The sequence below is a fragment of the Microtus pennsylvanicus genome, chromosome 9, assembly GCF_037038515.1.
Source record: "Microtus pennsylvanicus isolate mMicPen1 chromosome 9, mMicPen1.hap1, whole genome shotgun sequence".
Lineage (NCBI taxonomy): Eukaryota > Metazoa > Chordata > Mammalia > Rodentia > Cricetidae > Microtus > Microtus pennsylvanicus.
Window position 1 is genome coordinate 73,207,407 of NC_134587.1, and position 60,948 is coordinate 73,268,354.

At 44.6% G+C, this 60,948-nt stretch overlaps 4 protein-coding genes and 1 non-coding gene across 8 annotated transcripts; 3 read left to right on the top strand and 2 right to left on the bottom strand.

Annotated features, from left to right (window-relative positions):
- Positions 1-3,286: 3,286 nt before the first annotated feature.
- Positions 3,287-23,118, top strand: Rnf122 (ring finger protein 122). Of its 2 annotated transcripts, none has more exons than XM_075986474.1 (6): positions 3,287-3,661; positions 10,265-10,421; positions 17,150-17,195; positions 17,447-17,488; positions 20,221-20,303; positions 20,560-23,118. In XM_075986474.1, the coding sequence occupies exons 1-6, from the start codon at positions 3,637-3,639 to the stop codon at positions 20,672-20,674; spliced, it is 468 nt and encodes a 155-aa protein (XP_075842589.1). In that variant the 5' UTR covers positions 3,287-3,636; the 3' UTR covers positions 20,675-23,118. The 2 variants fall into 2 exon arrangements, with proteins under 2 accessions (XP_075842589.1, XP_075842590.1); XM_075986475.1 differs by having other exon boundaries at positions 3,314-3,661; positions 20,224-20,303; positions 20,560-20,813.
- Positions 23,119-27,784: 4,666 nt separating this feature from the next.
- Positions 27,785-28,251, top strand: LOC142856892 (small ribosomal subunit protein uS12-like). Its single transcript, XM_075984531.1, has one exon. The coding sequence runs from the start codon at positions 27,811-27,813 to the stop codon at positions 28,240-28,242; it is 432 nt and encodes a 143-aa protein (XP_075840646.1). The 5' UTR covers positions 27,785-27,810; the 3' UTR covers positions 28,243-28,251.
- Positions 28,252-41,212: 12,961 nt separating this feature from the next.
- LOC142858047 (small nucleolar RNA U13) lies at positions 41,213-41,317 on the bottom strand. The gene has a single exon (XR_012911940.1). It is a non-coding gene; the product is annotated as a small nucleolar RNA U13 (small nucleolar RNA).
- Positions 41,318-41,641: 324 nt separating this feature from the next.
- Tti2 (TELO2 interacting protein 2) lies at positions 41,642-53,000 on the top strand. Of its 3 annotated transcripts, XR_012911850.1 has the most exons (8): positions 41,666-42,607; positions 44,241-44,427; positions 45,350-45,442; positions 46,778-46,965; positions 47,041-47,184; positions 49,865-50,027; positions 51,253-51,417; positions 52,895-53,000. XR_012911850.1 is itself a non-coding variant. In XM_075986476.1 (7 exons), the coding sequence occupies exons 1-7, from the start codon at positions 41,994-41,996 to the stop codon at positions 51,346-51,348; spliced, it is 1,485 nt and encodes a 494-aa protein (XP_075842591.1). In that variant the 5' UTR covers positions 41,642-41,993; the 3' UTR covers positions 51,349-53,000. The 3 variants fall into 3 exon arrangements, 2 of the variants coding, with proteins under 2 accessions (XP_075842591.1, XP_075842592.1); XM_075986476.1 differs by having other exon boundaries at positions 41,642-42,607; positions 51,253-53,000; XM_075986477.1 differs by lacking the exon at positions 52,895-53,000 and having other exon boundaries at positions 41,848-42,607; positions 46,778-46,932; positions 51,253-51,385.
- Positions 51,921-60,388, bottom strand: Mak16 (MAK16 homolog). The gene is made up of 10 exons (XM_075986478.1): positions 60,298-60,388; positions 57,947-57,996; positions 57,760-57,869; positions 57,612-57,676; positions 57,309-57,460; positions 56,200-56,254; positions 54,441-54,515; positions 52,854-52,967; positions 52,285-52,350; positions 51,921-52,115 (listed from the first exon to the last, which is right to left on the bottom strand). The coding sequence occupies exons 1-10, from the start codon at positions 60,310-60,312 to the stop codon at positions 51,921-51,923; spliced, it is 897 nt and encodes a 298-aa protein (XP_075842593.1). The 5' UTR covers positions 60,313-60,388.
- Between the last annotated feature and the right edge of the window lie 560 nt (positions 60,389-60,948).

The window sequence follows — 60,948 nt, forward strand, 5'->3', positions numbered from 1 at the left end:
CCCAGACACTATTTATTGACCGTCTTTTCCCCACTGGTCTTGGCACTTCTGTCAGAAACTAGTTGGTGATGTGAGGACAGATTGATTTCTGATGAACTGAATCATTAAAATGTTCAAGGCCAAAGCTTTCCCCATCTGCTGTGCCCATTGCCAAACAAACCATCATCTGAGGCGCTGAACTGTAGCCAGCGTCAAGAGGGATGAGGATGGCTGGCCTCGGGAGAAATTACCGGGACCATGAAATGGTGGGCGTAAACATATAAATGATTAGCCAGGCGATGGTGGTGCATGCCTTTAATCCCAGCACGTGGGAAGCAGAGACAGGCGGATCTCTGTGAGTTCAAAGCCAGTCTGGCCTACAGGGCGAGTTCCAGGACAGGTTCCAAAGTTACAGAAAAACCCTTTCTTGAAAAGCAAAACAAAGTCACAAAAAGGTATAAAGTATGGACCATGTGGTACCCACTATAGCAGGGCTTCTGTGAGTCAGTCCTGGGATCTTCACCGCTCAGTTTTCCCAGCTGTCAGCAGAGACACCTCCCTGGCCCTGCCTTCTAGGTGTTTTCCCTAGGAGGCTCAATTTAGCCTGAAGGTGAATGGGTAGGGAAAGGGACTTCTCTCTTCCTGTCACTATCCCCTTCAAAGGCTCTTCCTCTTTTACAACTTTGGGCCCGGGCATCTGACAGCCTTAATCAAAGCAAGATCACCCATCACACCTGACTTGGAATCAACGTGGAGAAATTGCCGTCTATCTAGTAAAGGTTGTGCACACTTGGAGTTTGATTTTCAATCAGGATTAAAGATTTTTTTGTTTGCTTATTTTAGGTCACAGCAAAATGTATGGGAAGCATCAGAAAATCCCCATAGACTTCCTGTCTCAAGGCATGCACAACTTCCCTCCTCTCCTTGCCTACATCCCCCACCAAAATGATGGGTGTGTATAACTGTTTAACCTACACAGACATGGTGGCCCCCACTTTATTTAACAACAACTCAGGAGGCAGAGGTAGGGGCATCTCTGTGAGTTCAGGGCCAACCTTGCTTACACAGCAACGCAAGTTCCACACCAGCTGGAGGGTGTGGGATAGAGTTGGAGATCAACGTAGCCAGCCTTACACACACACACACACACACACACACACACACACGGAAAGGAAAAAAAATCAGTTCAAAAAGAAGGTACTGAGATGCCTCAGTGAGAATGGGTGCGTGTTGCCAAGCATCTCAAACTGAATTTGAGCCCCAGGACTCAAATAGTAGAAGGAGAAAAGTGACTTCCACAAGCTGTCCTCTGACTTCAATGTTCCAGCAATGGCATGTAAAGCCCTCCACAACTACAAAAAGGGAAAAAGAAAGAAAAGAAGAGAGGAAGGAAGGAAGGAAGGAAGGAAGGAAGGAAGGAAGGAAGGAAGGAAGGATGGAAGCTGAGGGCTGAAGGGATGCAAATGCCACACAAACCTGTAAGCACCAGAAACCAGCAAAAGTTATTAAGCAAAAGAAATAATCAGATTATATGCATTAGAAAAATAACTCTGGGTCACTATAGAATCAGAGCTCTGTTTCTCTCAACAACTAGCAGGATTGTTGCAGGAAACAAGGCCTATCTATCAGAAGGATTTCTGGAGCAGGCTTTTAAAACAGAAGCTCTGGGCCCGGGCTTGGGTGTCAGTAGAGGTCACATGGCTCCCATTAGCGTGATTCCTGTGACTCTGAAGTCAGAGAAAAGGATCAGAGGCCATTAGGCACTCTTTGCAGTGACCTCATTGAGAATCCAGTGTGTCATTCCTGACATCGTTCATCCCAGCACGCAGGAGGCAGACACAGGCAGATCTCTGATTTCCAGTAAGTTTCAAATCAGTCGGAGCTACGTCGTTACTAAAACCCTGTCTCAAAACAAAGCAAAAAAAAACCCAAAACAACAAAAACCCAAACATCAAAAAACCAGAGAAATCAGATCTGCAAGTGACATCACTGTCCCCCGACTAGCCTTGGAACAAACAGAATTGTTAACGAACCAATTGATAAACTCCAGTGAGCCCTCCACATTGTCAAATTATCCAATTAGGAAGGAAAGATGATTTGACGTTTAAGGGATGTATAGCTTACTTGCAAACACCACAAGTTGCTGCCCACAAGGACCTTTTGAATTTGGAGACCATCTGACCATCCCCAGAGATACGAAAGGCTGCCTTTCTGCTAAGCAGAACATCTGATACTTTAAGGACTACACTTCGGAGTGGCAAAGCCACTCACACGCATTAGCTTACTTAGGTGCCAGGAACTCCCCAGAGTTAGGGAAAGTACTCACTTCCAATAGACAGATCAATAGTGAGATAAAAAGTGTCACACAAATGGCAGGACTCTTATTCATGGCTTATTCGTGGCTCTCCTCGGACACTGCCTCTCAACCTGGATGAGGCTCCTGTGTTCTAAGGTACTTCGAATAATAGTGCACACTTGTTGATAATTCTTCACGTGGAAAGATAAACAAAAACAGAGATAAACCTGTTGGGTGTGGTAGTTAGTGTAGGCCTGTAAACCCAGCAATCAGGAAGCAGAGAATGGCCGAACTGAGTTGAAGGTCAGTCAGGACTAAATAAATTTCGTTTGAAAAAGTGAAATAAACGGTGGAACGTCATGCAAAAAAAGTAATACTGCACAGAGAACTGGGATTATCTTTCCTTCATCCTCTGTTCATTCAACACCCACTTAAGACCCCCTGCACTGACAAAGCCAGCTTCTCGGGGTTTTCAGTCACAATCTGGGAGATTGGAACCCCGGCAAGTGACGGTCGCTCAGCTTTGGGACTTAAATCCTTGGGCGCTGTCCTGGAGCAAGGTGAGAACAATAGCCCTTTGAAGATCCGAGTTTTGTTTCATCCGCTTTGCCTTGTTGTCTCCGTCCCCTCCTGTCGCAGTGAGTCTGGGAATGCGCTAGCTGCCACGCACAACCCTCCAGGACTGGCTGCCACAGAGCTATAGAAATTCGAGACAGGCACGGATCTGTAGGCGGAAAACAAAAGCGGCACTAATCGTCTGGTCGCTTCCCCCTGCCCTGCTTCCCCACCCCTACCCCCCGCCCCGGTCCTAGAAGGCGGCGCGCCGCAGACCGGGGACTCCCCAGGTCTAGCTAGGAGGCGGGGTCGGAGCCTACCAAGCTAAAAAGGCTCCCTTTTGCAGAGAGGGGGACCCGCCTGTAAATAATACCCGGGGGCAGGAGAAAGGCTCCCATTGGCCGGAGGGCAGGTGACGAGCAGGGGGCGGACTCCCGGGAGGGGGCAGTCATAGGGAGGGGGTGTGCGCGGCGCGGTGTCAGTTTTCGGAATCCCAGCGCGCACAGCTCGGTGCCGTGGGACCCCAGCCCGGCTCAGTGCCCCGGCTGCTGCCTCCTCGGCTGGGCGTCGCGGCCCACTCCGCTGCCCTCCCGCCCCGTGTCTTTTGCGAATTCTCTCGGCAGAGCTTCGCTCCGAAAGACTTTGTTTCCTCCTCTGCCCTCTTTGTTGCTCTGCAAACCGGCCTCTCCACAGCATCTGACTCCTCCGGGAGTTGCATCTCCAGCCCGGCGATCGCCGTGCACAACCCCGCCAGGTCTCAACACTCTGTCTCCGTTCGCCCCGGGAAGCCGTCCTTGACTTCATTGATGCACCCATTTCAGTGGTGTAACGGTGAGTCCCGGGTCTGGCGGGTGAGCGGACACCGCTCAGGTCCAGGTCCCGAGCCAAGTTTCCCCGTCCCAGAGACGTCCTGGCGTCCTGCGGTGCTCTGCACAGCGCGCAGTTTGAAACGACCCATTCTCAGTGTCTGGGGATAAAAAGGGTCTGGAAGCAAGTGGAGGGCCAGGGGCGTGTGAGCCGAGGGCTTCCCGGTCTTTGTGTGGCGGTCTGGCTCTTCTACCCCCTTCGCCTGCCTTTGTGCGCTCTCAAACTCTGTTCTTTGTTGTGGTGGTTGGAAAATTAAATCCGCGCTCGGGCTAGGATCTCCTAGAGGGAGCTCAAGTTCCGGCTCTGAAACTTTGCAGGCTCTTTTAAATATGTATACAGTGCAACGTGCGGGACCGGGCGCGGGGTGACTTTCCCCATCTTTGTTGGTTCCCACCGGCTTCCAGGGGCAGGATTAAAGAGCGTCAATACTGAATAGATAAAGCCTTGCAGATTATTGCTGGGCCCCCAGCTCAGGGCTGGCCTGGCAAGAGCTTCGCTTTCTGACAAGAAGACCAGACCGCGGGGTCTGCTTTTAGTCTAGATGGTGACAGCCCCTCTATGCTCAGCCAGCCACCCGCCACCAACCCCTACCCCACACTCCACCGAGTAATCATGCTAAATTAATTCACCTGAGGCTTTTTTGGTGGCTCAGTTGTTACGGGTTAAGAGCGGGTCTGGATTCCCCGTCTAAGGAGCTGATAAATCTTTCTGAGGCGGTCACTTAGATGTTAAAACCACCCACCCTTCCCCACCACGGATCCCCAGAATCTTGGCCCCTCTCTCTAGACATGAAGAGTTGGGCGAGGTGAAAAGTAGCTGGAGCTTTTTTTTTCTTTTTGTATGGTTGACTGGTTACTCGGGGTGGGGGGGGGGAGGATCTATTCTTGAGTAGATTTCTGCCAGATCTTGGATTAATTATTTCAAGAGTCTTTTGTTTTAAGGCAGAGTTTCGGCTGCCCCTGTCCTCCCCTCCCCTCCCCCGCCCCCTGTCCTTCCTCCTTTTGCAAGTCAGATCTAATTTCCTGAAAATGAACCAAGCTGTGTGTGATAGGCGGGTAGTAGAGAGGGGCGGGGGATGAGGGTTGAGGCTGACGGTGTGTCCCAGCATCTGGGAAAGATTCCCTTTGGCTGGAAAGAAGCAGTTCCCAGATCTGCTGGTCTTGGCCAGACCTGCTCTGACGTCATTCCTACATGCCGCCTGCCAGCTGAGATGCGCTGGTGTCAAGACAATGGACCAGAGACTTAGGGAGGACTAAGCTGTTAATAACCCCGAACTTTCTTCTGAGCAGTTCCCTTTGGAAACTTGCACCTTCCCTGCCCCATCCGCGTGGTGTGGGACCCAGGCCTTGCTCATTCTGAACATACTCCATCACTGACGTGCAATGCACCCTGTCTTTGTGTGTGTGTGTGTGTGTGTGTTTCGAGACAGGGTTTCTCTGTGTAGCTTTGGAGCCTGTCCTGGAATTTGTTCTGTAGACCAGGCTAGCCTCGAACTCTCAGAGATCCACCTGTCTCTGCCTCCCAGTGCTGGGATTAAAGGCATGCACCACCACTGGCTTATCTTGCACTTCTTTTTTTTTTTTTTTTTGGTTTTTGTTTTGTTTTGTTTTGTTTTGTTTTTCGAGACAGGGTTTCTCTGTGGTTTTGGAACCTGTCCTGGAACTAGCTCTGTAGATCAGGCTGGTCTCGAACTCACAGAGATCCGCCTGCCTCTGCCTCCCGAGTGCTGGGATTAAAGGCGTCCGCCACCATCGCCCGGCTATCTTGCACTTCTTGAAGTGATTTCTGCCCCCTTGAAAAACCTCTTAGAGACCCTATATCTGGGATGCATATTCTTTGACCTTAAAGTTTCAAAGAAAAACTCAACTGTACAATTTGGACAATAACTATTTTTTTCCATTTCTCTTCAAGAGTATAAGTTGAACATTCCCAATCTGAAAATTAAAATTCCTGGAAAGTTCAAATTATATAAAATTCAAATGTGAAATCACAAGAGACAGTTTCACATCATTAAACTTTGCTCTGTATACAGAATTGCTTAAAATGTGTAATGTATTCTTCAGGCTACGTGAACAAGGTGTATATAAAACATAGGATGAATTTCACATTTAGGCTTGAGCCCTGTCCTGGAGATACCAAACTATGTACAAATATTCTAAAGGAAAAACATTTAAAATCCTCATGAGGTGGGGTTTTCAAGCCAGGCGGTGGTGGCACATGCCTTTTAATCTTACGACTTGGGAGACAGAGGCGGGCAGATCTCTGTGAGTTCAAGGCCAGCCCTATCTACAAGAGTTAGTTCCAGGACAGACTCCAAAGCTCCAGAGAAACCCTGTCTTGAACCCCCCCCAAAAAAAAGAAAAATTAAAAAAAAAATGAGGTGGGTTTTCACCGTCACCCATGCTGGCCTCAGAAAAACTCTGCCTGAGCCCTTCAGACTGCTGGGGTCACATAAGCTACTTTGACAGCAGGCCGTTGTGTGTCAACAGTTTTTCCTGGGGAGATGCACCTTGCATGTCTATTCCCCCCCCCCTGCATTCCACAACCGGCCAAAATACAGGCACCACTGAAGTCCAACTTGGGTGAGCCAATCAGTTTCATTGGGGTTACTTACAGGAATATGGGCGAGCAGAAATGGTTCAGATAGCTATATCACTAAAGCCCACCCCAGCATGGGTGACTGCTCACAAAAGCTGGGAAACCTGAAGCACACTGCACAGCCGGCAGCTCAATAGGTGATCTAGTTGGGCTAACCCTCTTTCAGGTAGCTGGTAGGTTTTCAGAGTCTTTTTTTTTCTTTTTCTTTTTTTTTTTTTTTTTGCAGCTCAGCTTCCTTCAGAGTTCAGATTCTCAGCTTTCGTTGTTAACTCTGGTGGGGAGGGGCCTGGTGAATCTGTTCGGTTTTAGGGACTTCCTGAAGCTATTTGAGTTGTTCGCCTTCCTGCAGAATGAAATATTTTATTCTCAAAGAAACTATTACACAACGCAAGCTTGAACATTTATTCTTGAAGCTGCCTCCTTATACATTTCATAAAGTCCCAAGTTCGCTGATCCAGTCCTAGAGCCCCAGAGAGAGGCTTTTAGGAATTGGGAACAGATGGAGATAACTGATCTAGGATTGCTGGAACCAAGGTACCAAAACTGTGTGCAAGTGTAAACCCTGCACACACAGTTCTGGTTTTCCAGAATAGAAATAGAGGATCTTTAGGACCCAGTAAATACCAGAGTCCTGCTTAAATAAGTTCCATAGAAAAGCCATGGCAAAAGTGGAGAGGATGCTGGCCCTCTTACAGTATCAGATATTTCTGGTAGGATGAAGGAGGCTACTGGCAGTACAAGGTCCTGTTGGTCCTAAACGTACAACTTTCTGGAAGAGAGTTCCTGAGGCCCTTTTCTAGGGCAGAGCGAAGGATGCTGGGGCAGATCTAGCATGATATCTTAGAGAGTTTCTCTGAGAAAGGCCCACAGAAAGCAAATCCTCAAGTGGGAATCAGGGATGAAAATGGTATTCTTTCTAACCCTCCAGTGGAACCTAGAAGTAAGAAGCATCCTCTTGAGCAAAGCAAATGCTAGTAGCTAATTGCTTCTTTAATCTCCCCTAATTGAAAATTCTTACAGAACAAGAGCTTCTTTCGCTTTCTGTTTCCCCCACAAGGTCTAGGTCAGTATATAAAACACACCCGGAACAAAACCTGTTGGTTGACTAGTGATTTATTAGCTGAGGGCAGTTTCTGGGCAGTTTTCCCAAACATCAGTCTTCCTTCTTTGAAGTAGGAGCTTTTGCCAAGAAGACTAGGTTGCTTTGAGAAAACAGGGATCTGTCTGTTAACTAGCTATATAGGCAGATCAAACATTAGCTTAGGGCACTGCCAAATGCTTAGGAGTCCAGGTTAGTATCCCCAGATCTAGAAAGGTTCAAGCTTGTTAGAAGGACACTTAATTCCCGGGCTTTATTTGCTCCTAGAATTATAGACTCACCTCTACCATAACATCTGTCAAGGAAAGTGCTTGAGCTGTCTTTTTCCTATATGGAAAGTCATCCAATCCTCTATGCACTGGATTATTCTTAATCTCAACTATCATGCTTGTCATCTTAACAATGCAGAGTAAAACAAAGGTCAATTTAAGTTGGTACTAGCAACAACAGTGTAACAAGGTATTCTGAGCAAAACCCATGGCAAGTGATGCAAGTCCTTAGCATTGTAGAATTCCATGACAGAGATATTATTGGAGTATCCTAAAGATCATGGCAGGGGCTTAGGATTCATCTCAGTAGACCACTGCCTAGCCTATGCAAGGTACTAGTTCAACCCACAGCCTTGGCATCGGAAAGGAAAATTCTCAGGAAGACCAACACTAGACTTCAGAAAGGAGAGAATTCTAGGCAGAGAAGGCTTCATAGACAAAGGGGTGGAGACAAAGACATGGTTGGGCAAGATTTAAAAAGACTGGCCCAGGCAGAGAATGCTCACAGGATATTGCAAGGGGGCAGATGCATGTTCATATAGACTTGAAACCAGACAGGGGTTTGGAAATTACATGGTAAGTGAAGTTGGCAGATGTGCCAGACGTGTAGGATAATTAGAGAAACTAGAAAGGGTGGTGACATCAATAAGGCAGGAATAGGGGTGTGGCAATAGGATGGGTCATGGTCTTTGACTTTTGAATGAAGGCTTAGGTCATCCACTAATAGAAGAGTTAGAGGAATGGCGTGCCTCGTGTGTGATGGCTTTGTCATTACTGACAGAATCATACTCATACATGACTTAGAAAATCTTTAGCTCATAGCTTTTTAAGGTTTAAGTCTATCAAGTGGGGAGGTTGTAGCTTTATGTCATGGGGTCCAAGAAGCAGGGGGGAAAAGGGGTCACCATCTAAGTCTACTGCAGGGTGGCCTCAAGTCCAGACCATAACACTGTCACAACTGATTGCTGTTTCTGTAGCTGGTCTCCTGCAGTTGTGGTAGCACTCACTTGTAGTAATTACCAGGTAGAATCCTAGCTCCTAACCAGAGAGCCAGGAGAGAAGCTAGTCCCTAAGGTCTGGAAGGAACTGGGAACGTAAAGCCTGGGAGTGGAGAATGTGATTAGTGATTGGGATGTAGGACACAGATTCTGGTTCATTGGAGATACCACTCTTTAATGCTTTTGGTGATTCTCTTCCCAGCTCTGTCTTATCTATACCTTCCTACATGTCTGAGGTGATATAAGAAGGAAATATTTCCTTAAAGGAATTTGATTTTTTTTGTTTGTGGTGAGTTTTTTTGGGGGGGGGGGTCAGGGATATCACTGCATAGCCTGGGCTAGCCTAGAACCCCTGATTCCCTTGTTCCAGCCTGAGTAGACACTTCCCAGATAATTGGGGTTATAATGTTATGACATCATGCCCAGTTAAGAATATCTTGCCTTTTTCTGAAGACTTTCTTTGGTTTATTGCCCAGTCTTGCTCACACCCACTTCAACACCAGACATGGGCAAGGGAAGACATTGCCTCATGGGAGGGCCAGTGAGAAGGAAGCAGCAAGTGGCAGTCAGTGCTTCCGAACTGACCGTACAGGAGGGTCTCCATGGATCTTTTTGTTTGTTTTTCGAAACAGGGTTTCTCTGTAACAGTCCTGGCTGTCCTGGAGCTCTTGACAGCCTGGCTATCCAGGCTGGCCTTGAACTCACTGAGAGCCACCCGCCTCGGCCTCCCAAATGCTGGGATTAAAGGCGTGCGCCACCACCACCCAATCTTCCAAGGATCTTCTTAATGAATCCAGTTCATTTAGTGTGATATAGGTCCAAGACCGCACCATTTTAACAAGTTCTTAGGGGATACACTCGAGGATGGAACTTTGAGGCTGTGAGTAGAAGGAAGCTGACATTCCCTGGTAACAGTCCCCATCACACCTTGTGGAATGCCGGCCTAGACTTCTAGTGAACGATTTCTGTTCCGGTTCTGATACAGCTTGTCTATGGAACAGGCGGTTAATAGTGACAAATGACCTCTGCAATTGCTCTTTGCGTTTGTTATTTCTTATACCATCATTTCTATTACTCGATTTTGCAAGTTTTCCTATGAGGTTAATTCTATAGCAATAACTCATTGAACATCACAGAGCTTGCTTAGGAGACTTAAGTCAAGACTCAATGTATTTTCTCCCCTAAGGCTTCTTTTATTATATACTCAGTGTCTCCTACTTGGAGGCAATTTTGATATTTTCTTTTTCTACTTTCTACCCTTACCTAAATTCTTTGCTTTTTTGAGACATAGTTTCTTTGTATAGTCCTGGCACCCACTCTGTACACCATGCGGGCCTTGAACTCAGATCCACCTGCCTCTGCCACACAGAGGACTAAAGGTGTGCACCACCATGCTAGATTTCTAAATTATTAATCCATTTAAGTACTTTGCCTACCATTTCATTTCATAGATTGATGGAGTAATTTACTCAGGACCATGTATTCAGTAGTTAGTGTTAATATATAAGTTTAAGTTAGTGCCTGACATTCCTACTAACACAGTGTGCCACGGGCCCCAGTGGTAAGTGTCTAACTTTAGTATTCTTTGCCTCTTGCTTTGCAGGGTGTTTCTGTGGCCTGGGACTGGTTAGCACCAACAAGTCCTGCTCAATGCCACCTATCAGTTTCCAAGACCTTCCCCTCAACATCTACATGGTCATCTTCGGTACAGGCATCTTTGTCTTCATGCTCAGCCTCATCTTCTGCTGCTACTTCATCAGGTTGGTTGCTGGCTGGCTGATCTGGGGAGGGAAACAAAGAAAGAAGGAGACTAGGGCATGGAGGATATTAAGCAAATCAAGCGCATGTGTGCGTGTGCATGCACGTGCACAAACACACCAGAGCTTTGTGCTAGAGCCTCTGGTGGGAGGATGTACATTAGCTTGCTCCGCTGGACTCTTGAGGTCTGGTATTTCTATTTATATCAACCTATCAAGTTATCCCAGAGCACATAAGGTCACCGAGGGTTGGACTGCATTCCACCAGTTGGCCAGTTAGTCTAAGGCTGTCTAGAATGACTGTTAGCTTAGCGATAAAGCCAGCACTCTTAACCTGCTTCCCACTCACAGCCAGGGAGAGGTCGGTCGGTAGGTATTGGTTCTTTCGCCCTCCTGTGAAATTGCCAGTTCTCCCAATGCTGGTGTTAGCAGACTCATAAGGAAAACTCCTTGTTTACTCTGTCTTTCTTGTCAGCTTTTACTTTTGAGAGGGGAAAGAAAGAATGGCAAGTACTCTTAGTTGCTTAAGGATCGAGGAAAGGACTTTTGCTTGGCAGGGGTAGCTGAGCTCCAGGAACTATTTCTCCTTATGGTGAAGGCCGCACGAGCTTGTAGCTGCTATCTACTAAAAAGCTGGGGAGATGATGGTTCAGTAGGTAAAGTGCCTGTATCGGGAGTGAAATTTGAATACCAGAACCTCTGTTAATGCTGGGTGAACACTGGCCCTAGGTAATTCCAGCCCTGGAATGTGGAGATAGGGTGTCTAGAGCAAGCTAGCAATCTAGACCAACCGCCTAGTGAAGCTCTGAGTTCAATGACAAGAAGCTGCCTCAGTGAATGTGATGGAGAGCTGTGAGGAAGACTTCCTGTGTCAGTCTCCTACATGTACACATATGTGCTAACACACATATTAATATGGATGTGCATGCACATGGGGAAAGTGTTAGACATGCTTGGGACTTAGAGTAGAAACCAAAGCAGCATGCTAGCGGGGTGTTCTGTTGGTACTTAGGGTTCTTTGGTCCCATGGGTCTGCCCTGTACATTGGAGACAATGGAGCATCTTCGGTCAATAGAACATGTTAATAGTCCTTAGAGTCTTTGTAACAACTGGCCCCTTCCCTGGCATACACATTGCCTAATGCCTGGAGAGACACGGGCTAGGAAAGGTCTAATCGAATCATTTAGGAAATTAAGAGCCGGGGTCTTTGTACCTTGTTGGGATTCTCTGCTGGAGGATGACTTCTGCCTGAAAGGCAGATGCTTGGAAGTACATGAGCCAAGCACTACTTCCCCAGCCCATGGCTGCTGTAGGGCTCTTCAGAACCTTCGCAAACAGGTCTTTTGTTGGTTTTTTGAGACAAGAGTTTCTCTGTGTAGCCCTGGCTGTCCTGGAACTCATTTTGCAGACCAGGCTGGACTTGAACTCACAGAGATCCACCTGCCTCTGCCTCCTGAGTGCTGGGATTAAAGTTGTGCACCACCACTGCCTGGCCTCCAAACAGATCTTAAAGCTTGAAACTTGAATTTCCCCACCTAAGTGGGCAGAGAAAATAGTGCTCGATTTTTCCTCTGATTTAATTAGTGCAAAGCCCACATTTGGCTGCTAAGTGGGAGCACTTTTTCTCTTCTACATCCTCTTTTCTGTTCTATATTCTCTTTAATGTTCCCCATCTCTATGTTTCCCTCCCCAAACCATTCTTATTCACTGGTCTTTTCCCTCAAACCCTGTATCAAGCAATTAACTTAATTCTCAGCAAGGGTCAAGTTATGAATGTTGCAAGTATCAAAGATTTCTTTAGGATGTGACTGGTAAAAATATAAACTTTTTGTTTTGTTTGTTTTTGTTTTTGTTTTTCAAGACAGGGTTTCTCTGTGGCTTTGGAGCCTGTCCTGGAACTAACTCTTATAGACTAGGCTGTCCTCGAACTCATAGATCTGCATGCCTCTACCTCCCAAGTGCTGGAATTAAAGGCATGCACCGCCACTGCCCAGGAGAATTATAAATTTATACCAAAAAAAAAAAAGCTACTCTTCTGGGCAGTGGTGGTACACACTTTTAATCCCAGCACTCGGGAGGCAGAAGTGTGTAGATATCTGTGAGTTTGAGGCTAGCCTGGTTTACAGAGAAAGTACCAGGACAACCAGGTCTACACAGAGAGACCCTGTCTCAAAAAAAGCCATAACAAAAACAAAGGAGAAAGCCAGGTGATGGTGGCGCACACCTTTAACCCCAGCACTGGGAGGCAGGTAGATCTCTGTAAGTTCAAGTCCAGCCTGGTCTACAGAGTGATTTTCAGAACAGGCTCCAAAGCTACAGAGAAACCCTGTCTCAACACACACACACAAAAAAAAAAAACAAACTATATTTGGTTCCTTTATACACACACACACACACACACACACACACACACACACACACACACTGGTGCTGAACAGAAGAAAATCCAGAGGCCAGCACTCTGACCAACAAGCAGATGGCTGAAATCCCTTTCCTAATTGGCACTAACAGGCGTGACCTTGCATTTTGGGCTAGTCTTTGCTATGGGCTTTCTAGTGTCAGGCATTGTGGTAAACCATTTAGCTCACTTAATTCTGTGAACAAGCCTCCAATGTAAGGGTTAGGGAGCTGCATAAATGAAGACATTCATGTCTAAACAGTTGAGAATTTGTCCAGGAAGATGCTGAGGTGGGTTCATCTGACAATTTAGCCTTTCATGCTCTCCTCCGTGTTTGTCTTTTGTGCGTCTTCTTTCTTGCGTGGGAAGTAGAGCCTGCAGCTGAGACCTCCATGGCCAGCCCCTTTCAGCTGGGTGTCGGGGTCCTATAGGAGACAGGCTAGGGTGATGTCTGTTACTGACTTGTTTTGTTTTTGGCTGTAGCAGAACAGAGAGTCATGACCACGTGATACTAAAAGCCGTCTCCACTGTGGTGCAGCGCGGTGCCATCTGTCCTCTCGGCAGTGTCCGGCCCCTTCACCGCCCCACCCTGTATGCTGTAGCCTGTCCAGAGCCAGCTGACCCCTGGGTCTCATGGTTCCAAAGGCCCGCTGGCATGTGGCGTGTGTGTCTATATATAGAAAGACACACAGGCACATAAGCTACTTCCTCTCTCTGCTTCTCACTTTCCACCTCAGCCAAAATAGGTCCGTGACTGCCACTCCTGACCCGGTGAGCTCATGAGCCAAGGACGCCTCAACTGCCAGCTGCCCCTGGTCTCCTCTTTTCCCTCAGAGCTGACCTCTGCTTACACAGGATGGAGGGATCAGTGGGATACAAACAGGCAGGAAAGGAACAATTATTTTCAGGAGCTGGCTGCATTGTTTTGCTCTCAGAGGGAAAAGAGGGAAGAGAGAGCCTGCTGGCCGTGGCTTGCAATGGTCTCACTGAAATCAGGGTATTTTTAGTTGCTTTGCTCAGCCAGCAGCTGAGAGAGCCACCTGTCCGGAGTTCTTGGCTCTCCATCCCTGGCTAAGACAGCCCAGAGTATGCTTTCTGCTGTTTTCTTTGCAACTATTTGAGCCCCATCCCCTCACAGCCTAATCCTTCCAGAGCCGAAATAGCCACGCAGGATGAAATCGGAGTTTTGAGGGTTCTGGATCCCTCCATTAAAGGGAGCCTGCCATACACAATAGGTGAATGGACCCCAGGAACCCCAGTGCTCATAAAGTGTAGCACACACTGCCCAAGTGTATCAGCATTGATGGTGAGGCGGTTGAACCTTTAAAAGAATCTGTGGCATTCTCCCTTAAACTTCTACCCCCAGACAAGGTTGGAATGTCGCTCAGGGACCTAGCAAGCATTCGGTCCTTAGACCTAGAGGGCAGGTTAAGAATGAGCTCAATGAACTGGGTTATTGCTGAACTGAAGAGTGCCTAGCAAGAACGTAATCCTAGCATCTCAGAGATGGAGGAAGGGAGATCAGAAGGTCAGGGTCATCCTTGGCTGCATAGCAAGTGCCGAGGCTAACCTGGGTTACTTAAGACTCTCAAAAACAGGAGAGAAAATGAAAGGGTTTTTTTTTTTTTCTAAAGAAAAAACCGCATACAGTATGGTCAGGTAATAGCTCACTCCTGCTTTAGACACCCTTCCCTGTCCATCTCTTTTGGGAGCTGAGAAAAACACACTTACATGATATATGAAAGCCTTTCTAGGGCTGGGTAGTTCTGCACATTAAAGGATTAGATAGTTGGGCCTGAAAGTGAGCAGAAAGCATACGGTAGAGAGGGCAGGAAGGGGGGCGGCGGGGAAGGGGGGGTGCAATGGCAGTGCTGCCTCAGCCCCAAGCCCTGGCAGGAGTCCACCTGGCTGGGACTTTCCCAGAGGCTCCAAGAACATTCAGCCTCGCCAGACCACGTGACTTCCTGTCAGAAAGGATGGAGGAGGCTGGCGGCCAGATCTTATCTGTCCTGACCCACCTCTCAGGCAGGGCTCTGCGCTCTGCTTCTTCGCCACCTTGGGAGGAGCTGCTACCACAGAAATGAGGTGATCTGTTTTCGTCACTCGGGCCAGCAACCTTTTTATTTGCAGGCTTTCTTGGTTGTAAAGTCTCCCAGCCACCCAGCCATGCTCTTAAACCGTCATAGCCAGTTCCAAAGGCAATCACGGACAATTCATAAACTGATGGGCCAATGGCATTTTAGAAAAGATTTTTTTCTTTGGTAGTGCAGGAGATCAAAACCTTCATATGGCCGGGCGATGGTGGCGCACGCCTTTAATCCCAGCACTCGGGAGGCAGAGGTAGGCGGATCTCTGTGAGTTCGAGACCAGCCTGGTCTACAGAGCTAGTTCCAGGACAGGCTCCAAAGCCACAGAGAAACCCTGTCTCAAAAAACCAAAAAAAAAAAAAAAAAAAAAAAAAACCCCTTCATATGTGGGAAACAAGTGCCCTGCTGCTGAGCTGAAGTTTCAGATTGTGAGATGAAAGTTTTTATACTAGGAGACGTTATTTTTTTTTTCTTTCTATTTTTACATAGTGAAGAATAAAAGCCGTTCTTAGCCTGTCGATTCTCTAAGAACAGGACTTGGCCCCACTCCAGTAGAGCCAGGTTTCCCTCCCATACTCCAGCCAAATCTATGTTCGAAGTGCTGGGTGTGTAGCTCCGTGGTAAAGCATGTATGCAGTAAACAGATCATATTAGCTATATGCTTTTATCATTGCTATGAAAGATGCTTGATTTAATTTGTGGTTTCGAATGGTTTCATCCATGGTCACGTAGTCTCAAATGCATAAGCAGAAAATTGTGGTGGCAGGAACTTGTGACAGAGGCTATTGGTCAATTCTTACTGGACAAGAACAGAAAGTAAAGAAAACAGCAGGGCCAGGGCAAGATTCCTCTTTCTGCAACCTTAATACCATTGAAAGACTAGATTAAAACTCTCATTATTGGATTATGTCTGGAAATGACATCATAGACCCCATAGGCATACCCTGAGATATATTTTACTTAATACTGAGATATTAAGGGTTTTTTGTTTTGTTTTTCTTTTTTGATTTTTGAGACATGGTTTCTCTGTTGCCTTGGAGCTTGTCCTAGAACTAGCTCTTGTAGACATGACTAGCCTCAAACTCACAGAGATCCTCCTGCCTCTGTCTCCCAAGTGCTGGGATTAAAGGTATGTGCCACCACCGCTGGCTTCTAAGGTATTTCTTAATCAAATTAACTTGATCATTATAGCATGCCAGGGACACTGGGGTTAATTCCTAGCACTCAACAACAGCAAAAAAAAAAAAAAAAAAAAGGTGAGAGACAGTTCTATGCCCATATATGGGAGGCCTCTCCACCTACCTGCAGCTGGGCACAGTAGCATAGGCCTATGGTCCCAGTTCTTTTTGAAGGTCATGGATTTGAAGTCCATCTGGACTATGTGTAGAACTCACAGGAGGAATTTCCCCACTGATGTAAGATGGCAGAATCAGTTTCATTCATGCTTCCCTGCTTCCCGTCATCTGTACTGTGGGTCACCCGAAGTCAAAGGCTTAATAAAGCATGCTGGGTATCTCACAGTCAAATAAGAACTCATGACTCTGATGTATTCTACCTAATTGAGGAGGCGGGGGGATCATGTTCTGTGGTAAACAGTACAGGCTCCCTAATCACAGAGACTGACTTTTATTTAACCCAGGAGCTGCTCCCCATCATCTCTATGAAGTTTGGGCAACTTGCTTGATTTCTTTGGGGTTCATTTATTTTTTTTTTCATCTATAAAATGGAACGTTCCTCCTTCCTGTAGTCACTTGGATTCAGTGAGACAATGTCAGTCTCCAAGGGACACACAACATACCTGGATGGACTATTATACTATTGTTATGAATATCAACATGCTGTGTTTTGGCTATCGAGTGGTTGTGTACAGACAAGCAGCTAAAAACATCTAGCTCCTTCTGCACATGGTAAGAATACAGTTGATCTCTGTAGTTTGGATACCTGGAGGAATTTACCATCTGGGAAAAGACAAAGCAGATAAGCCACGTAAGATGCCCCACTGGAGAACAACCCAGAATGTGACTGGGACCTGGTAAAGCCTTAATTCTTATCATCTCTGGTTGGCTTGCATACCTCTGAACTGTGCCACCACTGGTGTCTATGAAACAAGTACCTGTTTCATCTCCAGAAAATGTCCAAGCAGTCAGCCCTCTTCACATATACTGTCATTGTCTGCGCATCTTAAAAAGAAAGAAAGAAAGAAAGAAGAAATGGTAATCTGCCCTCTCCTCTTTTTCTTCACCTAGTAAACTCCGGAACCAGGCACAGAGCGAACGGTACGGCTATAAGGAGGTAAATACTGTCTCTTTACATTAAACTTTCTTCTTCACCACTTGCCCTGATAGAGAGAGCAAGCCCAAACTTTCATAGTCTACAATTCCCTCACTTCCTGGGCATCCTGGAGGTCTACCACTCCTGCTACTGTCTTCAAATTGGGTTTGCCCTTCACCTTCATGGAGAGAGAGGGGGTCGCATCATTCAGTGAGCCTCCCTGGCCTCTGTGGTTGGTACCTACAGACATCAGCTGCCTCTTTCTTCCTCAGGTGGTGCTTAAAGGTGATGCCAAGAAGTTGCAGCTCTATGGGGTAAGTATCTTGGGATAATGTTTGGGAGGATCCTGCTTAGAGCATCTTTCTCGAGCTCTTTGGACCTTCTCCAGACTCTTTAGTCCCTGCCTTCAGATTCCTGTGTCCAAACAGAAGGACTTCAACCCAGTAGGTAAAGCATTTTGTCTAGAGTCAGATAAGGCATGAAACAAAGGGATCACAAAAGACTCAAAATAAATGGGAACAGGGTGTCACGGTCTCTATGTCATAGACAATGTTCTGTGTAGAATCTGTACGGATGGCACAGGCTCTGTGCCATAAGCAGTATGCTGTGTAGAATCTATACAGGTGGCCCTAGGCTCTATGCCATAGGCAGTATGCTGGGCAAAATCTATGTGTGGTCATAGGCAGTGTGCTGTGTTGAATCTTTAAAGGTGTCACACACTCTTGTGCATAGGCAGTGTGCTACTAACTTTCCCTTTATTCACATCCTGTAGCCTGGTCTTTGACTAAAGAAAATAAGGTCCTTTTACTTATGTATATGACATTGTCCTAACAGATCAGTGACTTGTATCCCTTGCAATAGTTCTGGCCTGTTTCCCCTCCTTTCCCCCAAACCTCCCAATATAAGACCAATTCCATTGGGTCTCTCAACTTTGACCTTTTTATTTCAATTAAAATATAATTACATTATTCCTCCTTCCCTTCTTTCCCCCCAGCCCCATCTTTCATTGGACCATTTCCCAAAGTCCCCTCAGCCTTTGAGGTTACCTAACTCATCTCCCAAGGCTTCCATCCATAACCACAGACAGCCTAACCAGAGAGTGAGTCGTTTGTGGTTGTCTGAAAATGAGGAGGATTCCAGCATCACCAAACATGAGACTCCCTAGACATGGCCTCATTTTATTCTTGGTTTTCACATTGCTACCACACCTCCGGTCCTTAAAGTAATTTCAGGTGTTTCCTAAGCCTTTCACAGTCGTTCAGCTGAGATCGTGGAGTTTCATAAATGGAATTGTAATTATGGATTTGAAGAATGTTACAGCACATATATCTGTATTAGTCAGAGTTCTCTAGTGGAACAGAACTTACAGAATGAATATATATAAAGAATTTATTAGAATTGCTGACAGGCTGTGGTCCAGCTAGTCCAACAATGGCCGTCTACTAAAAGGTCTAAGAATCTAGTAGTTGTTTAATCCGCAAGACTGGATGTCTCAGCTAGTCTTCATTATATACTGGAATCCCAAAGAAGTAGACTCTAATGCCAGTGAAGGAATGGGCCTGCCAGTGAGAGAGAACAACAAGCAAAGAGCTACTTCCTTCTCCCATTGTCCTCTCCATAGGCTGCCAGCAGGTGTGGACCAGAGTACAGGTGGATTTTTCACCTCAAAGATCCAAAGAGATTTAGTTTAGAAAAATCTCTCACTGCCAAGTGGTGATGGGATATGCCTTTAATCCTACTCTTCAAAGACAGACAGCTCTCTGAGTTCAAGGACAGTCAAGGCTACACAGAGAAATCCTGTCTCAGAAAAAAAAAAAAGGAAGGGAAGAAAGAAGAAAAACTCTCAGGTTTGCCCAGCCATTTGGGTTTTAGTAAATTGCAGATGTAGTCAAATTGACAGCCAAGATAACCATGACATCTATCCTAGTCCTTTTTATTACTGTGTTCCTCCTTAGCCCATGCTGTAGGCTAGAATTTGAGACCAACACTGTCAGTTCAAAATTTGTGTGTTCATAAGAATGTTCTGAGTTTATCCTCTCCAATCTGGGACCCATCAGGGCATAGGTAACTGTTGAGCTTTGGAAATATGGACGGCCACCTCCAGGGTTTGAGAGAGCCTTAGAACGAACTCATACCAAAGTGGCCTGCATCTGCTAAATAGGCACTATGAGCCCAACTCTTTCTCCTGAGCCAAAATATATGCGGTGTGAATAGCTGGGAAGTTATCAGTAACACTAAATAATAGCATCCATGTCTAAGGGGTACTGTAGGGATTTGATCACACTGTGGCTTGTTAGATGTAAGATTGTGAGAAGATGGTAGCTGTTGAGTACCAGAGCAACCTAGAATGGTGTCCACATGAGGAAATAGTGCATCATGGGAAAAGAATTGGCATGCATATAAACAATGACCTGAAAGTGCTAACACAAATCTACAGTCCCAACACTAGGGAGGTGGAGGCTGGAAGATGAGAAATTCAAGAGACAGCCTTGGTTATACAGTGTGTCTGAGGTCAGCTTGGGCTATGTGAGAGTCTGTCCCTCAAAGAGACAAAACCTAAAATAAAGCCAGGATGTTGAGCAGAAAGATCCATGCTTCCTCTCCCAAGGGCCTTGTCACTAAGAGCAAAAATCAGCACACACTCTTTGTTTAGTGTTTGTGATGCAGGGGATCCAATTTAGGATCTCACAGATGGTGTGCAAAACTCGGCCACTGACCCATACCCCAGCCCACAGTTCCATTCTGAGATCAACATTTGGAGAAATGTAACTGGTGCTTCTGATGAGCCATGTTTATAATTTCTTCATTTTGGTTGATTTTAGTTTAAGCAGCCGTGTTGGCTGTTATCCTGTCAATGCAGTGTTATATTTATAACTGAGCTTCTGCTGGCTGATGCGGGAGGCAAGAGACTGGGCTGAAGTTTGGTTTCCTTGTTTGAAAATTTGATGGTGGATACTCAGGAGGGATGAGTGAAGAGGGTCTCTCTAGACTCTTAGCTCACAGATTCTCTCTCTCTCCCTTTCCCTCCCTCCCTCTCTCCCCATAGCAGACCTGTGCAGTTTGCCTGGAAGACTTCAAAGGAAAGGATGAACTAGGTGTGCTTCCATGCCAGCATGCCTTTCACCGCAAGTATGTGGGGATGTGATTGTGTGTGTGTGTGTGTCGGGGGGGGGGGGTTCTGTAGAGGAGAAATAATTACGGAGTATCTTTAAGAACCTTCTAATCCCGCCTATGCTGTTCAACAGTGATGCCCTAGGTTCTGCACCCCAGAAGGGTGAGCTCAGGGCAGGCACAGGGCTACTTTGTTCTCAGAAGCAGCTGGACTCAGAGACAGCTGGAGCCATCTGGAATGGCTCCTCCGAGATAACCATCCTCTTGTTCACAGGTGTCTGGTGAAGTGGCTAGAAGTGCGTTGCGTCTGCCCCATGTGCAACAAGCCCATTGCTGGCCCCACAGAGACCACGCAGAGCATTGGGATCCTGTTGGATGAGCTGGTGTGAGAGCTCCTTGTACATGGACACTTGAGAAGACAGCTTACTTTGTGGACGCCGAGGATCCTCTTACAATGAACAAGACTTCTGGGTGGTGACTTTCTTACTTGCCTAAAGGCAAAGGTGACAGGGCTGGGCTTCCACCAGCAGTGCCGGACCAGTACCAGACTTGCCCCAGCTCTCTGTCTCCCAGTGCTTCTTTCCCTGTTACCCAGTCTCAATGAATGGCCTCACCCAGCCAGACTACTCTATCTGGTACTACACTATCTGCCTGCCTCATCCTTGCCCTGGGAAGGAGTCAACCCTGTGACTGTGGATGTGGATACTTCCCTTTGGAGAAGAAGCTACTCCAACTTTGGAGGAGGTGGCTCCGCTCCGCCCATATCCCTTACTCCTGCCAGAGCCTTGGGATAGTTTAAAGGGAAGGAAGGAAAGATCAAAAGAACCAAGGTGAAAGATTCAGCATGAAATAAAGGAGGGCAGGGCCCCAGACAAGGGAAAAGTCGATGTTTACATGGGGTGTAGGAAACAAAGGCCAGCCTTGTCCTGGCCAACGGCAGGGTGATGGGACCAACCATCCCCTGTTAGGATGTTAGGTGCTATCTATTCTCTCCCTGACCCTGGTTAATCTCAGAGCTTCCTATTCCTTGCTGGTTTTGAAGAGACCCCATTCTAGAGGAAGGGACTTTTTTATCAGCACATTGCTAGGGGCTGTTATTATTATTATTTTGAAACAAAAAGGACCCTGGGATGGGGTGTCAGGAGGTTACCATAGTGCGGACGTCTGCTTCCCTCTGTAAACAGTATTTTTATACTTCATCCTCACCATCTCAGGCTTTACATATGTGGCCCCTCGAGGACGGAGGGGGTGGAGTCTCTTCTTCAGCCGAGCAGCTGAGAGTGGGAAAAGGTTATGTATTTAAAGAAAATTAAATTTAATAACATGTTTCTCTAATCAAATTTGGCTCGTGGTTGTGACCTGTGCCAGAAGCGGGAACAGAACCCTTCACCCTGCTTCTTCCTCCTCCCCGAGTCAGACCACACTTGGCATTTCTAGTCCTTTTGAAAAAAAGGAAACTGAGGGCTGGGCACAGCTCAGTGGTGGAGTGCTTGGCTAATGTGCTCAAGGACCTGGGTTCGGTTTCCGGCAATGAATAAGAAAAAGGATTACCTGTTGAACTTCGGTGTGAAGTAAGATCTGATGAAGCCAAATCAATCGCCAGGATTTTTGGAAATGTTTTAAAATCGATGTCTTCCCATGTCATTCACCAACTAAGTCTTGGAACGATAGGATTCTGTCTGTAAGTTCACTGCCTATGACTTTGGAACCTGAAAGGTCCATGTGGCTACTCTGGGACCCAATCTCTACTCCTTTTGTGTCGCTACATTCCCTGACCAGTAGTAGATCCTGGCCTTCTATCCCCCGTTTAGAATTCCACATGGTGGCAACTCATGGCCTCGATCATCTGAGTCCTCCAACTTAGCTTTGCAGGTGTCTTTACTCAGCTGACAGCAACAGCAGGAGTGTGCCCAACCTTGAGAGTTGTCATGTGGCCATTTACCATGATTAACCAGACTTTTGGGGGACCAAAGAATGCATTCTATATGAAGCTAATGTGGGGATGAACCATAGGGTAGGATATGGGGGTGGTGGTGGCAAGTACTATGTGGAGACCAGGAACAAAGGCTTTGATACAGTAGCTTCCTGAAGTTTATGCAGATAAACTTAAAAACCCAAACCACTAAGCACCATCTGAGAACCAAGCTAATTCGTTCTCCTCTGAGTCCCACATAGTCATAGGCAGCTACAACATGCCCAGTCCTCCTTAAATTAACAAAGAACTTACACCCTGAATATGTTTGAAAGGGAACCAGATCAAAGAAAGTTGTGTTGTACTATACAGACCAGCTTTGGTAACCTTGGGCTGGGCATAGAGGCACACGCCTTTAATCCCAACAGCTGGGAGGCAGAGGCAGCTGGGAGGCAGAGGCGGGCAGATCCGAGTTCAGAGCCAGCCTGTCCACATAGTGAGTTCTAACAGAGCCATATAAGTAGCCATGTACATAGCCAGGCTATGTAAATAGACCCTGGTCACACACCCACATACACAGAAGGTCTGCCGTTCCTCCTGATAGTTCCTGCTCAGCCCACCCCAACCAGGGTTTTCACCATTTTCACTAAAGTCCTTTATTCTTTGGTTTTGTCCCGTCTCTCTGAGCATCAGCCTCCCACCTTCACTGTCCTGGCCATGTCACTTACAGCTCAACCTTCTGCTGAAGCTGTGCGCACAGGTTCAGAGGGACAAATGTGATGGATTTGGAAGCATGACCAGCTGTACAAGCTTGTACAAATCCATGGAACGCGTTGAGCTGTTTATTCCAACTCAATAGTAGTGGTTTGCAACTGAGCCAATGTAAGAAATTAAGAGCCATGCCCATTTCCTTTCTGAGGGAAAGACAAAAACTGTTGCTTTGTGCTTTGGATTCTTTACCTCTGTGACAGCTCATCAAGATACCTTTTGTGCTCTGCAGAGGAGTAGGCAACATTGGGGGGCACTTGATGGTTACTGAGTGTCGTCAGTCATGATCTCTTACAAAACAGCACATTTTTCCTCATCTATGCCTATTGGCTGATATTACTAAGACTACCATATTCTTGTAGAATTCTCCAGATGAGTTGCTGTTACCGTGAAAGGAAGACAAAAAACAACCCCTGCAAAAAGACAAACCACAGGCACTGCTTTCATGCCTAAATGAAGGTGTGAATCCCCACAGAGACTGTCTCTGAGTTCTGAATGTTCAATGAAAAATAAGCATTGTATCTCAAGAAGGTACCCGTCTCCTCAAAGACATGAATAACATTTGTGACAACTGGAACCCAAATCCGAAATGCAATTATGTCAGGGGATTGTTTCTCTGTTACTTGCTGCATTCAGATCTCTGTTGGGTCGACTCAGGTTTAATGTCTATAGAAAGCCATGGATAGCTTAGAAAGTGGTGGAGGGCTTGGGGGTGTCATTGCTTGTGGAACACTTACTTAGCTTGGGCAAGGCCCTAGAGTCTGTCTCCAGTGCCCCCTAAACAAAAGGCCCAGAAAGTAAGACACTGAAAGATTGTGTCTGGAGGGAGGAGGTCCAAAGAACAAGGAAGCCACTGGTGGCCTTTAGCAAGCTGCTTTTGCTGTAAGCCATGACCATTTCCTTTCTGAGCTAGTGGGAGCACATCTCATCTGCATGTTTGTCGTGCTCTCATTGCTGTGATCAGATACCCAACAAGACGCATCATGAAGGAGGAAGGAATGATTCCTTCATGGTTTGAGGAGATGCAGCCCATTCTTATAGGAAAGGCATGGTGCTGAAAGACTGTGTGGTGCTAGCAATGGGTGTCAGCTGGTTCCATTTCATCAGCAGTCGAGATAGGAAGCAGGTCCATGCTATAAAATCTCAAGGTCCACTGCCTTTCCTGCAAGGTCTCCACCTGAGGGTCCTAGAACCTAGTCAAACAGCAATACCAGGTGGACTGGTTCAGCCTGTGAACCTGTCAGGGACATTTCACTTTGAAACTGCAACATATCCCTTCCTGAAATATTCAGGGAACACAGATCAATATTCTACTCCATCCTTCTGCATTTGGTAACCTGGATTGTCTTTTGTGCCACCAAAGACCTCACTTACTGCTACCAGCCTGTCATCTGGGACCAGGTCGGAAGGTGGAGAGTTTAATGACATGTCCAAAGCTGAAGACATCTAGGTCCCCACGGCTGTCCTGTCTGGTACCAGCTCTCTGGTCCTACCTGGGAAATAAATCTGGTCTCAACTTGTGTAATCCCTACCTCCACCCTTTTATAGCAAAATGGTTGTAGAGTGAACCACTTTAATTATTACAAAAACATTCTGCTATATATCTATATTACACATCTTTTCATCATCAATATGTTTTCAATGCTTTTCAAAGCAGGCTACAGACAATAGTACACTTCTTGTACCAATCTGTATAGAGAGCTGCTGCTGCTGCTTTTTTTTGTTTGTTTTTGGATAGAAGACTAAAGAACAACATCTTAAATACAAAGATAAGCAAGCCAGTCATGGTAACATGCCTTTATGAAGCTAGAATTCTTAGAGGCTCATTCAGGAAGATCAGGATTTCAAGGTCAGTCTGTGATACATACTGACCAAAACCCCAAAGCCTGAGAATGAAGATTAGCAGGAGGGGCTTCCCTAGCCTTGCCCAGTACCCTGCATTTGATGCCTTGGTACCCCAAAAATAATAAAATAACTTATTGATTTTGAAGAGTATCTCTGACTTAAAGGAGGTTTTTTTTAAAGAACAACTCAAATATGAAACCATTTATTTACTATTTTACATTTTATTTATTAGTATATTATATTATTTAAATGTGCTAGGAATTGAAACCAGGACTTAGTATCTACTAAGCCTGTATCATCCCCCTAAACCGTATTTTATATATAAAACTCCCCTAGTTTTATATTTGGAATTCAGTCATGGTAGTAAACAGCTTGTCACTGACACAGATAACTTTGGATCTGAATCTTGTTAAATTACATGGTGTGTGTCAGAGAGGGAGGGAGGGAAGAGTCATTCGGAGTTGGAAACACCCTCCCTCGCCTCACACGTTAACATGTCTTGCACAATTACCAATGGAGTCTTCTCACTTTGGACTTTATCCACACCCTAAATTTAGCAAGCTAGAATTATCTTTTAAGCACCACTTTGAGCAACCTTTTTGAAAGGAATGCCAACAAGGGGGGAAAAAAATCTGTTTCCTCACGTTTAAAATGCAATCCCTGACTCGGTCACTCAAGCAAGGAGCAGAGTTTTATTATATGCATACGACTCTGCAGAGAGAGAAATGCAGAAAATGCATCACAGATTTTAAAGGGTCAAAAGTTACCCATTCAGATTGAGACACAAGACTCCGTAACGAATTACATCCTCTGCATGTTTGGGAAACTGTACGTGGAGTTGAATAATGGCCTTCTGTGTGCCAGGGAGTTTTTCCTATTATTTAGCAGGATTTTACATAGCATCTTTTGATAGAGAAAGCAGCATTTTTTTAATATTTATTTGTTTATTATGTATACAATATTCTGTCTGTGTGTATGCCTGCAGGCCAGAAGAGGACACCAGACCCCATTACGGATGGTTGTGAGCCACCACCATGTGGTTGCTGGGAATTGAACTCAGGACCTTTGGAAGAGTAGGCAATGCTCTTAACCTCTGAGCCATCTTTCCAGCCCCCGAAAGCAGCATTTTTTAAAACTGCTGGGTAGTCAAAACCAGGACCTAGGCCAGGCTAGGCAATCGCTGATCCCTGAACTATATCCCTAGCTCTGACGCATTCTTTAAAGTGGGATTCAAAGCCTTAAAACATTAAAATCTGTGTACGAAATTGTAAGTTTATTTTAAAGTGGGGTACATGTATAAAACAATTAGAAATAATTTCCTTGAAATCTTACTTATGAAGAGAAAATCATAAAGTGGACACAGATGAAGGAGAGGACAGTTCTAAATTAGCTTTACTCAGCTACTCCTTTTAAATAGAGAGGGACTCCCAGGCCTGCGTGGGAACAATCTCACAGCTGCCCTTTCTCCCACCCTTTCCCAGCAAAGCTGAGGCTTTGAACTTGCACACTAAACTAAACTCCCTGACCCCTGCCACACTCCCCGTGTGCGGCATTTTGGAGGCACCCTTCCCACAAAGGCCCTCTGCTGGTTGTAGGCAGATGAAGCCTTCATTCCAGGCCAAGGGTAGCTCTGCCCTCCCTCCCCTGTGCTTGAGGGAAAGAGGCTGTTCAGACCGCCCTTTGTTATGTGGTCTCTTCTTGATTATACTGGGATCTTCAGGCAGAAATTAGCTTTGTTTGCTAGTTTTAGAGACAGGATCTCACCACCTAATGTCCACACTAACCTTGAACTAATAATGGTCCTCCTGCCTCATAAGCAAACACAAGACAGTTGGTTCTCAGTATTTTATCTATATATTTTATTCCAACTGAATTGAAGTTCATTTGAGTTGTATAGTCTTTTTGAAAAAATGAAATTTATGCCCTTACAATGCTGAAGCACGCATGGGCAGCTTGTATATGGTGGTCCTGTTGAACTTGTCCATATTGGCTTCAATGGTCTAAGTTGATGAGAATGACTGAGCAAGTCTTTTCCTCAATGTATAGTCTTTGGGCCTGGTTTATTTCCATGTATGGGGCTAAAGAGATAGCTCAGCCATTAAAGGCTAGGCTCACAACCAAAAATATTTTCATGTGTGATTTTTCTTATTTGCAACATTTTATTTTTAATAATAAGGTTTAAAATAAAAATATTTTATTTATGGATATGTGTTTATTTATGCTATATGTGTGGGTAGCCATGGAGACCAGAGAGGATGTCGGAGCCCATGGAGCTTAAGTTCAGGCAGGCATGAGCCATCCATTGTGAGTGCTGGGAACTGGGTCCATCTAGAAAAACAGCAAGTGCTCTTAACTGCTGAGCCATCTCTCCAACCCCCAAATTCCCAGTCTTTTATAAACAAAAAAGTCCACTGCCAAGAATCAGTGATGACATGTGGCTGTTTTCGGAAAATACGGATACTCTTCTCTCCTCGTTATGAGATGTAGCGGAGTAAACAAAACTAAGACTGGAATCCGAAGAGTGAGTTTAAAGTCAGCCTTCCTCACCTTAGCTAGGAATTCCCAGTCTAGCTCCTCAATTTTTTCCCTTTCTTTTATAAAATATTATGGAGGGTGTGTATGTGAAACAGTGTCTCGTGTACCCCAAATCTGGCTTTGAACTCAATGTGTATTCAAGGCTGGTCTTAAATGTATGTCATCTTGCCCGGCTAGTTCCTCAGTGTTTCTATGTTCAGTTTTCCCTGATGGGGAGTCAAGGATGCTTGGGCGAATGTGTAAGGAGAGAAGGAGGTCCTGAGCGGATCCGTGTAGTCGACAGATGGGAGACCCACCTGATTCTGCCCTTCTAGACATGTAACTGTCTGCCCAACTGTGTGTCTGTCCCTTCTTTATTCTTCATCACCTGACTCGGGTCAAGTCCTCAGCTGTGCTGGACGCGTTGTCCCTCCTCTATCAATAGAGGTAACAGGCTCTTTCTCTCGGGCCCGTGGCGTCGGCAAGATGGGCAAGTGTCGTGGTCTCCGTACTGCCAGGAAGCTCCACAGCCACCGACGGAACCAGAAGTGGCATGACAAACAATACAAGAAAGCCCACTTGGGCACAGCCCTGAAGGCCAATCCTTTTGGAGGTGCCTCTCATGCCAAGGGAATCGTGCTGGAAAAAGTAGGAGTTGAAGCCAAGCAGCCAAATTCTGCTATCAGGAAGTGTGTCAGGGTGCAGCTCATCAAGAACGGCAAGAAGATCACAGCTTTCGTCCCCAGTGATGGTTGCTTGAACTTCATTGAGGAAAACGATGAAGTTCTGGTTGCTGGATTTGGTCGAAAGGGTCATGCTGTAGGTGATATTCCTGGAGTCCGCTTTAAGGTTGTTAAAGTAGCCAATGTGTCCCTTTTGGCTCTGTACAAAGGCAAGAAGGAAAGACCAAGATCCTAAATTTTTGAATGGACATGAAAGCCTCCAAACCATAACAGTTATGAGCTCTCTTCACATTTCAGGTCATCGGGAGCCATGCAAACAAAGAAGGGGACTGGATAAAAAGACTGGAGGATATACGGAATGGGCTCGGGTGGCAGCTCAGTGGGCAAAGATGCTTATTACACAGTGTGAAGACCAGAGGTTGGATTCTTGGCACCCATGTAAATGACAGGAAGATTATGGTGTTTCACCACACTGTGTAATCCCAGTGCTTAGGAGGAGACCCTCAGGGCAAGTTAGCAAACTAGGGAAATTCATGAGCTCTGAATACAAGAGACCCCTGCCCCTTTATATAAGGTGAAGAAAAACCGATGAAGACACTGATGTCAACCTCTGGCCTCCGCATGCTTACACTCAAATGCACACGTACCTGTAAACATACATTTACCCACACATATACACATGGAGAGAAAAGAAATCAAAACGTGTAGCTCGTTATGCAATCCCAGCAGTCAGGAAGCAGAGACCGGAGGACTGCTGCAAATTTGAGGCTAACCTGGTCTATGTAGTGAGTTCCAGAGCAGTTGGGACTGCATAGCGAGACCCAGCATCAAAAGACAAAAGACTTGAGTAAACAACAAAAGAGCCATCTGAATGAATGCAGCTGTTGTTTTCCTTGCTGACCAGAGCTGTGTCATAGGACTTCAGTCAGGATTTGCTCTACTTTAGTGGAAATAGGGGACATCCACTGAACGTGCCGTCCATAGAGAACCTGACATGGGTAATCTTTCTCTGTCAAATGTATTCACCAGCTAGCACTTATTTACGGGGTGCCTTGTAGACAGCAGTACTGTTCCAGTGACCGAGCACTAAATGATTTCGACCCCCCCAGGATATTGGGTCCTGAGGGACATGGCTATTAAACAAACATGCATATGCATACCCACAACCACAATCGGCCAGGCAGTGTCTGTCTATGCTAAACTGAGCTGGGCATGGGATAAAGTCTTTCCAAGCAGGAGGGGGTCTCAGCTAAGGGCAGAAGAATGGCAGGAGATAAGAGTTGAGACAGAAGGACAGATAGAAGAACTTGGGGGCCCAACAGATCGTAGACTGAAGAAAAGCAAATTCCACGTACCTGGAGCACAGCAAGCCAGGGAGAAGAAAGGTACGAGATGGGATTCAAGGGACACAGCGAGACCACGTAGGGCCGAGCAGCAATCGTAAGGAGTTTCAGTTATGGCAATGAGACTTAAATAGAGAAATGAGAGCGTCTGAATTTTAATAAAAATAAAAGTGTGGGAATGGATGGAGAAAAGTCAGGTTGAAGCCTTGTAAATGGGCTTGGCATGAGACAGTAAGGAGAGCAAACGGGAGAGGGGACTGGGAGTGCAGCTTAATGGTAGAATAATTGTTTAGCATGGGGAAACCGCGGATTCAGTCTATAGCACTGGAAGAAGAAAAGGAGGAGAAGAAGGGAGAGAAGGAAGAGGAGAAAGAGCAGAAGAAGAGAAGGAGGGGAGGGGCAGGAGGAGGAGAATTTAAGGCATATTTTAGAGGTAAAAAAAAAAACCAACAAAATTTTCTGATAGGTTGCATGTGGGAAGGGAGGGGATTAAACTCAGGTAGTCTCTAATGCTGAAGCCTGTACTTCCTAGGTGTGTCCACAAGACTAGTGAGGCCGAAGAAGGGAATCAGTTGGAACTCCCGTAGAAATGGCATTTTAATACTCAGCTGTAGCTTTTAAATAATGTTCCTCTCAGAAAGTACCGGGGCTCTCTGGAGAAATGGCTGATGCAATCTTGCTGTTTCTGGAAATCCGGGAAACATTCCAAGATTACGTGACAAGGGACATAGTAGCCAAAATGAAAAGACTTCTGTTGGCAATAGTCCGGTCAACCTAAGTATAACTTTTGGGAAAAAAACTCATCACATGTACAGAATTCCTTGAGACCGGATGAGACTGACAGGAACAGCAGGGAGCAAACGCTGGGTGTTGATTGAAGGCCACTGGAGCGCTAGGCTCATTACTGTAAACACCGGTTCACGAAGGGAAGGAGTCAGGCATTTTCCCTGCCTTCTCCATGCGAGTGGCATTCCGGGTGATCAAATAACCAGCTACAGATGGAAAGGCCTACTTACAGAGTAGTTCCCATTAAAAGAATGCCAAAGGAAATGAAACTAGAAAATTCCCATTTCATAATCTTAATGAAGTCATGAAATTAAGCAACAGTCACGGTATGGTTCTGTTAAAGCCACCAGGGCAAAGAAGATGTGGACATTTATAACAAATCTACCTCTCCAAAGAGTTTCAGGGGTTTCCCTGGTCTCTCCCTAACCCCAAAAAGCCTCACCCATCAAGACGTCTCTCACTCTTCTCCAAATCACTCCCAACCTGCCTCAGGTGCCCAGGCTGCCCTATCCCTTCACGGTCCCATCGCCCATCCCCCCTCAGTCCACCCCCACCCCCAGTTTACCCAGGAGATCCCTTCTATTTCCCCTTCCCAGGGAAATCCATGCATCCCTCTTTGGGCCCTTTTTGTTATCTAGTTTCTCTGGGGCTATGAATTGAATGTTGGTTATCCTGTCTCTGACTCCTAATATCCACTTATGAATGAGTACATGCTTCTCTTTCCGGGTCTGGGCTAACTCACTCAGGATGATTTGTTTTTCTAGTTCCATCTATTTGCCTGAAAATTTCATAATGTCATTGCTTTTTTGAAATAATTTATTTTTATTTTATGTGCATTGGTGTTTTGCCTGCATGTATATCTGTCTATTTGTGTGAGGGTGTCAGATTTGGGAGTTACAGACAAAGTAGTGAGCTTCCCTATGGGTGCTGGGAATCAAACCTGGGTCCTCTGGAAAAGCAGTCAATGCTCTTAACCGCTGAGTCATCTCTCCAGCCCCTGACATCATTGTTTTTAACAGCAGAGTAATACTCCATTGTGAAATGTACTACATTTTCTTTATTCATTCTTCAGTTGAGGAGCATCTAAGTTGTTTCCAGGTTCTGGATATTACAAATAGTGCTGCTATGAACATAGTGGAGCAAGTGTCCTTGTGGTATGATTAAGCATCCTTTGAATATATGCCCAAGATTGGTATAGCTGGGTCTTGAGGTAGATTGATACCCTTTTTCCTGAGAAACTCTCATACCGATTTCCAAAGTGACTGTACAAGTTTGCACTCCCACCAGCAATGGAAGAGTGTTCCTCTTACTCCACATCCTCTCCAACGTAAGTTGTCATCAGTGTTTTTGCTCTTAGCCATTCTGACAGGTGTAAGATTGTATCTTAGAGTCATTTTGATTTGCATTTCCCTGAGGACTAAGGAAGCTGAACAATTCTTTTTTTTTAATTGATATTTATTGAGCTCTACATTTTTCTCTGCTCCTCTCCCTGCCTCTCCCCTCCCCTCCCCTCTTCAATCCTCCCCCAAGGTCCCCATGCTCCCAATTTACTCAGGAGATCTTGTCTTTTTATACTTTCGCTGAACAATTCTTTATGTGTATTGATCATTTAAGATTCTTCTGTTGAGAATTCTCTGTTTAGACCTATATCCATTTTTTAAATTGGATTATTGGTATTTTGATGACCCCAGTTAAGACTCCTAGCAATAGAGGAGCGGGGGCCTGAACTGGCTATCTACCATAATCAGATTGGTGACTACCCTAATTGTCATCAGAGAGCCTTTATCCAGTAACTGATGGAAGCAGATACAGTGATCCACAGCCAAGCATGGGAGGCAAACTGCAGGAGTCCTCCTGAAGAAAGGGAGGAGGGATTATACGAGCCGGGAGGGCAAGGTCATGATGAGGGAACCCACAGAGACAGCTAACCTGAGCTCGTGGGAGCACGTGGACTCTGGATAGATAGACCAACAGTTAGGGAGCCTGAAAGGGAACCGACCTAGGCCCTCTGCATGTGTGTGACAGTTGTGTAGCTTGAACTGTTTGTAAGACTCCTAGCAGTGAGACCAGAACCTGTCCCTGGTGCTTAGCTGGCTTTTACCTCTCCCAGTCTTGATGCAGGAGGAGGAACTTGGTTCTAGCAAAACCTGATGTGTCATGTTTTGTTCTAACCCATGGGAGGCCTGTTCCTTTCTGAATGGAAACAGAGAAGTGGATGGGGAGTGGGAGAGATGGAGTTCGGGGTGAATGGGGTGAAGAAGGAATGGGAGGAAAGGAAGGAGGAGAAACTGGTCAGTATGTAAAGTAAATTTTAAAAATGTTAATTAAATAATATGATTAAAAAAAGCTACACCTCAAGCCAGAAAAGTGGGATTTAGAGGAATAAATTAAATGCTACCAAGTGAAAGAAATTGAAAGAAGAACATAGCTCAGAGAGCATCTGCCTAGCATGTATAAGGCCTGAGTTTGATCCTCCAGAAACTTACAAAAATACTAAGAACAAGCAATATGCTAAATGCAGTTGTCGGAGACTTTCTAGGACAAATGGCCCTGTTTATTTGCTTTGTACATACTAACCGTTAGCTGTGCCACTAAGTCATACCTCTCAAAACAACATGAAAAAAAGTCGCTACTTGGTCTGTTACAATCAACTACATTAGAAGCTAGGGTATAAGCTGGGTGGTAGTGGCACAGGCCTTTAATCCCAGCACTCTGTAGGCAGAGGCAGGAAGATCTCTGTGAGTTTGAGGACAGCCTGGTCTACAGAGCAAGTGCTAGTATAGCCAAGGCTAGTACACAAAGAAACCCTGCCTCGAAAAACCAACAGAGAAAAACAAAAAAGAGGGAGGAGGAGGAAGAGAAGTAGAAGGAGAAGGAGAAAAGAAGAAGGAAGAGGAGGAGGAGAAGGAGGAAGAGGAGAAGGAAGAAGAGGAGAAGAAAGAGGAGAAGAAAGAGGAGAAGAAAAAAGAAGATTTTATTTGGGCTAAGCCCTCTCATTCATCTTCCTTGGTGGTAAATCACTTACCTCACATGGTGATAAAGCTTGAATAAAGAAGCAAGCAAAATAACTCATTGTAAATCCTGAAATACTGAAGAGGCATAACCAAATGCCAACTTTCTCTAATTACAGAGAACTCATGTGATAGGGACTGACAGGTAGGGAAACTGGACATGTACAATTGTACCACGGGAAAGTCTGTTGTTCTGTTTTTAAACATTTTGTATCACAGAGAGATAATTATAGTTGCTAGAAGAACCAGGGAGAACACGCTCTCCATGAAACTGAGCTTTCGGGCACAGTAAAGAAAATGGCTGAAAAACAGGAGGCCAAGGGAAGACAATTGGAGGGGTCTACAGGAAGCAGACAGCAGGAACTGACCTCATGGGAGAATGAGCTTTGGGATAGATCGTGTCCTACCCTAAAAAAAATTGACTGCAGCAAACACAAAATGGAAGCATGGAGCAAAAAGGGAAGCTGAACAGTCCTGGAGTCTTGAGGGTGAAAGGGACCGTGGGAGATGAGATGAGTTTCTATCATAGGAAGAAAGTCGAGTTAGTCCAGTTTCCAATATGGGTTCTCCCCTAACTCTTCTGATGGATAGTTCATGTTCACGGCACTCTTTAGTTTATAGGTATAGTCTCAATTGTTCAAAGATTTTTGTTTCACTATGATTCTGACATGCTTCGACTGACTTTCCAAATACAAATTTCCGTGCGTTCGTGATAAAGGGCTTTTGAGTACCACAGGTCTAGAGTCTTAGGCAAGGACCTAGGGTGCTGGACACAGTCACCAAATAACAGCCAGGGGTAGTGACTCTTGGTTTTGTTGTCTCACACCCATGGAGATTAGAGCTGCTGTGGGTGTATGCAAAGTGAAAATTTATTAGGGAGAATTCCAGAAAGGAAAAAAATGAGACTTTGAGGAAAAGTGAGAAATTATTGGAAAATGAAATAAGCTCCCAACAGAGGGCTGGGTTTCCAAAAAGGAAAAAGCCATTTCTTGTCTTGAATTTTTGTAGTCATAGCAGAAACTGAGGTAATTGCTATAGAGATTGATCAGCTCTAGTTATCATGAGTGAAGCCAATGGTGGACCCATACACTAGGCATGTTGTCCTGGCCTGGGGAGATAATCACACGCTGTTTATGCACTGCCCACCAAGTTAGAGGTGGTGGAATCCCCCTCCTGTTCAGCTTTGACTCAGATTTTGTGAGCTATTGACCTTGGCTCTCTGCTCATCACTTGACTGGTATTTCTGCCTAATGTTGGAAGTGAGTCAGCGCTATTGGTTATTTTAAGCTCTCTTTGTTCCTTATGGTGACTCCAGTTATTCTGAGTTAACTCTTTGTCTACAAGGTGGTCTGCAGCTTATTGAAACAGGTGGAGGCATTTTTAGAAGCTATCGCTACTTGGTCTGTTACAATCAACTACATTAGAAGCTAGGGTATAAGCTGGGTGGTAGTGGCGCACGTCTTTAATCCCAGCACTCTGTAGGCAGAGGCAGGAAGATCTCTGTGAGTTCGAGGACAGCCTGGTCTACAGAGCAAGTGCTAGTATAGCCAAGGCTAGTACACAAAGAAACCCTGCCTCGAAAAACCAAAAAAGAAAAAGAAAAAAGAAAAAGAGGAAGGAGGAGGAAGAGGAGGAGAAGGAGGAGAAAAGAAGAAGGAAGAGAAAGAGAAGGAGGAGGAGGAGGAGGAGGAGAAAAAACATATTTCATTTGGGCTATAGGCCTTCTCATTCATCTTTCTCAGTACTCAAGACCCTGCCACTTCAGCCCTTAATTTTCTTTTAAATCCAGTCTTTGTCCTGTGACATAAGTGAACAACCTTACTCTTTCAGTGTACCATGGAGAGTGACAGTGGGCCACGTGAATCAAAGTAGTGGCCCAACCTGCAGTTTTCACTATGGGCCCTACCCCCCTACTAAATACAGGGCATATCTCCTATCTCACTAGTATGTTCTTCAAACTAACTAGTGAGTCCTTGAGCCCAAAGCTGTCTTTACAATGAATGTTAAAGTGCTTATGGTCCCATATGAAAAACGCTATAGTGGTTGTCTTGTTCTCTTACCAGGCCAGGTTCGTCTCACCAGCGACACAGTACAGCAGTCACTGAAACAAAATGTACTCATGGGCAGCCCAAAACAAGTAGACAGGAACCCCAAATCTCAAGCACTCCTCCCTGGTGATATCTAGGGGTACTTACAAGACAGAAACAGGGTGGTCTGGAAAGTGTGGGAACAGGCTATGGTGTTACGCTCATCATGGAATGCATGCCAAGAACTTGGCACGGGCACTCTCAGGTTGGCACTTCGGCACAAGTGAAGTGCAATTTACCTCTGATTTCCTGTGGGGGAAATTGCCACCATGACCCCAGGGTCAGGTGATATTCACAGCAAGCTAACGGAGCATGCTGTTGCACCACCTCTAAACCTGGGGATAATAACAAATGGCTCAAAGCAAATGTGGCTGGAAGACTTTTCTTTTTTTTTTTTTTTGAGACAGGGTTTCTCTGTGGTTTTGGAGCCTGTCCTGGATTGAGCTCTTGTAGACCAAGCTGGTCTCGAACTCACAGAGATCCGCCTGCCTCTGCCTCCCAAGTGCTGGGATTAAAGGCGTGCGCTACCACCGCCCGGCCTTGCTTAGAGTATTTCAAAACCTGCTATGAACCGTGTTTGGGCCACAGAGACCTTGACAGCCACCTGAGGAATAGCGTCATGTTTCAATCCCTTGTAGTTGCTATTTTCAGGAAAATAAAGAAACTATTGCTCCTTTAGACTTTCTCTCATTTTGCTTTTCCTTATGAAGTTAATTTTAACCAAAAACTGTTTTAGTGTTTGGTATGGATTTTTATTTTTTATTTTTAGAGCCAGGTTTGGTGAGAGAATGCAGTCGAGGTTGGGCTTGAACTGCTGATCCTCTTTCGTCAACATCTCAAAGGCTGAGAGGACAAGTTCGTTCCACCGCGGCCCCAAACTGTTCAGGATATAGTCCCTGGAAAGCTGAGAAGTCTTCCTGGATCCTTAGGTAAGGGCTTCCTGCAAGTGACGGTAGTCTTCTGTTTCCCGTCACAGGAATATCTAAAATGTAATCCCTTTATACATGAATGCACGTGATACCTATTTTAGATAAGTACATGAATGTATCTACGTCCATAGTGCGTGAGTGACTTGTAAAAGCTGAGGTCATCTAGTGCCTGCCTGGCTGTGTCCATCGCCTTCTCAGTCTGCCTTCCCTCACGTCAACACTGTCTACTCTGCCCCTCAGAGTAGGCATCATCTACCTGCGCTTGTAAATCTAGGCTTCACCTTTGACCTTCGCATGAGCCTACACAAACCTAGCACTGATATTCTTTTTTTAAAAAAAGCACTGTTATATACACGTAGTCCCACATTACCTTGTACATTGTCCATGCATTATTTAGCAAGGTTACTTGGTTTAGCTTTGCATCCCTGAAAAAACAAACAAACAAACAAACAAACAAAAAACAAAATCGAAACACATGGCTGGAGAATCCTCAGGCTAGTGTGGTGTGACACCAAAACGCCTGCTCTTTGTCCTCGTGTTTTTGCTGTATGAACCAAAAGCTACTTATTTATCCTTGCGGTCCAGAGCCCATATCTTTACATATAATTATTTGCATTTGATAGTTGCGTTGATTCTTTTCCCACCTTTACATGGATTTCAGTGTATGAAAACATCTCGCTGGCCCTTAGCACTTTTTTTATTATTATTATTTTTAAAATATTTATTTATTTATTTATTATATATACAATGTTCTGTCTGTGTGTATTGCAGGCCAGAAGAGGGCACCAGACCTCTCTACAGATGGTTGTGAGACACCATGTGGTTGCTGGGAATTGAACTCAGGACCTTTGGAAGAGCAGGCAATGCTCTTAACCGCTGAGCCATCTCTCCAGCCCCCTTAGCACTTTTTAACTGAAATTTTATGTACAAACCATAATGTTCCATTTTAGGGCAATCATACCACTAACCACATTCAGGACATTTTTAGCATCCTAAAAGCAAACCCCGTAAATGTTCTCATTTATCCTCCATTTCCCCCTCCATCTCCTAGGAACCACTGGTCTTTGCTGTGACATTATTGATATGGGTACTCTGGAGATTTCACGTCAGTAAAGTTATAAACATGTGCCTTTATGACTGGCTTATTTTGCTTTGCATAATGTCTTGAAGGTTCATCCATTTTGTAGTATGCATCAGCATCTCACAGCTGAGGCCACAGTTCAGGGATGCAGCATGTGTCTGGCATGGGTAAGGCCGCAGGTTCAATTCCCAGCACTAAACATGATCACCAAACAAAACAGAACAAACCAAAAACTTTCATTAATTATGGCTAAGCAAAATCCTACTGTGTGTACTGTAAACAGAGACTGTGCTTCCTCTTCCCAGCTGCCCAGACCCGAATAGTCACACAGAAATTATATTAATTATAACACTGTTTAACTGATGGCTCAGAAATATTTCTAGCTAGCTCTTACATCTTATATTAACCCATTTCTATTAGTCTATATATTGCCATGTGGCCATGTCATTACCTCATTTTCTACATGTCTTGTTTCTTCGGTGGCTAGTTGGCATCCCCTTGACACTGCCTACTCTCTCTCTCTCCCTCTCTCTCTCTCTCTCTCTCTCTCTCTCTCTCTCTCTTTCTCTCTCTCTGTCCATATCTCAGTTTGGATTTCCCACCTGGCTTTACTCTGTTAAGCCATTGGCCAAAACAGTTTTGTTCATCAACCAATAAAAGCAAAACATATACAGAAGGACCTCCCACATCAATGTATCTATCACCCTTATTTTCTTTCTAGTTTTTTGTCATCATAGTGAAGTGGCGCTGGTAGTCAACTTCTGCAGAAGAAGAAAGGTTTGTTTCATCGTTATGCCGATTCTAGTACGTAATCTATTGGCCAGGTTGCTTTGGACCTGTGGCGAATCATCCAGGGAGTTCATGGCAGAGCACAATCACTCCCCTCAAAGGCTTGTTTGGATGTGAACTATTATCCCAAAGTTTCACATGACAAAAACTTGGTCTCCAAATTGAGGCACTACTTAAAGGTGGTAGAACCTTTCGAAGGAAGGCCTGGCAGGAAGCGTTTGGATCATCAGAGGCCTGGCTTCAAAGGAAACATTGGAGATATGGTCCTAGTCATTCTTCCTGCCTCCCACTTGAGTGTGTGTGTGTGTGTGTGTGTGCCTGCCTGTCTTTCCAGATGCTACAGGAGGAGCAGTCTTTTTCATTTTCTCCCACCATGATCTACTGTGTTACCACATACTCAAAGGCATAGAACATCTGGGACTATAAGCCAAAATAATCTTTCCTCCCTTATAAGAACAGTCTCATTCCAGGCAGTGGTGGCGCACGCCTTTAATCCCAGCACTTGGGAGGCAGAGGCGAGTGGATCTCTGTGAGTTCGAGGCCTGGTCTACAAGAGCTATTTGCAGGACAGCTAGGAGTGTTACATAGAGAAACCCTGTCTTAAACCCCCCCCCCAAAAAAAACCGTCTCACCAGGCAGTGGTGGCATATGCCTTTCTTTAATCCCAGAACTCAGGAGGCAGTCGCAGTTGGACCTCTGAGTTCAAGGCCAGCCTGGTCGGGAGAGTTCCTTGCTGTTATGTAGAGAAACCCTGTCTTGGGAATGGGGGAGAACACTCTCAAGTATTAACACAGCAATGAATGCCTGACTGGCAAAACCTCCAGGATCACTCAGGGAAACAAGCCTTTGATATGGGCCTTAGGTGATGTCTGCCCTATGAGCTATAGTGTTTATCCATTTTTTTTTTCTGTTGAACTGATTTCACTGCTTAAGAAGATTGTAGCTGTGAACATTCATGTCCAAATTTTTGTATCAGTACAAGAATTTAGTTGTCTTGGTTATATATCTAGGAAGAGAATTGCTGAATCCTGTTCAACTCCGTTAAGTCTGTTTAATTCTCAGAAAAGCTGTCAGACTGTTCCACAACATTTTCACCACTTCATTCACCACCGTGAGGGCATTTCATATTCTTTCCCAGATTCCCCAAGTCCTTGCCAAAGTTTTCAGTTTTGTTCATTTTAGCCATTCTAGTGAATGTGACTTTGTAATTCTCTCCCTTCCTTCCTTCCTTCCTTCCTTCCTTCCTTCCTTCCTTCCTTCCTTCCTTTTTTCCTTCCTTCCTTCCTTCCTTCCTTCCTTCCTTCCTTTCGAGTCAGGCCTTCACGTAGCTTCATGAGGTGCTGGGAATTATAATTCATTGTCTTGTGCATGCTAGGCACACATGCCCCCCAAATAAACTGCATTATTATTTAGCCAAGGCTGGCCTGGATCTTCCCGTCTTAGCCTCCCAAATACGGGTATTATAGTTTTGTGCTGCTATGCCTGATAATAACTATGTAAGCATTTACATGATTCCAAAGTCAAAACCATGTGTGTGTGAGAGAGAGGGGGAAGTGTCTAGCTTTCATTCTTCTTACTGCTTTCTTATAGAACTAAAGTCATAAACACAGGGATGGGACCACCTACAATGCTGGGCTCTCCCCCATTAGTCATTAATAGAGAAAATGCCTTACAACTGTATCTCATGAAGGCATTTTCTCAGCTGAGGCTCCTTCTTCTCCAATGACTCTAGCTTGTGTCAAGTTGTTACAAAATAAGCCTGTACACCCTACATGTAATTATTTTTATGAGTTTGTTGTTTAGGTTCCATTTCTACAAAAAAAATGCGTACATTTTTGCTATCTATTTTCCCATCTTTTTTACAAGGCAAAACTTACACTGTGTCCCCTCTACTCTTTTCACTCATTATATATCCCGGAGTTTCACAACATTACACAAAGATTGCTGTCTTTTTCTCAGTGCAGCTGTACCGAGCAGCATTGTGTGGATGCAGATCCATGCAGCTTCAATGCGTGCATGGACCGTGATCAATTCAGTCTGTCCTCTGTGTGTTGGACATAGAGGTTCGGGATACATTTGTTGCCCGGCTACATTGTGCCAGGCACTAGGAGTAAAGGCAAGGCCAACTCTGGCTTCAGGAAGCTCAGCGAGAGATCTCTACAATAAAGAGCCTTCCTTAAGTCCAAGAGGACGCCTGGATCCACTGAAAACAAGGGGCACATGTTACCAAGAAGAAACGTCCCACACAGAATGAACACAATAACCTCTTATTGACCAGCGCCATGCTGCACTTGGGCTTTTGTGTGGGAAGGTTCTTTTGGATGTGCTTAACAGTGATTGATCAGGAGTGCCACCAATTGGTCAATGTAGGAAAAGCCAAGCGAAAGAGACCTTGAGTTAGGATTCTAATGACCAAATTTTCTCGGAAAGAAGAAACACAAGTTACTGCTAGTGCTGTGGCCTAACCACAGGAGTGACATCTGTATGACCTTTATGCCTATCAGATGCTGTTCTAAGCATTTACGTGCATTAAACTTAAAAATAAATTCTCCCAACAGTCCTAAGAAGTGGGAACTCATTATCTAAAAAAATTTCCCCAATGCAGAAACTAAGACACAGAGATCTGAGCTATTGCACTTATGCAAAATGTCACACAGGAAAAGGGGGGCAGTTAGGCATCACAGGGTAGTTGCAGACAATGCACCATGAAGTGCGTGTTGTGGAGCTCAAGGGATTGTTGACTGGAGAAATGGCTCAGCCCTTAAAGGCTGGGCTCACAACCAAAATATGGCTCGGCAGTTAAAGGCATGCCATGACTAACAACCTTCACAAACTCAAGTTCAGCGAACCAGACTTCCTGACTTCCACAGGGTCCAGGAACGCACGAGACAACATGGTTAAACGTATGAACTAAATATTTACAAAAATAGAGTAATTACTTGTAACAATAACCTCTATTAAGAGAAGTGTATGCTCTTAGGAGCATATGAACATCCTTTACTGGCTTCTACAGACCCAGATGCACAGGCGATACACGGATATGCTTGTGGACTAAAAAAACACACACATTACAATATTCCTCAAAAGAAGTATACTCATAATAATGTATGCTCTAAGGTATCCAGGATTAGTGACTCAGCTTAAAATTCAAACCAAAACTAAGGATCCTCTTAAGTTCACGTCAGACGGGTAATGTGCCCACGTCGTAACAAGGTTTAATGGGCGGCACATATCACGCACTAGCGTGAAACCCCAATCATCACGCTTATGAACCATGAAAGGATCGGGTTTTCTGCGTGCGAGAGGAACAGTCAAGTCAGTCCTACAGGTTTTACAGAGAGGGCGACTGATATAGTGCGGCCCTATTTAGCTTCTGCACACAAAATCTCTTACAATTAAAATCTATAAGGGAGATTTTTGTGAGCAGGCTTTTGTCCTTGCTCTAGAAAAATAAAATCAGCAACAAAATTATCGAGTGGACGCTTAATTATGCAAATATATTCTTCATAGCTCCACCTTTCACTGTGTTCCCTCTCCGCTCTGCTGTTGCTTTTCGGCTGTAAGTCGTGACCAGAAGCGTTGCGGCTCCCCTGGCGGAAGTAATTTTTGCACTTTACGGCGACAATGAGCCCGGAGCCGGAAGTTGCTGAGTGCAGAGTCTGCACGGGGAAAGTTCTAGGTCCTGGGATCCTCGCAGGTGTCATGGCTCAGTAGTTTATCTTTAAAACTTACTTTTTTTGGTGCTCGGTCTTCAGAGGGATTAATTCTGCCACGTGTTAGGAGTTTGAGGCTCTCGCCCTAGCAAGGCCCCTTGCACTCGACTTGTCTGTCTCTGGTTTCCGTGCCGTTCGTTGGGAGACTCCCCTCCCGGGGGCGACCTTCCCTCTGAGACTCCAGAGCCCTCCACGCTTGGGTCTTCGTCCCCGGTGGGGAACCCAACCCACCCGGGAGCGAGCGGGAATGAAGCTGGACGACACCTCCCCGCCCTCCGAGGGCTCTGCCCGCACCCTCGAAAATTCCCTCTCCAAGATTCTGCACGGTCTTAGCCAGGCGTCAGGCCGGGGCCACGCCAGACCCTCCGTCCTGCACGACCTCAGTGCTTTAATCGAGGCCGCCGATGGGGACGAGTTATTTGTGGGGAGTGGGACCCGGGGGATTCCCGAGGTCCTGGGACAGGTGGCGAAGGCCCTGGAGAAGTTCGCAGCCCCGCCCCAGGAGAAGACAGAGGGAGGCGATGGCCATTCCGAAGTGCCCGAGAAGGCAACCGAGGTCGGGCTACTGTTTCTCAAGCTGCTGGGGAAGGTGGAAAGTACTGCAAAAAGTTCTCCCGTCTGCCCTGCGTGGAAGACAGGCCTCCGCCACTTGGCGGGACCCGTGTATGTTTTTGCCATCACACACAGACTGAAGCAGCCCTGGACCAGTACAAGGTCTCAGCAGGTGGCTGATGAGGCGCTGTCCTTACTGATTCGGGTTACGGAGTGCAGTTCTGTGGCAGGATTCTTATGCGGGGAAAATGAGGATGACCGAGGGAGATTTGCTGCGGTCTTGGGGCTTCTGAAACCCCATTTGAATAAGTGAGTACTGCACCTTTGACTACTAGCAGGCAGATAGAAATGTTGGCATATTCGGTCTCTTAAGGGCCAGAGCGGTTGTGTCCCGCTAGAAACGAGGTAACCAACTAGATAGAAGCAAACTCCACGTTAGAACAGTAGTCTTCTAACTCCATTTTTCTGCATAGAACGACTGCCTTGGGAAGTTGGAAATTCTGTCCCATTTGTATGGAATCAAGTATCTTATGCTAAGCACCAATCTTTCAGCTTGGATTTAAATATTGGGACCTCTAACTCTGATAACTGTTAATTATTAAATTAGGATGATTATTAAATAAAGAACTAATAGAAATAAAATGATGAAAACCACTTAAAACTATAAAGTAGACTGAATTGGATTTTATTAGCTAAAGTACTTGCTGTGAATTTTGACTTGCTACATTTAGTTTTTTGTTTTGTTTTCAGCCAGGTTTTAATTTTGTTTATTTATATTTTATTTATTCATTTTTGAGGTAGAGTCTCACTATATAGCCCCGGCTGACCCGAAACTCTTCTATAGACCAGGCCAACATGGAACCAACAGATTGGTCTGCCTCTAATTTCTTTGTGTGTCACCACATCTATTCCAGGCAGTTTTTTTCCCCCTTTTAAAAGGATTTTATTATTTTTAATTATGTGCCCCATAGGCGTGCCCCATCATGCCTGCTGTGTGCACTGCCTCAGATTGAGCCCAGGGCTTTGTGCGCGTTAGGAAGCCCGTTACTGCCTGAGCTGGATCCCTAGTCTTCTGGCACCAGATGCTGACACAAAATAAACTTGGCGCTAAAAGGCTTTGAAACTAGCGCCTCTTTCTTTCTTTCTTTCTCTGTCTGTCTGTCTGTCTGTCTGTCTGTCTGTTTGTCTGTCTTTCTTTCTTTCTTTCTTTCTTTCTTTCTTTCTTTCTTTCTTTCTTTCTTTCTTTCTTTCTTTCTGACGTGCTTACTTTATAGCCTGTCTCTGAGCTCCTCACGTATTCCACGTTGGCCTCAACCTTGAGAGACCCTCCTGCCTCAGTTTGCTTCATGCTTAAGATTACAGAGGTGCAACACTCTGCACAGTTTTGGTGTTCTTTTATTGTTTTGGCTAGGACTAGGTCAGGTAGTGTCCATGAATCTTGTTTTATTATTTGTAACTCAAGGCAATATAGCTGTTACACAGCAATTATTTTGAGGAGGTTGAGTCAGATGTCCAGACTCCTTTTATAAACTAGGAGTTGGTGCTCGTGTTCTGATTTGATACTTGGACACTGTAATGATGAGACACCTTTCCTCTTCTCTCTCTTCTCAGCACCTGGCACATCATCCGCCAACATGACCACGGACCCTAGAGGACTTTTACATAGCTGTCGTACATGGCTGCTGCTTATTTGATAAGCTTAGATTACCCAGAGTTTGGGCAGTGGATGAATGTATATAATGCAGGTTATGTAAAGTAATTCAATTCAAATCATAAAATGTATTTGAGAAAACAAGTTGTATAGGAGATATATATATATATATATATACACACACACACATACATGCATAAATGTATATGTATAAATCGGTTAAAGTTTAAATAGTTTCTTTGCTAATACTGTGTCATTTTATTTAGTGTGCTTTTCATGTGGTCCTTGCAGGGAATCCTGGAAGAATAATCCCGCTGTTAAACATGTTTTCTCCTGGACTCTGCAGCAGGTCACGCAGCCCTGGCTGAGCCAGCACCTGGAGAAGATACTTCCTCCGTCTTTGATCATCTCAGATGACTATCAGACAGAGAATAAAGTCCTGGGTGTGCAGTGCCTCCATCACATTGTGATTAACGTGGTGAGCAGCCTCGCTCCGGCCTGTGCTGATTGGGCGGGCTGAGCTACTCACGGCTGCGCTTCCTTTCTCAGCTGTTTTTCTCTGCTTATGTCTTACAAGTAGCTTTCTCTTCATGTTGTCATTTAATGTACTTATTTATATTTTTTCTCCACATATATATATCTTTCTCCCCCAATCTGGTAGAAATAGTATCTCACTGATAATATAATAAATAAAATGGCAATTTTAAAAGAGACGTAAAGTCATTCTTCATTTTATATATATATTTATATAAATATATATATTAAATGAAACTAAAAGCAAAAACAAAACATGCTTATAGAAATTAACTGGTACCTCTCAAGTTTAAAAAAAAGTCAGGCCAGGCAGTGATGACACACACCTTTAATCCCAGCACTCGGGAGACAGAGACAGGCAGATCTCTGTGAGTTTGAGGCCAGCCTGGTCTATAAGAGCTAGTTCCAGGACAGGCTCCAAAACTACAGAGAAACCTTGTCCCGAAAAAAACTAAAAAAAAAAAAAAAAAAAGTCAGAACTCAAAAAATGTACAGAGTGTTGCTGAAGGAGACTTTTGTACTGTGGTGCTCCTAAAATACATGCAGAAGAGAGTGGTTTACTAAGTTTGCATATACCCATATCTAATTTATTTATTTATTTTTGTTTGTTTCTAATTTTATTTATTTATATTTTTTATGTACTCTGCATGTACACTTGCAGGCCAGAAGAGGGCATCAAATTTTAATACCGATGGTTATAGCCACCATGTGGTTACCGGGAATTGAACTCAGGATCTTTGGAAGAGCAGCCAGTGCTCTTAACCTCTGAGCCATCTCTCTGGCACCCCCCCCCCAATCTAATTTAAAATTAGCAACATTTTGCCACTCTTGAGAAAGCTTTAACCGGATAATTTGTGTGTTTGCAGCCCGCTGCTGATTTGCTGCAGTACAACAGAGCCCAGGTCCTGTACCACGCCCTTTTCAACCACTTGTACATGCCAGAGCACCACCTCATTCAGGTGTGTAAGATTTACTCCTAACCGCCTGGGTTCTAGGATGCGTCAAGGGTTGTATTGCATAAGCCAGAGCAGTTTAGAGCTGTTGTCCCCTGGGGAAAGGAGGGCACCTGAAAGCTGCTGCATCTCAGTGTTAAGCGGGCATCCACTCTCCTGAGCATCTGCAGAGCAGCCCGACTTTTATCTTCATGAGTGTCAACTATACGCTACTTGCGGGTAGGTCTGTTTTTATAAATTAAATGTTCCTCTGTGCTGGTCCATGTCAACAAATGGATTTGAAACCTCTTGTATGTGGATACTTCAGTGTCATTCTCCAGCCAACACCATTAACTGATAGTTGTCACGTGTTTGTGGTAGGTTCAAGAATAAGTGATTCAGGGAGTGTTTCTAGCTTGAAGCCCTTTGGGAAACTTCTATGTAAATACATGACTGCATACAGCGATCCCTGTGTATGTACAATACAGCAATAGCTGTATTACGAGAGGTGCAATGTGTGACCAGCAGCAATAGGCAACTAGCAAGTTTGAGGGTGGCTTTAGGAGACTGGGAATGACAGGATAGATGTTAATGAAGGGTAAAAAGTAGGTTCTTAGGAGGGAGAACACCGTGAAGACAGAAGAAACAAGCTATAGAAAGTTATTAGTAGAGCTATCTTGGTTTTCTCTGTGCTGGGATTGAATCCCAGTCCTCATACATACAAAGAAAGTGCTCTCCACTGAGCCTCCTCAACTTGTTGCTCGTTTTCTGTATCAGGGTCTGATTCTAGCTGGCCGGAAACCTGCACTGACTCTGACTGCTAAGTGCTGGGAAGGCAGATGACAGGTGCACAGCACAGTGATCAGCAGCTCCTCCCTGCTTCTTTTCTGTGCTTTCTCTACCTGTAATATTTTGGGTCCTGGAAATCCACTTAATATTAGATCGAAAATTTATTAGCATGGTGGAGAAAGGAGATTTTTAAAATTGTCAGTCACCTAGAAAAGCCAGAGTGCTAAAAGGGAATGCCTGGACATGATGACTTCAAATAAAGAAGTTTGGGCCATCTTAGATTCTGTCGGGCAGTTTGATATAAAGTGCCTGTGACTATCATGGATCACTAAGTCTAAGGGATAATAGATCTAGATTCCTGGGTTAAGCAAGGCCTGAGCTCAGCCATTCTTTCCACGTCACAGATTAGTAAAGAACAGTTCTTGAGAGGAGGTTTGAAAATTTGCAGTAATATGTCTTTTAGAGTTCTGTGACATATCCTAGGGGCAGTAGATTAATGAAGATCTTAGAAGAGTCAGAAATGCTGTGGATGCAAATGAATGAGCTCTGGTTTCCTTTCATTCTTTTCTCTAGGCTGTGCTCCTGTGCCTCCTAGATTTATTCCCTGTCCTAGAGAAAGCTCTGCACTGGAAGGGAGATGCAGCTCGAGCCACTGCACACTGTCATGACGTACTTCAACTCATCCTCACCCACATGGAGCCAGAGCATCGCCTTCTCTTACGCAGGACGTACGCCAGAAACCTTCCCGCCTTTGTGAAGAAGTACGTGCCTGGGCTGCTCTGGTCACACACACCATGTTCAACTTGTTAGCATCTCATTTCCTCTTCTGTTTTTAGGTTGGGGATCCTAACTGTCCGGCACATGAAGAGGCTGCAGCAAGTTATTGTTGGTTATCTGGAGGTTTATGATGGACCAGAAGAAGAAACGAGGTTGAAGATACTGGAAACCCTGAAACTTGTCATGCAGTATACTTGGCCCAGGTATAGCATCCAGGCTTACAGATGTGCTGGAAGGGCGTGCATAGGTTAGCTTTCAGTTCAGAACTTACCCAGATCAACTATTCGGGACATGCAATGTATCTGAATCTTTTTCACTTGGTTCATCTCTAGGATATTCAGCTACTTCAAATTACTCATATTTGAACCCCTTTCATCCGCCAATGGTTCTAGGTTCTGACACAATTAAATTACTTCTCTTCCTTAAAAGTTCTAAGTCTGGGCATTGTGGCACAACCCTTGAATTCCAGCACTCAGGACACAGAGGTAGGCAGATTTGAAGCAGAGGCAGTAGGTTTGAAGCAAGCCTAGTATATTTAATGAGTTTCAGGCCAGCCAGGGCTACATAGAGAGCTTTCTCAAAAAAACAGAAAACAAAACAAAACCCCACACATGAAAACAACAAAAATTCTATGGTCATGGAAGTTGGGAAACATTGTAGATTGTATTAGTTTTCTATTTCTCTGGTAAGATACCATGACCAAGGCAGTTTATAGAAGAAAGTTTATCTGGGGCTTACAGCTTCAGCGGGTTAGAGTCCCTGACCATTGCAGAAGGGAGCATGGCAGCAGACAGGCAGGTATGGCTTTGCTGCAGTAGCTGAGTGCTCACATCCTGAGACACAAAGGATGAAGGAAGAGAGAGCCAACTAGGAACGGAATGGGCTTTTAAAACAGAGCCCACCCCTGGTGCCACACCTCCTAAGTTTTTCCAAAACAGTTCCACCAGATGGGACCAAGCATTCAAATATATAAGCCTAAGGGGTCCATTTTCATTCAGCACAGCACACAGATGGTCGGTCCAGATTGTAATTAGAATTTATATCAAAATACTAAAGGCTGTTTAGGATTGATGTGTAGTTAAGTGGTAGAGCACTTGTCTGTCATGTTCGAGAGTTCCATCCTTATCACTGTTCCTCCCCAAAAAGGCTACTTAGAGAAGTGCTTGAATAGGCGTGTTTAAGTGTTCTTCCTACAGGTCCTCAGTCTAACGGGAGAATGGTGTGCTTGGAGTGCTCCAGGGCGCATCGTTCAACATCCGCAGAGCAGTGACTCGGTTGCTGAGGATGCGCTTATTTAGAAGGCATTCCTTATGTGGCTTGACGGTGTCAGGAGGAAAGGACCACCTGAACTGCCTAGTCACCTAATGGCTTTCTTGCATGAATGGACAGAATTCTGGAATGCAGCCAGAAAATCAAGAGCCCAACTTAGTCTGTTTGGGAGTGTATTTTCTTTCTTTCTTTCTTTTTTTTTTAAAAATATTTATTTATTTATTTATTTAGTATACAATGTTCTGTCTGTATGCCTACAGGCCAGAAGAGGGCGCCAGACCTCATTGCAGATGGTTGTGAGCCACCATGTGGTTGCTGGGAATTGAACTCAGGACCTTTGGAAGAGCAGGCAATGCTCTTAACCACTGAGCCATCTCTCCAGCCCCTGTATTTTCTTTCTTATAAATATACCAGGAGTCAAGAAACTTCGTCACATTTGTTACTGTACTGCATTTCTTCACCTGTCATCTTTGTCCCCCACTAAACTACAGAATAGAAGACAACATCGAATGTATTCCTGAAGTACTTGGTACCTGTTATTAGGTCCATAAGTATTTAGAGGACGAAGAGATGGATTAAATGAAATTGAATCAAACTCATTCTAAACTGGGCCATTAAAAGAGAAAAGTGCAGACATGTCGGGATGTGAGGGCAGGGGCATGTGCACCTCTGTGTAAACGCATAGCATGGGAGTGGTGAACACGCACACTGCAGTGAGTGGTTAGAGACACAAGCTGGGAAACACTGAGCAGTTGAGATGAAGTGATGGAAATGAGTTTTCTAGTTACAGTACTATCCAGAAATATCGGGTGTGTTTGTGTGTGTGCGTGCAAGTGTCTGTGTCCCACAGTTCATGTTATTTTCCACCTTTCATTAAAGTCTGGCTTATAAAACTTAGCACGTTAAAGCCTGTAACAGTGGCATGGTGTAGTCAGAACGTCGTGTAGCCAATAGTTGTGTCTATTTCATCAAAAGGATGAAGACTTAGAGAAAAGCAATTAATAATAAAATAGAATAATAGACTAGGCAAGTGAGTAGCCAATGACTGAAAGTTCATAGTGACACTTAAGCCCTGCCAGTCATCCTTATTTCTCTAAGGCAAGGTTTTTCTCTGTAGTAAAGCTCACGTTCTAGAGCCTCCGTGTCCTCAGTGCTGGGAGTCTAAGTACATACCACTGCCTGCAGCCCTTGATGTCCTAGCATTAACTCACATGACTAGGCTGTCTCATCTCAGGTCAAAATTATAGGGCCTTGAGCAGGATAATCTCAGCCCAAAGCATTGGCAGGAAACAGTTTCCTGGTGGTTTGTTTGAGACAGCAGGGTCTTGCTGTAGCCCCGGCAGCTCAAAAATCTCAGAGCCACCTGTCTCTGCTTCCTAACTGGTATCAAGTGTTCCTGAGCAAGTGAGCCAATGTATGTACACAGGCTGGGTGTAGTAGAAAGGAACTTTGAGGCTAACAATCTGCAGTCTGCCTTTGGTCCTGTTTGTAGTGCTGCGAAAGCAAACATCATTTGACTTCAGTTTTCCCATATCTTGACCAAGTTTTGTCCAAGTTTAACATTCCAGTTTGCAATATGAAGTTTTTTGTTGTTGTTGTTTTTTGTGATTTCAGAATTTCCTGCAGAGTTGTGGTCTTGCTGAAGGCTCTCCTGAAACTGATATGCGATGTAGCAAGGGATACAAGCCTCACATCCGAGGCCACTAAGAGCACCCTGCTCCAGGAAGCCACAGACTGCCTGATTCTTCTGGACCATTGTTCTCAGGGGCAAGTGAAGGTAAGGCAAGAGTCTGCAAGTCAGTTTCAGTTGGCCTCGTTCCTAGGTAACCCCAGTGATTGTGATTTAACTACTTGTATGCCCAAGCATGTTTGGACATGAACATAGAGTGTTAGGCCCCTACCTCTGTACTCTGTAGTCTTGGACTGTTTGTCCGATACCTTACCCTATTTATTTTTGGTGGTAGGGCCAAATTCTTTTAATGCTATTCAAAACCATTTAGAGCAAAAAAGATGAGATATTACTGGCATTGAGAACAAGATAGAACAAGCCACCAGGATTTTACACAATTGTGCTCTGAGATTGACAAGACACCCACTGTTAGTGAGACAGACACCTTAAAGTTCTGCTCTAGACTTTGAATTAAAACCAGTACCAACAAAGCCCAAAGAAATGAGGTTCTTAGCTGCAAAGGAGTACTACTGTAATTGAGATACCACGGTGTTCCTATGGAGGGACACCTTTTGAGATGTTTGGCCATATTCTTGTGTGCAAGTGCAGGTATATGGGACATAGGGTGCCATTCACGCACCGTCCACACTTTTTAAGACAGATCTCTCACTGACACGGAATTCTTCAAGCAAGCTTGGCTGGTTGGTTGGTGGGCCAAGTAGGCCCCAGGGATCTACCTGTTTCCTCTTCCCCATACTTAGGTTACAGGTGTGTGCTCCCACTGATGACAAGTGTGAGTTTTAAACATGGACTGAACCCAGGTCCTCATGCTCATCCCACTGAGCTAGCTCCCCAATTTCCAAATACTCAATTTACCAACAGGAAGTTCTTCATTTTCATGTCCCACAAAATTCTCAGAACTACAGTTTATGGAATCTATAACATGTATTTATTTACATGTAATTGAAAGACTAATTGCCCATTTTTATTACAATAAGAATCTCTAAAGATTAAAGGAGCATGAGAAGAAATTCATGCTCCAAAATATGTAGATCTCAGGTGTGGTTTGCTTTTCAGTTTATTCAAACATTTCACTGTTGCTCTTTACACGCGTTTGTGTGGTTTTCCAGCCAGAGGTCCACTTGAGTTGTTTTGGCTAGAATGAAGCAGGCTCTTAGAAGCCAGTGGGCTACCTACACTCGCGGAACAGGTTTAACTGACACCTGCTCCGGTAGAGGTACTTCCTTTAGTGCCCACACTCGAATGTATATGAATTAAGACAATGGGCAAACAGGTTTTACAAATTTACTGCTTGTTTGTTTTCATGTTTCAGGGTCTCCTGTCTAGAATCGTCCTGTCCTGTGAAGACAGCACAGTGGTGAGCTGCATCAGTAAAGTGCAGCAGTGTTCTGCAGGTGTCCCTGAGTGACACCATGACCAACCAGCAAGGAAGGGTGTGGGTGGAGTTATGGAAAAATCTATTTTTATACTAAACATTGTAAGTTGGAACTTTTGTTTTCTTCAGTTTATAGGAGAAACTAAACAAGGGGAAAAAATTGAAGCTGGGTGGTGGTGGCACAAGCCTTTAATCCCAGCATTCAGCAGGCAGAGGTGGATCTGAGTTTGAGGCCAGTCTGGTCTACAGAAAGAGTTACGGAACAGCCCAGGCTACGTAGAAAAACCCTGTCTCAAAAAACTAAAAAGGATAAAGAAACACTGGCATTTCTAAGTCAAAACTGGGAAGGGAAAATTTAGCACTTGTAATTTAGAACCATTTACACACAGTGTCAGTCCAGCTCCAGGGACTCCTCTGTCAGATCCCTGGGCTCAGGCTGTTACAAACAGCACATGTTACAAAAATATTCTTTACACTGTAAGGCGCTCTCTTCTCCACTCACTCCCTGGAGTGACATATATATTAACAATATAAATACTATGAAATATAGCATAAAGGAGCACAGTTGGAAGTGTTGACTTTTCAGGATAAAACATGAAGGAGACTCATGTGGTTTTGGCTTTGGCTGTGGGCTCTGTCTCCTGCTCATACTCTATCTCCACATAGGCCCGTTTTTTCCGCAAAGGTCCTTTCAAGGGTCCTTTGCCTTTGTGTTTGGCCTTAAGGGCCTTCTCTTCTTCTTCACTGGAGGAGTCGTCATCCTGTTCTTCATCACTGCCAGCATCCAGTTTATCCATATCCTAATACGTAGAGATAGAAGTCAGACAGGGAAGTGCACAATTTCTCCAGACTTTTCCCTGCTCAGCCAGTACAGAACAGACAAGAGTTTATCTGCTCCTGTGTTCAGGTTCCCCCTGCTCCCCCCTTTTGTAGCATGCCACAAAACATTCTTTATTCCACAGAGCTCACCTCAAAATCACTCAGGTCACTCTCATCCACATCATCGTCTTCTACAAACTCTCTTTTACCTGCATCCTAAGATAAAACATAGTTACCAGGTTAGGAAAAAAAAAATGAAGATCCAGTTTAGACACGTAGTTTTACCTCTTTTCATAAATAAGTGAATCAGAGTCTTCTAAACCTATTACTCTCAAGTTTAACAATTATAAATTAAAAAGAAAAATTAAGGATATAAAAGCCTATAGTTTATTGGCTGAACTCTGCTGAACCAGAATTAATCATCACATGATACAAAAGGGGGGTGGAGAACTGGAGAAATGGCTCAGAGGTTAAGAGCACTGGCTCTTCTTCAGAGGTCCTGAGTTTAAGTCCCAGCAACCACATGGTGGCTCACAGCCATCTGTAATGAGATCTGGTGCCCTCTTCTGACATGCAGGCAGAACACTGTATATGTAACAAATCTTTAAAACAAAACAAAGACAAAGAACAAAAGGGGAAAGTAATGCTGCCTCTGAATTACATGAAAACATGTTATTCTAAAGATTGCTGTGTTTTAAAACAAGACAAACCATACTTACCTCTTCATCTTCCTCCTCCTCATCTTCTTCTTCATCTTCAGAGTCACTCTCTGCTTCCTGTTTCTCAAGGGCCTTGTCGAAGGCATGGATGGGGAAGTTGTAGATGTCGCCATACTGAAGAATAAACATAGACTACCTTTAACTGTTTTTGAGTATTACATTTTTCAAAGTTCCTCTGATCAACAAGCATATTATTCATCATCAGGGACTAAATAAGGAAAACTATGATAAACAATATTTCTATAGCTTTCCAACCTCTGTACAGTATATTTACAACTTTGAACAATCAGCAGTTGATATTAAATAGATAGCTTCTGTGGAGAAGAAAGCCAAGTCATTTCAAATCTACTAGTTTATGAAACCACGGGCATTGGGACAAATCTAATTTTGTTTAGAAAGGGAAATAACACGTTTTAAAAGACTAGAGTAACACATAGAAGTAAACACTCTACCCATTGGGACTGAGGATGGAGGTTGATCGACAGAGTACTTGTTTAGCACATATAAATTCCTAGGTTCAATTTCCAACATCATATACACCTGCATGGTGACCTCCCTATACCAACCACGTGGGAGGTTGGAGATAGGAAGATCAAGAAATTAAAATCATCTTTTGCTACAAAGATGCTATCATGAGATATAGTCTCAAAACAGCAAAATCAACTATAGGGAGGTACTGGAGTGAATGTTTGCTGATATGGTACGGCTATGCCAAGGACCCCAGAGCATAAGACCCTGAAAGAATGGCAAAGCTGTCCTCTTGTTTGAGTGCACATGCTGACAATGTGTACAGAAATGTAAACTATAGCTCTGCCTCCACCAACATTTATGGTCTGAAGTAGTCCCCACTACAGAGACTGCCCCTACTAAGATTTAGCTAAACCTGTCTCCTTGGTCCAGCTGTGTACCATAAACCCTGCCTCCTTACTTGTCTGCATGTAATACCCTACTCCCTTGTTCAGCTGTGTGTAAAAATCTGCCTCCCTGTTCAACTCTATATAGTAAACATGATGAGCTTCCAGGGTGCTCAGGTTTTTCATCCAAGACCCCAGTCCATCCAATCCCAGCTTTCTGCATATCTCTCTTTTTTGCTCTTTGCTGCCCGGAATCAGGTCTGTCCCTGGAGGCTATGCATGGACGGAGGGAAAACCTATGACTTCTATGTTTTTATACAGAACTGTTGAGCTTGGAAGTGTCAACTGGAAATAAGGGCAAAAAAAAGTCTCACCAGGACAGGTCTACATGTATTTGTTTTATTCCATGCACAAATTGCCATGGGACAGCTATTTGTGATGTTAAAAAATAAACAGATTACATGGGCAGTGGTGGTGCACACCTTTAATCCCAGCACTTGGGAGGCAGAGGCAGGTGGATCTCTGTGAGTTTGGGGCCAGCCTGGTCTACAAAATGAGTTCCAGGACAACCAGGAAACCACGTCTCAAACAAACAAACAAACAAACAAACACCCCCACCTAAATAAGTAAATAAACTAACTAACAAATAAAAATTTAAAAATGCATTTTCTGTATTTCCTAGCATGGTGCTACTACCTAAGAAAACACCTGCCAATGCTACTAGCTTTCTCACCGTTTCTTGTTTGAGTCTTTCCAGTAATTCCTTCTCAATGGCGTTGTCCAACTGGGCAGCTATTAATGCTTTTTCCTATAAGAAAAAGTACAAATCCATTACTCCATTAGGACTTATTTTCTAGCCTGTACAAATATAATTACCAGCTTTTAATAGCAGTATGATGTAGTGTAGTTATTTTCTACTTGCCTCCATTAGTGAGGCTTTTGCCTCTCTAGCCAGACACATTTCTTCTTTCCCTCTCAAAAGCTCTTGGGACCTTTCAATTCAAAATTCCCATCTATAATTTGTATAAATATAACAAAGAAAATAATTCCTATGACTTCAGCAATAGTATTCTGGATTTTTAACAAGTTCTCGATAGACAAACTACACATACATGCTTACATACATTAAGAATGTCAGGAGGGGCTGGAGAGATGGTTCAGTTGGTAAAGTGTTTGACCTGTGAATATGAGGACCTGAGTTTGGACTCCAAAGATCCACACAGAATGGCACATGATGGCACACACTACTAACTGTGCCAACTGCAAGAAAGGAGGCAGATAGGTGGACCCCTGGAAGCTTGTGGGAAAGATCCTGGCCTACAGAGTTCAAGTCAATTAAAGATCTCTCAAGAAAATAGGAGGAGCTTGAGGACTCACTCAAGGCTGTCCTTTGACTTCCACATGCATCTATGTCATGCATGTGTGATCTATGTACACTATAAATATATAAGTGGATTTTAAAAGTGTCAGAAAATACTTTTGGTGGGAAGGAGGCCTCTGAATTCACGTGGGAAAAGTGTAACTTTCTCCACAATGTTTACAAGAGCACCTGTTTGATAATTAGGGAATATGGAAAGTCACTAGCTGGACTTGAATAAAAACTGGTGTATAATTAGTGGAGAATTAAGAATTCAGTGCAGTCTCCAATCATCTAAGCTCTGTGTGGTGATACACACCTGTAATTCCAGTACCCTGGGCTGCTGAAGGAGGATCATGTTGGGCCAGTTTAGGTCACATAGTAAGAGGCTGTCTTGGACAGCAACGAAACAACAGATTAGAGATCTAAAGGTCCATGTGATTAGTAGGAATAAAAGTACCAAATATTATTGAAGGTGCTCCTTAAAAGGACAAAAGGAAGTGAATGTCATTTGGTGAAAGAGAGAGCACTGTAAATGCCAAGAAGGAATGAGAACTGGAACTTGTCGGAACAGCTGATTCTGAGGAGGAAGCTCAGCCCAACTCAGAAATATCAGAGAGGAGGACAGAGACTACTCTGGACAACAGCTGGAATTTCTGGAGCACGCTGTCCTCTCCATGCATAACAAAACAACCCAGTTTACTTCAGAGTAGCTTAACCCGAGATCAGAGCAGTGTGTCCCATTCTTTGTTTATTTTTAACCAATAACCAAAACTTTTCAATTTTCTAAGTTATATAACCAAAATAGCCATAAGGCTACTTACAGACAGGGTTTAAACTCGGCTAAAGATAATGCATGAGTCAGATAATGTCAAAATTCTAAATTCTGAAATGTCTGTCTGAGGAATTTTAGATACGGAGTTATCTAAAATACCTTTTTACTGTTTTCCATTGTATCCAAATGGAGAGTATCTGCTTTTAGCCTTCAGTGAAAATCATAATCTGAAGATATCGAAGTGGTCATATGTCACTAAAGAGACACTCCCCAATTTGACTCATTATGATGAAACCCAGGCACCAACCCCTTTCTCACATGGAGATAGAGAAGCTATGGAAGCATCAGAACAGTGTTTACCTCTCTTCTCTTCTCCCTCCGCTCAACCTTCTTGCTCAAAGGAACAAGTTTCTTCCTAGCAGAAATCAAATACATTATATTAGAAAATTCAAGTTCATTCTAAAGATTAAAGAATTAGAATTGGTTTTCTCTTGACAGCACATCTGCCCAGCACACACAAGCTCTAGGTTTGATTGCTATGTGCATTTGAGCATGAACACACACACCTACAATTGAATGGTAGGAAAAGCCAGGAGCCCAAGTAGTGGCTCATTCACATCAGTAACTTAGCACTGACCTGAGGCAGAAGGATCACTGTGAGTTGGAAGCTACGTATTAAGTTCTAGGCCAGTGTGTACTACAGGGTCAGAAGATTTGAACTAGCTCTGTAAACCAGGCTGGCCTTGAACTCACAGAGATCAACCAACCTCTGCTTCCCAAGTGATTAAAGGCGTGCGCTGCCATGCCCAGCTATAGAAGTGAGATATTTTAACGTGGGTTTTTGTTTTTCAAATCAGGGTTTCACTGTAGCTTTGGAGCCTGCCCTGGAACTAGCTCTTGTAGCCCAGGCTGGCCTCAAACTCACAGAGATCGGCCTGCCTCTGCCTCCTGAGTGCTGGGATTAAAGGCGTGCACCACCACTGCCTGGCTTTTAACATGTGTTTTAATGTGGTTACTTTTATTTTCTTTAGGTTCATTACACTAGGATTAATGCTTCAGTGAACCAAGAAACGGGAATTTTCTGAAAAAGGTTCACATGATTTTTAACATTCTCTGCTGATCTCAATGAAAAGGCCTCCATTTGGCCTCCTTCAGAACTATTAGTCCTGTGGATTCCATGTCATCTCTACCCTGAGTGTAGTTCATACTTCTGATAATCACATTTTTACATCATTTTGAAACCTTTCATTTCAGCTTTTCTCAGGAACCTACACAGAAAAAATTTCAGGTGGGTAGGGCACACATCTTCTGCCTTAAAATCCTGCAGAGCCACTGGGCACATCCATATCCCAGTTTTGTCTTGGCATAGCATAAAGGATTAGTCACAGGTGAGTTTAATAGGAAGCGCTATTTGTGACACGGTCTAGGGGAAGGCTGAACGTAAATAAAGGAATGAACTTGGCCCTTACCGCCGCTTCAGTGTAAGTTTTCTAATTCGAATCAGGTACTGGGTAATCTTGGTAAACCTCTGCTTACATTTGTGTCGAATGAAGCGAGGCCAGTAAATTAAATTTTCATCTATTTGTTCCAAAGCCTTCTCATAGTTTTTACTAAGTCGGACCTGTGGAACAGAAAAGGGAAACAAGGGGGATGGTAAATCATTAGTTAGTAATGACAGGGCACACAGAAGATGGCTTCAATGTCTAGAGATGGCCAAAGTGTCACTCTTACTCTTGAGCAACGGTCCCTGCAGTTTTCTCAGTGAGCCTTACCCGTTCCCAGAGCCGCCGGGGAAAAGCTGCTCGTTCTATGACCTTCATATACAGGTAGCACTGTCCTGAGGATAAATTAAACAGCCATGTTACTATTTACAGACAAACTAGAAAGAACCTTTTATAAACTCTTGTGTGGTTTTCATACCTTTCTCTTCTTTAATGGTCGCATACTGACTGTTTGCCAGAGGACAAGATGACCGATTGCACAGCCCAGTCAGACTGTACTCATTTCTGCAGAAGCCCTGAGTCTTGGTTCTAGGATGCAAGGAAAAAAATGTTTCCAACCAAGGGGGCAACTAAATATGGTTTAGTCTAGACTGCAATATACTCACCTTATTTTGAAAGAACAAAATTGTTTGTTTCCTAGTGTATTCCAGATAACCTGCAAGACAAAGTGAAAACCCATTTACTCTGGCCCCAAAGGTGCTGTTTAATGTAAAAAGAGACAGTGTTCTCCAGGCTGCAAATGGTGCTCACTGGTAGAATTCTTCCCAGCATGTGCAAAGCCCTCGGTTAAGTCCAACACCACTACCACCAAAATACAAACAAAAAAGACGAGGATCTTGTCATAGCACAGTGCTGCAGCACCCAAATATAAAGGGAAAGAAAATAAGTATTCTTTTAATAGGCCTGACTTATTTCCTTTACACAGTAACATAGTCTTGTTGGTTTGTTTTTGTTTTTTTTAAAGCCCTAAATACAGCTAGGCGGTGGTGGTACATGACTTTAATCCCAGCATTTGGGAAGCAGAAGTAGGCGGATCTCTGTAAATTAAAGGCCAGCCTGGTCTACAGAGCTTATTTAGCAACAAAATTTAATTAATAGTCGGCAACTTTTTTTTCCAGTATATACAAACATTCTATCATCTGTAGTATGTACCTGTGCATAGTGTTAAAGAGTCACATCATAGATACCCGGTGACTTTTCTTTTTCACGTGTGTTCATTATCCACTGTCAAAGGCTGCACAGTACTAGATACTTAAGATACATCCCACAACTTTATCCTCTTTCACAGTACTACATACTTAGACATGCATCCCACAACTTTATCCCCTTTCACAATACTACATACTTAGACATACATCCCACAACTTTATCCCCTTTCACAGTACTACATACTTAAGACATACATCCCACAACTTTATCCCCTTTTACAGTACTACATACTTAAGACATACATCCCACAACTTTATCCCCTTTCACAGTACTACATACTTAAGACATACATCCCACAACTTTATCACAGTACTACATCCCTTTCACAGTACTACATACTTAGACATACATCTCACAACTTTATCCCCTTTCACTGTCTCTCTAGCTAACGTGTTCTTTATGCTAACGCAAAAGCACTGACATCTCCAGGCCCTGACATCATAAAACACTGTAATGTTTGTGGATGAAAAAAAGTACAGCCTTCAAGTGCAGTATTTAGTTATGAGAAAGTATATGAATGACGCTGCAACAAGTTGCAGTCAATTTAAGAGCTGTATATGGGTGTATGAGAACATAGAAGAAGTCTTTGGATGGACCGCCTAGAGGAACTGAGAAAGACTCTAAAGCAATTAAAGAAAAAACGAAGAAGGGCCAAAGCATAAAGCGTATATTGAGTATTTAATAGGGGTGTCTGGTGGGGAAGTAGGAAACAAATTAATGAGTGAGTGCGGATACATTAACACTGTGGCTTTTAAGCAGCATTGGATCAGATCTCTCCTAAGCACCACATTTGTCTGTGTATCTAGCTGCCCACTTAGCATCTGTGAAAGGATCCCAATGATAAGCACACCGAGATGACACTTTTAATTCCACACTCCTCCAACGAATACAACATTCTTCCCAGTTCCCACTAAAACGACCTAAAAACGTTTCCTTCAAGATTCCACCTGACCTCGCCCTGGCAAGGATATCAAATTCATCATCCCTCTCTCACCATCTTGATTCCTATAACAAGCCCCTCCGATGCCCTCTGTATTCCGCCTGTCCCATCTCCGATCTTTGTACCTTTACCATTCCTACCCTCCTTCAGTGGCTGGTTCGTTCCCGATTTCTTTGCTTTTTATTGAAATGCCTGACTGGCCATTTCTGCAGTGGTCTCTCCTCCCCACTCTTCCTCATAACTCCTCTTTCGTGGTATCGTTTACCATGCAAACGTTTCATCCGTTTATTCTCCATCCCAACAGTGCTTATGAAAACACAAGTGTTGTCTGACTGATTAATAACCAAGTACTCAGTAATTACCACAGTGCCTACTGGAATTGATAAGTGCTAACAACCCCTGCAAACCGACGAACGTGGGATACTGCCGAAATTATGACCCAGACAGTAGAGCAAGGTAGAGAAAAGCCTAACACAGGATACGTATACAGAAAAGGAACGCTCATGGACGAGCAAACTTGGCACCTCTCCTGCCTTCCAAGTCACTCAGCTGGCAACGGCACAAGGGCCTTTACCGCTAGGCACCAGGGACTAAGTGAGTCGATCCGGCGGGAGGGTGGGGTGTCCTGGCCTTTTAACCGCAGTGGGGCTCGAGTGGGGACCCAGTTTTGAAAACCGGGTTCTGCAAGTCTCGCAATCCGAGAAAACAGGAGACGAACGGGCCATCTAAGTATGTGGGTTTGAGTCCTAAGAGAACGAAGTGGCCCGCATAAACCCCGGGGCTCCAGAGCAATAGGAGGGAACTCACATCATCCGACTGCATGGTGCCGGAGGATCAGCACGCCGCGTTAGGCAGGACAAGGAAAGCAGACATGCTCCTTCCGGGGAGTCACTTCCGGAGAGCCCGGCATAGCCTATCGCGAGAGTGTCTCAATCTCGTGGGAGGCAGTGACGTCTCCTAGTGGACTGTGCGTGCGCGCTTCCGCTGTCTCGCGCTCGATCAGTTCTGGTCGTGCTCGCCGCCTGCATCCTTTACCCTACCGGCGAAGGCGGCGCCACGCGTGTCCTGCTTGGTTTGTTTTAGGAGCGCTCTAGCGTCTTCCTCAGTGACAGGCAACGTTGTGCACTCTCCCAAAACCTTTAAAAAGTGGGTCTCATTTGTCCTCTCTAATTGGTAGGCGCGCTCCCGAGCCTCCCATTGTGCACGCGCGGGGACTCGATGCTAACGCCGTCCTGCTTCCGGGCTGTGGCCGCGAGCCTGTAAGGACTAAAGGTGTCTGCTCTTTTACCAGCCTGCTGCGACTTTTTTGGTTTTTCGAGACAGGGTTTCTTTGTAGCTTTGGAGTCTGCCCTGGAACTTGCTCTTGTAGACCAGGCTGGCCTCGAACTCACAGAGAAACGCCTGCCTCTGCCTTTTGAGTGATGGGATTAAAGACGTGCTCCACCACGAACCGGCTCC

Coding starts and splice junctions, on each gene's coding strand:
- Rnf122 (XM_075986474.1), top strand. CDS start 3,637: ATGCACCCATTTCAGTGGTGTAACG. Junction 3,662..10,264: donor CCCATTTCAGTGGTGTAACG/GTGAGTCCCGGG, acceptor CTTGCTTTGCAG/GGTGTTTCTGTGGCCTGGGA. Junction 20,304..20,559: donor CAGCATGCCTTTCACCGCAA/GTATGTGGGGAT, acceptor TCTTGTTCACAG/GTGTCTGGTGAAGTGGCTAG.
- LOC142856892 (XM_075984531.1), top strand. CDS start 27,811: ATGGGCAAGTGTCGTGGTCTCCGTACTGCCAGGAAGCTCCACAGCCAC.
- Tti2 (XM_075986476.1), top strand. CDS start 41,994: ATGAAGCTGGACGACACCTCCCCGCCCTCCGAGGGCTCTGCCCGCACC. Junction 44,428..45,349: donor ATCACATTGTGATTAACGTG/GTGAGCAGCCTC, acceptor GTGTGTTTGCAG/CCCGCTGCTGATTTGCTGCA. Junction 45,443..46,777: donor CAGAGCACCACCTCATTCAG/GTGTGTAAGATT, acceptor TCTTTTCTCTAG/GCTGTGCTCCTGTGCCTCCT.
- Mak16 (XM_075986478.1), bottom strand. Junction 57,677..57,759: donor GACCATTAAAGAAGAGAAAG/GTATGAAAACCA, acceptor ATTTATCCTCAG/GACAGTGCTACCTGTATATG. Junction 57,461..57,611: donor CCCGGCGGCTCTGGGAACGG/GTAAGGCTCACT, acceptor TCTGTTCCACAG/GTCCGACTTAGTAAAAACTA.